At 55.5% G+C, this 70734-nt stretch overlaps 1 protein-coding gene across 1 annotated transcript; it reads left to right on the forward strand.

The window, feature by feature from the left end:
* Positions 1-25827: 25827 nt before the first annotated feature.
* On the forward strand, positions 25828-31456 carry LOC149119100 (heat shock transcription factor, Y-linked-like). The gene is made up of 3 exons (XM_089325259.1): positions 25828-26340; positions 26770-27273; positions 31451-31456. Exons 1-3 carry the CDS (start codon positions 25828-25830, stop codon positions 31454-31456), a joined length of 1023 nt encoding a protein of 340 aa, XP_089181385.1.
* Positions 31457-70734: the final 39278 nt, after the last annotated feature.

Consider the following 70734-nt stretch of genomic DNA (forward strand, 5'->3'; position numbering starts at 1 on the left):
TTCTCTGTGAACTTAGTTTACTCCCCATTTCCCAGGACTGTTTTATTAAGGCCATTTTATGGCGGCTCTCGGCCGCTCCTTTCAGGGAGGTGAAGAAATGACGCGCATTAATGATACGGCTGAAGAAACAACGCAAAGTAGTGATGCGAATTAGTGATGCGAAGTAATGATGTGAAGAAATGATATGAATTCATGACGAGAATTAATACTGGGAACTAATGATGCAAATTTATGATACCTGGGCAGGGTCGATGTCCGCACAGGCCACGCCCACCGTGAGGGCGAGGAGGAGAGCCTTCGTCACCGTCATCTTCATCACCATCGTCTTCGTTGTCGTCTGAGCCGGCGGGGACCCGGCGTCTATTTATTGCCAGGGCTGGGGGAGGAGTTGGCGGGGCCGAAGGTTGTGCAAACATCCTGGTGGACACCAGGGACGTTCCGGAACGGTCAGTGCTCCCAGGGAATTCTGGGAGAGTCTGTCGTGCGTTCTTGGGCCTTGGAATTTTCCAGAACCCCTGGTGGGTGTTTCCAGGATTCCAGAATGTTCTAGAATGCCCAGGGAATGTCCTTGGAATCGCGAGGAATTCTGTGGAATGTTCCAGAATGTTCCAGAACACGTCCAGAGAGCCCGGCGCACGTCCTCGGGGCCTTAGAGTATTCTAGAGCGCCTGGTCTTGGAGTGTTCCGGAATACTGGCGGATGACGTAGAATTTTCTAGAATGTTCGTAGGATGCCCTGGACCGCTTGGTGAGTGTCTTTGGGGTCTTGAAATGTTGTAGAATGTTCCAGTATGTTCCAGAGAACCCAGCGAGCGTCCTGGGGGGTCTGAGACCCTCTGCCGACGTGCTGGAAGTTTCCGCAGCCCCGGTGGGCGCGGGATGTCACGTCAATGTCCGCAGGGCCAGGCCGGCACCAGGACACCCGTCACACCCAGCCGGGAAACTTCTACTCAGACCCGTATCCCAGAATCCCCCCAGACTCACTTGGTGATGTTCTGGTACATTCTAGAACACCTCGGAAAAATTCTAGGGATCCCGGAACATTCTAGAATGTCCTAGAATGTTCCAGAACCTGGATTTTTTTAGCTTTTTTCGTGCCCAGGCACCCAGACGTGACCTTGAGAGCTCCAGGGAGGTCACTCTAGTTTCTGTCTCTCGATGGGAAAAACCGACTTGACCGGTTCTGCGTTGTGTAATCCTTTAACCTGGTTTTCTGCTCCACTCACTCCATGGCTCAGGCTGGCTCTTCTCTCAGGGAGAGGAGGGTCATCAACGTGGCGTGTAGAGCACGTTGGACAAGGCAGATTCATAACTACGAAGTTTGCTCATCTTCTAATACCAAGACCCCCAATATCTCAGTTATTTTTTTTTTATTTTTTTTTTGACAGGCAGTCAGATCCATCGGAAATGCCTTGAAAACATGGTCGTGTATAGACAGGTTTGCTTCTTGAAAGGGTTTGCAGCTTCGTCGTCAGTACTGTCTCCTCAGTGACTTTAGAGCAGGAGAGAACAGGACACAGCAGACACTCTGAACAGCAACTTCAGTGAGTGAGTGATGAAGTGCCCAGACGAGGGAGGCGCAGTGGGTGACACGTCGATTCAGAAACGAGAGCAACTAGCCTGGGATTACCATGAGTGTGTTGGCAGAAGAATTAAAACTTGAAATAAGACTCCCGAAACGTACGCGCGGTCTTCACCACCTTGAACGAGTCTTGGTTTTTGCTGATAGCCTCTTTTTTTTTTTTTTTGACAGGCAGGAGTGGACAGTGAGAGACAGAGAGACAGAGAGAAAGGTCTTCCTTTGCCGTTGGTTCACCCTCCAATGGCCGCCGCGGCCGGCGCACCGCGCTGATGCAATGGCAGGGGCCAGGTACTTCTCCTGGTCTCCCATGGGGTGCAGGGCCCAGGCACTTGGGCCATCCTCCACTGCACTCCCAGGCCACAGCAGAGAGCTGGCCTGGAAGAGGGGCAACCGGGACAGAATCCGGTGCCCTGACCGGGACTAAAACCCGGTGTGCTGGCGTCGCAGGTGGAGGATTAGCCTGGTGAGCCGCGGCGCCGGCTTGTATGATTATTTTCATAAACTGTGCTTTGAACAGGGACACAAGTGATTGAGCACAAGCCATGCAGTGTCCTCTGAGCCACTCAGTGATAGCTGAGGGTCTCCGTCCTTTATAGACTTCAAGTTGTGAGCCAGGTGTTAGTGTCTGAAGGCACGCTACATGAAGAGGTAGGGAGAGATCACCTGTTGTGGGCCACTTTGTAAACCATCTTGAATGTCACACACTTGCCATCTGACCAGATGTGTGCACTGTCTGTTCTTCCCTAGTTTCTGCACCCAGCTGGACTTTCACATTCAGATATGGCGGAGAAACCACTCCCTTAGGATCCACTGAGTGCCCCTGACTGGATCAGGAACTGTCGCAGAGTGACAGGTTCTGGGTCAGTCAGGGGCAGGCAGGAGAGCTAAGGACTTGGGGTTCCTGCCGCAGACTGACAGGTTCCCGGTCCTGTCAGGGGCAGGCAGGGGAGCCAAAGACGGCGTTTCTGGCCCTAGACTGGCAAGCTACCAGTCCCATCAGCGGCAGGCAGGGGAGACAAGGAGGTGGGGTTCTGGCCGCAGAATGACAGGTTCCCAGTTCCATCAAGGGCCGGCAGGGGATCCAAGAGGTGGGGTTGTAGTCCGAGACTGTCCGGTTCTCAGGCCAGAAAGAGGCAGTCAGGGGAGCCAAGGAGGTGGGGTTCTGGCCGCAGAATGACAGGCTCTGGTTCCAGTCAGGGGCAGGCAGGGTAGTGTAAGAGGATGGTGTTCCTGCCACAGACATACAAGTTCCCTGTCTAGTCAGGGACAAGCCGGGGAGCTAAGCATGTGGGGTTCTGGCCGCACATGGACAGGTTCCCGGTCCATATGGCCAGGCAGGGAAGCTAAGGCGTTCTGGCTAAGGTTCTGGCAGCAGCATGACAGGTTCCTGGTCCCATCGCGGGCAGTCAGGGGAGCCAAGGAGGTTGGTTCTGGCCACAGACTGACAGGTTCAGGTCTATCAGGGGCAGGCAGGGGAGCTGAGGACATGGGGATCTGGCCACAGGCTGACAGGTTCCCGTTGCTGTCAGGGCAGCCCAATGAGGTGGGGTTCTGGCTACAGAGTGACAGGTTCCTGGCCCCCTCAGGGAAAGTCAGGGGAGCCACGCAGGTTAGGCTCTGGTCGAGACTGACAGGTTCCGAGTCCCGTCACAGGTAGGCCAGGGAGCCTAAGGAAGCGGGGTTCTGGCCACTGGTGACAGTTGCAGGTCCATCAAGGGTAGGGAGGGGTGCTGATGGGGTGGGGTTCTGGCTGCAGACTCACCAGTTCCTGGTCCAGTCAGGGGCGGGCAGCGTAGCCTACGGAGGTGGGGTTCTGGCCACAGAATGACGACAGGTCTCTGGTCCCATCAGGAGTAGGCAGGGAGCTAAGGACATGGGGTTCCTTCCGCAGACTGACTGACAGATTCCAGGTCCAGTCAGGGGCAGGCAGGGGAGCTAAGGAGTGGAGTTCTGGCCACAGACTGCCAGGTTCCTGGTCCAGTCAGGGACAGTCAGAGGAGCCAAGGAGGTGGGGTTCTGGCCACAGACTGACAGGTTCCCAGTCCAGTCAGGGACAGTCAGAGGAGCCAAGGAGGTGGGGTTCTGGCCACAGACTGACAGGTTCCTGGTCTAGTCAGGGGCAGGCCTGGGAGCTAAGGGGTGGAGTTCTGTCCGCAGACTGAAAGGATCCCAGTCCCATCAGGGGGACTCACTGGAGCCTCAAGGTTGGGGTTCTGGCTGCAGACTGATGGGTTCCCGGTCCCATCAGTGGCAGTCAGGGGAGCCAAGGAGGGTGGTTCTGGCCTCAGAGTGACACGTTTCGGTCCAGTGACGCCAGGAAGGGGAGTTAGCTACGTGTGGTTCTGGCCACAGACTGACAGATTCCTGGTCCAGTATGGTCAGGCAAGGGAGCTAAGGGGGTGGAGTTTTGGCCGCAGACTGACTAGTGCCCGGTCCTGTCAGGAGCACTCAGCAGAGACTAGAGGGTGGGGTTCTGGCTGCAGACTGAAAGGTTCCTGCTCCAGTTAGGGGCAAGTCAGGGGAGCAAAGAAGTTAGGGTTCTAGTGGCAGACTGACACATTCCGGGTCCATCTGGGGCGGGAAATGAGCCCAGGAGCTGGGCTTCTAGCCGCAGACTTACAGGTACTGGGTCCAACAGAGGCAGGCAGTGGAGCTAAGGATGTGGGGTTCTGGCTGCACAATGACAGGTTCCCGGTCCCGTCAGGGGCAGTAAGGGCAGCTAAGGACATGGGGTTCTGGCCGCAACTGACAGGTTCCCAGTCCCGTCAAGGGCAGACAGGGGAGCCAAAGTGGGTGGGGTTCTGGCCACAGACTCACGGGTTCCATTTCCAACAGGGGTAGGCAGTGGAGCTAAGGATGTGGGGTTTGGCTGCACACTGACAGGTTCCTGGTCCAGTCAGGGGCAATAAGGGGAGCTAAGGACATGAAGTCTGCATGCAGACTGACAGGCTCCTGGTCCCCTCAGGGGCAGCCAAAGGAGCTAAGGATGTGGGGTTCTGGCGGCAGACTTACAGGTTCCATGTGCGTGTGGAGTAGGACAGGGAGGCACGGTGGTGAGGTTCTTTCTGCAGACTACAGGTTCCAGGTCTATCAAAGGCGGGCGGGCAGCTAAGGACGTGGGGTTCTGGCCACAGACTGACAGGTTCCCGGTCCTGCCAAGAGCACTCAGTGGAGCCAAGCTGGGTGGGGCTTTGGCTGCAGACTGACAGGTTCCTGGTCCAGTCAGGGGCAGACAGGGGAGCCTAAGGAGGTGTGGTTCTGGTCACAGTCTGACAGGTTCCTGGTCCTGTCATGGGCAGGCGAGGGAGCTCATGGTGTGGGGTTTGGGCTGCAGACCGACAGTTCCCCTGTCCAGTCAGGGGCAGGCAGGGAACCAAGAGGTGGGTTTCTGGCCGCAGACCAACAGGTTCCCATTCTCATCGGGGGCAGGCAGGGGAGCTAAGCAGGTGCAGTTCTGGCGGCAGACTGACAGGTTCCTGTGCCAGTCAGGGGCGGGCAGGGGAGCCCAGGAGGTGGGGTTCTGGCGGGAGACTGGCAGGTTCCGGGTGCCGTTAGGGGCGTCAGGAGAGCTAAGGGGCTGGGTTTTGATAGCAAACTGACAGATTTCTGGTTCAGTCAGTGGACCCGCGAGGGAGCGAAGGGTGTGGGGTTCTGGCTGCAGACTGACAGGTTCCCTGTCCAGTCAGGGGTACTCAGTGGAGCTTAAGGGGGTGGGGTTATGGTGGCAGACTGACCGGTTCCTGGTCGTGAATGGATAGGCAGGGGAGCTAAGGGGGTGGAGTTCTGAACAGACTGAGGTTTCCTGGTCCCATCAGGGGCAGGCAGGGGAGCTGAGGATGTGGGGTTCTGGCCACAGACTGACGAGATCACAGTCCTCTCAGGGGCATGCTGGGGAACTAACAAGGTGGGGTTCTATGTGCTGACTGACAGGTGTCCGGTCCTGTCAGGGGCACTCAGTGGAGCCTAAGAGGGTGGGGGTTCTGGCTGCAGACTGACAGTATGGACGGCCCAGTATGGACAGGCAGGGGAACTAAGGACCCTGGTTTCCTGCCGCAGCCTGACAGTTCCAAGTACCGTCAGGGGCATGTGGGGAGCTGGCGAGTGGGGGTTCTAGATGCTAGCTAACAGGTTCCTCATCCAGTCAGGGGCATTCAGTGGATCCTAAGGCAGTGGGTTTCTGGCTGCAGACCGAGAGGTTCCCCGTCCCATCAGGGGCAGGCAGGGGAGCTAAGGGGGTGGGGTCCTGGCGGCAGACTGACAGGTTCCCCGTCCACTCGAGAGCAGGCAGTGGAGCCTCAGGGGGTGGGGTTCTGGGCGCAGAATGACGAGTTCACAGCCAATGGCTCCCCCCGTCTCAGACGCGGGGACCAATCAGACGCTGGGCGGGCGTGTGCTTCCTGTTTCAGCGGCTCGGGGCGGAAGTGGTGTTGAACCGCGATTCCACACAGCTCTCTTCTCTCTTTTCTTTTTAAAAAAAAAGCTCCTTGATCTAATTTTGCTGACCGAAATTATCATTTTGCTTCTATCATCTGTGGGCCATATGTCCTGGTTTCACACCGTCCAGCCACAGGAGGCTTGGACAGGGAGGAGCGGGAAGACTACAACTCCCAAACGGCTCAGCGAGAGCGTCGCTTTGCGTCTGGGCTGGACTCGCCTGGGTGACACGTCGGGCAGCCAATGGCTTCCCCCTGTCTCAGACCCGGGGGCCAATCACAGGCCGGGTTGGTGTGTGTGTCCTGTTTCTGCGACTCGGTGCAGACATGGTCTTGAAAGGAACCCCGTTTCAACACAGATCTCTCCCTTTCTTGGAAAAAAAAAAAAGGCTCTATGATCTAATTTTCCTGACCTAAGTTATCATTTTTCTTTTATCATCTGTGGGCCATATTCCCTGGTTTCACATTGTCCAGCCACGCTCGGCTTGCACAGAGCGGGGCGGGGAGACTTCCACCTCCCCGAAGCCTCAGCGGCGGCGGCGACGCTCTACGTGTGGGCTGTACTGGCCTGAGTGACAGGTAGCCGACCCAATGGCTTCCCCGGTCTCAGACTCCGGACCACTCAGACGTGGGGTGTGTGTGTGCTTCCTGTTTCGGAGGCGTCTGCTCGGGGCGGAAATGGTGTGGAAAGGAACCGTGTTTCAACCCAGCTGTCTTCTTTCTCTTCTTTTAAAAAAAGCTCTGAGGCCTAATTTTCCTGACCTAAATGATCATTTTTCGTCTGTCACCTGTGGGCCATATTTCCTGATTTCACATTGTCCAGCCGCCCTATGCTTGGACAGGGCGGAGCGGGGAGACTACAACTCCCGGAAGCCTCGCCGCCGACCTCGCCCTCCGTCTGGGCTGGACTCACCTGGGTGACACGTCAGGCAGCCAATGGCTTCCCCCTGTCTCAGACCCGGGGGCCAATCACAGGCCGGGTTGGTGTGTGCGTCCTGTTTCTGCGACTCGGGGCGGACATGGTCTTGAACCCAGCTCACTTCTCTCTTTTCTTATTTTTACTTCATTTTATTTTTTTAATTCTATTTTATTTTATTTTATTTTTTGAAGGCAGAGTGGACAGTGAGAGAGAGACAGAGAGAAAGGTCTTCCTTTGCCGTTGGTTCACCCTCCAATGGCTGCTGCGGCCGGCGCACCGCGCTGATCCGATGGCAGGAGCCAGGTGCTTTTCCTGGTCTCCCATGGGGTGCAGGGCCCAGGCACTTGGGCCATCCTCCACTGCACTCCCGGGCCACAGCAGAGAGCTGGCCTGGAAGAGGGGCAACCGGGACAGAATCCGGCGCCCCGACCGGGACTAGAACCCGGGTGCCAGCGCCGCTAGGCGGAGGATTAGCCTAGTGAGCCGCGGCGCCGCCTTTTATTTTTTTGACAGGCAGCGTGGACAGTGAGAGAGAGAGACAGAGAAAGGTCTTTCTTTTGCCGTTGGTTCACCCTCCAATGGCCGCTGCGGTGGGGCGCTGTGGCCAGTGCACAGTGCTGATGCGATGGCAGGAGCCAGGTGCTTAACCTGGTCTCCCATGGGGTGCAGGGCCCAACACTTGGGCCATCCTCCACTGCACTCCCGGGCCACAGCAGAGAGCTGGCCTGCAAGAGGGGCCACCGGGACAGAATCCGGCGCCCCGACCGGGACTAGAACCTGGTGTGCCGGCGCCGCAAGGCGGAGGATTAGCCTAGTGAGCCGCGGCGCTAGCCTTCTCTCTTTTCTTGAAAATAAAAGCTCTATGATCTAATTTTCCTGACCTAAGTTATCATTTTTCTTTTATCATCTGTGGGCCATATTCCCTGGTTTCACATTGTCCAGCCACGCTCGGCTTGCACAGAGCGGGGCGGGGAGACTACAACTCCCAGAAGCCTCAGCGGCGGCGGCGACGCTCTACGTGTGGGCTGTACTGGCCTGAGTGACAGGTAGCCCACCCAATGGCTTCCCCGGTCTCAGACTCCGGACCGCTCAGACGCGGGGTGGGTGTGTGCTTCCTGTTTCGGAGGCGTCTGCTCGGGGCGGAAATTCTATATGTAAGAGCTGAGAAAGCTTTCTTTTCTTTCAAAAAAAAAAAAAAGCTGTGAGGCCTAATTTTCCTGACCTGAGCTATCATTTTCCTGTTATCATCTGTGGGCCATATTTCCTGGTTTCACATTGCCCAGCCACCCTCTGCTTGGACAGGGTGGACTGGGGAGACTACAACTCCCCAAAGCCTCAGCGGCAGGGCGCTCTGCGGCTGGGCTCGTCTGAGTGACAGGTCGGGCAGCCATTGGCTTCACGCGGTCTCAGACTCCGTTGCCAATCAGATGCTGAGTGGTTGTGTCGCCCTGTTTCTGCGGCTCGGGGCGGAAATGGTGTGGAAAGGAACCGCGTCGAGCCACGCCCCTCGCGGCTCCTGACTGGACGCGGGAAGTGACGTCTGCGCGCACCACGCGGCAGTCGTCCCGCCCATGTCCAGCTCGGACCGGACGGGGCAGCTTCGGGTCTGGGTCCCGCACGTCCCTGGCAGCCCTTGAGCGGGCGCGTACCCGCCTGTCCGTCCGCCAGAACCTCGCCCTGTAGCTTGGCCCTGCCTGCCCTTGTCTGGGAGGAGGAACGCGCAGTAGGAGCCCAGAACCTGTCTTCTGCCACGCTGCCTGCCCGCGCCCAGCACGGGCGGGACAGGCCGCACTGTTCCTCCTCATCCAGCAGAGCCACTCAGGGCCGGGCAGAGGGCGAGGATCTGAACCTAGACCTGCGCCTCACTCGTCCAGGGAGGCCAGGCAGCCACCGGCGAGGAAGGAGGTGGCGTTCTGAGCGCGCACTGGAAAAAGTCATTAGCGGCAGTGCAGAGGGCGGGAGGAGGCGCCCTCCGGCAGCTTCCGGGTCGCGTTAGGGGCAGCAGGAGCGCTAAGGGGGTGGGGTGCTGGCGGGAGACTGACAGATTCCCGGTCCAGTCAGGGGCAGAAGGAGCGCCAAGGGGGTGGGGTGCTGGCGGGAGACTGACAGAATCCCGGTCCAGTCAGGGGCAGGCAGCACCGCCAAGGGGGTGGGGTTTAGGCGGGAGACTGACAAGTTCCCCGTCCAGTCAGTGGCAGAAGGAGCGCCAAGGGGGTGGGGTGCTGGCGGGAGAGTGACAGGATCCAGGTCCAGTCAGGGGCAGGCAGCACCGCCAAGGGGGTGGGGTTTAGGCGGGAGACTGACAAGTTCCCCGTCCAGTCAGGGGCAGAAGGAGCGCCAAGGGGGTGGGGTTTAGGCGGGAGACTGACAGGATCCCGGTCCAGTCAGGGGCAGGCAGCACCGCCAAGGGGGTGGGGTTTAGGCGGGAGACTGACAGGTTCCCCGTCCAGTCAGGGCAGAAATAGCGCCAAGGGTGTGGGGTTTAGGCGGGAGACTGACAGGATCCCCGTCCAGTCAGGGGCAGGCAGGGGAACGCTACAGGGGTGGGGTTTAGACGGGATACTGACAGGTTCCCCGTCCAGTCAGGGGCAGAAGGAGCGCCGAGGGGGTGGGGTTTACTCTCTTTTCTTGAAAATAAAAGCTCTATGATCTAATTTTCCTGACCTAAGTTATCATTTTTCTTTTATCATCTGTGGGCCATATTCCCTGGTTTCACATTGTCCAGCCACGCTCGGCTTGCACAGAGCGGGGCGGGGAGACTACAACTCCCAGAAGCCTCAGCGGCGGCGGCGACGCTCTACGTGTGGGCTGTACTGGCCTGAGTGACAGGTAGCCGACCCAATGGCTTCCCCGGTCTCAGACTCCGAACCGCTAAGACGCGGGGTGGGTGTGTGCTTCCTGTTTCGGAGGCGTCTGCTCGGGGCGGAAATGGTGTGGAAAGGAACCGTGTTTCAACCCAGCTGTCTTCTTTCTCTTCTTTTAAAAAAAGCTCTGAGGCCTAATTTTCCTGACCTAAATGATCATTTTTCGTCTGTCACCTGTGGGCCATATTTCCTGATTTCACATTGTCCAGCCGCCCTATGCTTGGACAGGGCGGAGCGGGGAGACTACAACTCCCGGAAGCCTCGCCGCCGACCTCGCCCTCCGTCTGGGCTGGACTCACCTGGGTGACACGTCAGGCAGCCAATGGCTTCCCCCTGTCTCAGACCCGGGGGCCAATCACAGGCCGGGTTGGTGTGTGCGTCCTGTTTCTGCGACTCGGGGCGGACATGGTCTTGAACCCAGCTCACTTCTCTCTTTTCTTATTTTTACTTCATTTTATTTTTTTAATTCTATTTTATTTTATTTTATTTTTTGAAGGCAGAGTGGACAGTGAGAGAGAGACAGAGAGAAAGGTCTTCCTTTGCCGTTGGTTCACCCTCCAATGGCTGCTGCGGCCGGCGCACCGCGCTGATCCGATGGCAGGAGCCAGGTGCTTTTCCTGGTCTCCCATGGGGTGCAGGGCCCAGGCACTTGGGCCATCCTCCACTGCACTCCCGGGCCACAGCAGAGAGCTGGCCTGGAAGAGGGGCAACCGGGACAGAATCCGGCGCCCCGACCGGGACTAGAACCCGGGTGCCAGCGCCGCTAGGCGGAGGATTAGCCTAGTGAGCCGCGGCGCCGCCTTTTATTTTTTTGACAGGCAGCGTGGACAGTGAGAGAGAGAGACAGAGAAAGGTCTTTCTTTTGCCGTTGGTTCACCCTCCAATGGCCGCTGCGGTGGGGCGCTGTGGCCAGTGCACAGTGCTGATGCGATGGCAGGAGCCAGGTGCTTAACCTGGTCTCCCATGGGGTGCAGGGCCCAACACTTGGGCCATCCTCCACTGCACTCCCGGGCCACAGCAGAGAGCTGGCCTGCAAGAGGGGCCACCGGGACAGAATCCGGCGCCCCGATCGGGACTAGAACCCGGTGTGCCGGCGCCGCAAGGCGGAGGATTAGCCTAGTGAGCCGCGGCGCTAGCCTTCTCTCTTTTCTTGAAAATAAAAGCTCTATGATCTAATTTTCCTGACCTAAGTTATCATTTTTCTTTTATCATCTGTGGGCCATATTCCCTGGTTTCACATTGTCCAGCCACGCTCGGCTTGCACAGAGCGGGGCGGGGAGACTACAACTCCCAGAAGCCTCAGCGGCGGCGGCGACGCTCTACGTGTGGGCTGTACTGGCCTGAGTGACAGGTAGCCCACCCAATGGCTTCCCCGGTCTCAGACTCCGGACCGCTCAGACGCGGGGTGGGTGTGTGCTTCCTGTTTCGGAGGCGTCTGCTCGGGGCGGAAATTCTATATGTAAGAGCTGAGAAAGCTTTCTTTTCTTTCAAAAAAAAAAAAAAGCTGTGAGGCCTAATTTTCCTGACCTGAGCTATCATTTTCCTGTTATCATCTGTGGGCCATATTTCCTGGTTTCACATTGCCCAGCCACCCTCTGCTTGGACAGGGTGGACTGGGGAGACTACAACTCCCCAAAGCCTCAGCGGCAGGGCGCTCTGCGGCTGGGCTCGTCTGAGTGACAGGTCGGGCAGCCATTGGCTTCACGCGGTCTCAGACTCCGTTGCCAATCAGATGCTGAGTGGTTGTGTCGCCCTGTTTCTGCGGCTCGGGGCGGAAATGGTGTGGAAAGGAACCGCGTCGAGCCACGCCCCTCGCGGCTCCTGACTGGACGCGGGAAGTGACGTCTGCGCGCACCACGCGGCAGTCGTCCCGCCCATGTCCAGCTCGGACCGGACGGGGCAGCTTCGGGTCTGGGTCCCGCACGTCCCTGGCAGCCCCTGAGCGGGCGCGTACCCGCCTGTCCGTCCGCCAGAACCTCGCCCTGTAGCTTGGCCCTGCCTGCCCTTGTCTGGGAGGAGGAACGCGCAGTAGGAGCCCAGAACCTGTCTTCTGCCACGCTGCCTGCCCGCGCCCAGCACGGGCGGGACAGGCCGCACTGTTCCTCCTCATCCAGCAGAGCCACTCAGGGCCGGGCAGAGGGCGAGGATCTGAACCTAGACCTGCGCCTCACTCGTCCAGGGAGGCCAGGCAGCCACCGGCGAGGAAGGAGGTGGCGTTCTGAGCGCGCACTGGAAAAAGTCATTAGCGGCAGTGCAGAGGGCGGGAGGAGGCGCCCTCCGGCAGCTTCCGGGTCGCGTTAGGGGCAGCAGGAGCGCTAAGGGGGTGGGGTGCTGGCGGGAGACTGACAGATTCCCGGTCCAGTCAGGGGCAGAAGGAGCGCCAAGGGGGTGGGGTGCTGGCGGGAGACTGACAGAATCCCGGTCCAGTCAGGGGCAGGCAGCACCGCCAAGGGGGTGGGGTTTAGGCGGGAGACTGACAAGTTCCCCGTCCAGTCAGTGGCAGAAGGAGCGCCAAGGGGGTGGGGTGCTGGCGGGAGAGTGACAGGATCCAGGTCCAGTCAGGGGCAGGCAGCACCGCCAAGGGGGTGGGGTTTAGGCGGGAGACTGACAAGTTCCCCGTCCAGTCAGGGGCAGAAGGAGCGCCAAGGGGGTGGGGTTTAGGCGGGAGACTGACAGGATCCCGGTCCAGTCAGGGGCAGGCAGCACCGCCAAGGGGGTGGGGTTTAGGCGGGAGACTGACAGGTTCCCCGTCCAGTCAGGGCAGAAATAGCGCCAAGGGTGTGGGGTTTAGGCGGGAGACTGACAGGATCCCCGTCCAGTCAGGGGCAGGCAGGGGAACGCTACAGGGGTGGGGTTTAGACGGGATACTGACAGGTTCCCCGTCCAGTCAGGGGCAGAAGGAGCGCCGAGGGGGTGGGGTTTACTCTCTTTTCTTGAAAATAAAAGCTCTATGATCTAATTTTCCTGACCTAAGTTATCATTTTTCTTTTATCATCTGTGGGCCATATTCCCTGGTTTCACATTGTCCAGCCACGCTCGGCTTGCACAGAGCGGGGCGGGGAGACTACAACTCCCAGAAGCCTCAGCGGCGGCGGCGACGCTCTACGTGTGGGCTGTACTGGCCTGAGTGACAGGTAGCCGACCCAATGGCTTCCCCGGTCTCAGACTCCGAACCGCTAAGACGCGGGGTGGGTGTGTGCTTCCTGTTTCGGAGGCGTCTGCTCGGGGCGGAAATGGTGTGGAAAGGAACCGTGTTTCAACCCAGCTGTCTTCTTTCTCTTCTTTTAAAAAAAGCTCTGAGGCCTAATTTTCCTGACCTAAATGATCATTTTTCGTCTGTCACCTGTGGGCCATATTTCCTGATTTCACATTGTCCAGCCGCCCTATGCTTGGACAGGGCGGAGCGGGGAGACTACAACTCCCGGAAGCCTCGCCGCCGACCTCGCCCTCCGTCTGGGCTGGACTCACCTGGGTGACACGTCAGGCAGCCAATGGCTTCCCCCTGTCTCAGACCCGGGGGCCAATCACAGGCCGGGTTGGTGTGTGCGTCCTGTTTCTGCGACTCGGGGCGGACATGGTCTTGAACCCAGCTCACTTCTCTCTTTTCTTATTTTTACTTCATTTTATTTTTTTAATTCTATTTTATTTTATTTTATTTTTTGAAGGCAGAGTGGACAGTGAGAGAGAGACAGAGAGAAAGGTCTTCCTTTGCCGTTGGTTCACCCTCCAATGGCTGCTGCGGCCGGCGCACCGCGCTGATCCGATGGCAGGAGCCAGGTGCTTTTCCTGGTCTCCCATGGGGTGCAGGGCCCAGGCACTTGGGCCATCCTCCACTGCACTCCCGGGCCACAGCAGAGAGCTGGCCTGGAAGAGGGGCAACCGGGACAGAATCCGGCGCCCCGACCGGGACTAGAACCCGGGTGCCAGCGCCGCTAGGCGGAGGATTAGCCTAGTGAGCCGCGGCGCCGCCTTTTATTTTTTTGACAGGCAGCGTGGACAGTGAGAGAGAGAGACAGAGAAAGGTCTTTCTTTTGCCGTTGGTTCACCCTCCAATGGCCGCTGCGGTGGGGCGCTGTGGCCAGTGCACAGTGCTGATGCGATGGCAGGAGCCAGGTGCTTAACCTGGTCTCCCATGGGGTGCAGGGCCCAACACTTGGGCCATCCTCCACTGCACTCCCGGGCCACAGCAGAGAGCTGGCCTGCAAGAGGGGCCACCGGGACAGAATCCGGCGCCCCGATCGGGACTAGAACCCGGTGTGCCGGCGCCGCAAGGCGGAGGATTAGCCTAGTGAGCCGCGGCGCTAGCCTTCTCTCTTTTCTTGAAAATAAAAGCTCTATGATCTAATTTTCCTGACCTAAGTTATCATTTTTCTTTTATCATCTGTGGGCCATATTCCCTGGTTTCACATTGTCCAGCCACGCTCGGCTTGCACAGAGCGGGGCGGGGAGACTACAACTCCCAGAAGCCTCAGCGGCGGCGGCGACGCTCTACGTGTGGGCTGTACTGGCCTGAGTGACAGGTAGCCCACCCAATGGCTTCCCCGGTCTCAGACTCCGGACCGCTCAGACGCGGGGTGGGTGTGTGCTTCCTGTTTCGGAGGCGTCTGCTCGGGGCGGAAATTCTATATGTAAGAGCTGAGAAAGCTTTCTTTTCTTTCAAAAAAAAAAAAAAGCTGTGAGGCCTAATTTTCCTGACCTGAGCTATCATTTTCCTGTTATCATCTGTGGGCCATATTTCCTGGTTTCACATTGCCCAGCCACCCTCTGCTTGGACAGGGTGGACTGGGGAGACTACAACTCCCCAAAGCCTCAGCGGCAGGGCGCTCTGCGGCTGGGCTCGTCTGAGTGACAGGTCGGGCAGCCATTGGCTTCACGCGGTCTCAGACTCCGTTGCCAATCAGATGCTGAGTGGTTGTGTCGCCCTGTTTCTGCGGCTCGGGGCGGAAATGGTGTGGAAAGGAACCGCGTCGAGCCACGCCCCTCGCGGCTCCTGACTGGACGCGGGAAGTGACGTCTGCGCGCACCACGCGGCAGTCGTCCCGCCCATGTCCAGCTCGGACCGGACGGGGCAGCTTCGGGTCTGGGTCCCGCACGTCCCTGGCAGCCCCTGAGCGGGCGCGTACCCGCCTGTCCGTCCGCCAGAACCTCGCCCTGTAGCTTGGCCCTGCCTGCCCTTGTCTGGGAGGAGGAACGCGCAGTAGGAGCCCAGAACCTGTCTTCTGCCACGCTGCCTGCCCGCGCCCAGCACGGGCGGGACAGGCCGCACTGTTCCTCCTCATCCAGCAGAGCCACTCAGGGCCGGGCAGAGGGCGAGGATCTGAACCTAGACCTGCGCCTCACTCGTCCAGGGAGGCCAGGCAGCCACCGGCGAGGAAGGAGGTGGCGTTCTGAGCGCGCACTGGAAAAAGTCATTAGCGGCAGTGCAGAGGGCGGGAGGAGGCGCCCTCCGGCAGCTTCCGGGTCGCGTTAGGGGCAGCAGGAGCGCTAAGGGGGTGGGGTGCTGGCGGGAGACTGACAGATTCCCGGTCCAGTCAGGGGCAGAAGGAGCGCCAAGGGGGTGGGGTGCTGGCGGGAGACTGACAGAATCCCGGTCCAGTCAGGGGCAGGCAGCACCGCCAAGGGGGTGGGGTTTAGGCGGGAGACTGACAAGTTCCCCGTCCAGTCAGTGGCAGAAGGAGCGCCAAGGGGGTGGGGTGCTGGCGGGAGAGTGACAGGATCCAGGTCCAGTCAGGGGCAGGCAGCACCGCCAAGGGGGTGGGGTTTAGGCGGGAGACTGACAAGTTCCCCGTCCAGTCAGGGGCAGAAGGAGCGCCAAGGGGGTGGGGTTTAGGCGGGAGACTGACAGGATCCCGGTCCAGTCAGGGGCAGGCAGCACCGCCAAGGGGGTGGGGTTTAGGCGGGAGACTGACAGGTTCCCCGTCCAGTCAGGGCAGAAATAGCGCCAAGGGTGTGGGGTTTAGGCGGGAGACTGACAGGATCCCCGTCCAGTCAGGGGCAGGCAGGGGAACGCTACAGGGGTGGGGTTTAGACGGGATACTGACAGGTTCCCCGTCCAGTCAGGGGCAGAAGGAGCGCCGAGGGGGTGGGGTTTACTCTCTTTTCTTGAAAATAAAAGCTCTATGATCTAATTTTCCTGACCTAAGTTATCATTTTTCTTTTATCATCTGTGGGCCATATTCCCTGGTTTCACATTGTCCAGCCACGCTCGGCTTGCACAGAGCGGGGCGGGGAGACTACAACTCCCAGAAGCCTCAGCGGCGGCGGCGACGCTCTACGTGTGGGCTGTACTGGCCTGAGTGACAGGTAGCCGACCCAATGGCTTCCCCGGTCTCAGACTCCGAACCGCTAAGACGCGGGGTGGGTGTGTGCTTCCTGTTTCGGAGGCGTCTGCTCGGGGCGGAAATGGTGTGGAAAGGAACCGTGTTTCAACCCAGCTGTCTTCTTTCTCTTCTTTTAAAAAAAGCTCTGAGGCCTAATTTTCCTGACCTAAATGATCATTTTTCGTCTGTCACCTGTGGGCCATATTTCCTGATTTCACATTGTCCAGCCGCCCTATGCTTGGACAGGGCGGAGCGGGGAGACTACAACTCCCGGAAGCCTCGCCGCCGACCTCGCCCTCCGTCTGGGCTGGACTCACCTGGGTGACACGTCAGGCAGCCAATGGCTTCCCCCTGTCTCAGACCCGGGGGCCAATCACAGGCCGGGTTGGTGTGTGCGTCCTGTTTCTGCGACTCGGGGCGGACATGGTCTTGAACCCAGCTCACTTCTCTCTTTTCTTATTTTTACTTCATTTTATTTTTTTAATTCTATTTTATTTTATTTTATTTTTTGAAGGCAGAGTGGACAGTGAGAGAGAGACAGAGAGAAAGGTCTTCCTTTGCCGTTGGTTCACCCTCCAATGGCTGCTGCGGCCGGCGCACCGCGCTGATCCGATGGCAGGAGCCAGGTGCTTTTCCTGGTCTCCCATGGGGTGCAGGGCCCAGGCACTTGGGCCATCCTCCACTGCACTCCCGGGCCACAGCAGAGAGCTGGCCTGGAAGAGGGGCAACCGGGACAGAATCCGGCGCCCCGACCGGGACTAGAACCCGGGTGCCAGCGCCGCTAGGCGGAGGATTAGCCTAGTGAGCCGCGGCGCCGCCTTTTATTTTTTTGACAGGCAGCGTGGACAGTGAGAGAGAGAGACAGAGAAAGGTCTTTCTTTTGCCGTTGGTTCACCCTCCAATGGCCGCTGCGGTGGGGCGCTGTGGCCAGTGCACAGTGCTGATGCGATGGCAGGAGCCAGGTGCTTAACCTGGTCTCCCATGGGGTGCAGGGCCCAACACTTGGGCCATCCTCCACTGCACTCCCGGGCCACAGCAGAGAGCTGGCCTGCAAGAGGGGCCACCGGGACAGAATCCGGCGCCCCGATCGGGACTAGAACCCGGTGTGCCGGCGCCGCAAGGCGGAGGATTAGCCTAGTGAGCCGCGGCGCTAGCCTTCTCTCTTTTCTTGAAAATAAAAGCTCTATGATCTAATTTTCCTGACCTAAGTTATCATTTTTCTTTTATCATCTGTGGGCCATATTCCCTGGTTTCACATTGTCCAGCCACGCTCGGCTTGCACAGAGCGGGGCGGGGAGACTACAACTCCCAGAAGCCTCAGCGGCGGCGGCGACGCTCTACGTGTGGGCTGTACTGGCCTGAGTGACAGGTAGCCCACCCAATGGCTTCCCCGGTCTCAGACTCCGGACCGCTCAGACGCGGGGTGGGTGTGTGCTTCCTGTTTCGGAGGCGTCTGCTCGGGGCGGAAATTCTATATGTAAGAGCTGAGAAAGCTTTCTTTTCTTTCAAAAAAAAAAAAAAAGCTGTGAGGCCTAATTTTCCTGACCTGAGCTATCATTTTCCTGTTATCATCTGTGGGCCATATTTCCTGGTTTCACATTGCCCAGCCACCCTCTGCTTGGACAGGGTGGACTGGGGAGACTACAACTCCCCAAAGCCTCAGCGGCAGGGCGCTCTGCGGCTGGGCTCGTCTGAGTGACAGGTCGGGCAGCCATTGGCTTCACGCGGTCTCAGACTCCGTTGCCAATCAGATGCTGAGTGGTTGTGTCGCCCTGTTTCTGCGGCTCGGGGCGGAAATGGTGTGGAAAGGAACCGCGTCGAGCCACGCCCCTCGCGGCTCCTGACTGGACGCGGGAAGTGACGTCTGCGCGCACCACGCGGCAGTCGTCCCGCCCATGTCCAGCTCGGACCGGACGGGGCAGCTTCGGGTCTGGGTCCCGCACGTCCCTGGCAGCCCCTGAGCGGGCGCGTACCCGCCTGTCCGTCCGCCAGAACCTCGCCCTGTAGCTTGGCCCTGCCTGCCCTTGTCTGGGAGGAGGAACGCGCAGTAGGAGCCCAGAACCTGTCTTCTGCCACGCTGCCTGCCCGCGCCCAGCACGGGCGGGACAGGCCGGACTGTTCCTCCTCATCCAGCAGAGCCACTCAGGGCCGGGCAGAGGGCGAGGATCTGAACCTAGACCTGCGCCTCACTCGTCCAGGGAGGCCAGGCAGCCACCGGCGAGGAAGGAGGTGGCGTTCTGAGCGCGCACTGGAAAAAGTCATTAGCGGCAGTGCAGAGGGCGGGAGGAGGCGCCCTCCGGCAGCTTCCGGGTCGCGTTAGGGGCAGCAGGAGCGCTAAGGGGGTGGGGTGCTGGCGGGAGACTGACAGATTCCCGGTCCAGTCAGGGGCAGAAGGAGCGCCAAGGGGGTGGGGTGCTGGCGGGAGACTGACAGAATCCCGGTCCAGTCAGGGGCAGGCAGCACCGCCAAGGGGGTGGGGTTTAGGCGGGAGACTGACAAGTTCCCCGTCCAGTCAGTGGCAGAAGGAGCGCCAAGGGGGTGGGGTGCTGGCGGGAGAGTGACAGGATCCAGGTCCAGTCAGGGGCAGGCAGCACCGCCAAGGGGGTGGGGTTTAGGCGGGAGACTGACAAGTTCCCCGTCCAGTCAGGGGCAGAAGGAGCGCCAAGGGGGTGGGGTTTAGGCGGGAGACTGACAGGATCCCGGTCCAGTCAGGGGCAGGCAGCACCGCCAAGGGGGTGGGGTTTAGGCGGGAGACTGACAGGTTCCCCGTCCAGTCAGGGCAGAAATAGCGCCAAGGGTGTGGGGTTTAGGCGGGAGACTGACAGGATCCCCGTCCAGTCAGGGGCAGGCAGGGGAACGCTACAGGGGTGGGGTTTAGACGGGATACTGACAGGTTCCCCGTCCAGTCAGGGGCAGAAGGAGCGCCGAGGGGGTGGGGTTTACTCTCTTTTCTTGAAAATAAAAGCTCTATGATCTAATTTTCCTGACCTAAGTTATCATTTTTCTTTTATCATCTGTGGGCCATATTCCCTGGTTTCACATTGTCCAGCCACGCTCGGCTTGCACAGAGCGGGGCGGGGAGACTACAACTCCCAGAAGCCTCAGCGGCGGCGGCGACGCTCTACGTGTGGGCTGTACTGGCCTGAGTGACAGGTAGCCGACCCAATGGCTTCCCCGGTCTCAGACTCCGAACCGCTAAGACGCGGGGTGGGTGTGTGCTTCCTGTTTCGGAGGTGTCTGCTCGGGGCGGAAATTCTATATGTAAGAGCTGAGAAAGCTTTCTTTTCTTTCAAAAAAAAAAAAAAAAAAAGCTGTGAGGCCTAATTTTCCTGACCTGAGCTATCATTTTCCTTTTATCATCTGTGGGCCATATTTCCTGGTTTCACATTGCCCAGCCACGCTAGGCTTGAACTGGGCGGAGCGGGGAGACCACAACTCCCCAACGGTTCAGCGAGAGCGTCGCTTTGCGTCTGGGCTGGACTCTCCTGAGTGACAGGTCCGCAAGCCAATGGCTTCACGCGTCTCAGACCCGGGGGCCAATCAGATGCTGGGTGGTTGCGGGCTTCCTGTATCTGCGGCTCCCGACGGACGTGGTCTTGAAACACACCACGTTCAACCCAACTCACTTCTCTCTTTTCTTGAAAATAAAAGCTCTATGATCTAATTTTCCGGACCGAAGTTATCATTTTTCTTTTATCATTTTTGGGCCATCTTTCCTGATTTCAAATGGTGCAGGCACACTTGCCTTGTCTGAACGCAGCCCTGAACTATAGCTGCCAGGAGCGCTAGCGGCGGCGGATGCGGCGCTCTACGACTGGGCTGGGCTCGTACGAGTGACAGGTAGCACAGCCTATGGCTTCTCCGGTCTCAGACTCGGGGACCAATCAGAGGCTGGGGGGACGTGTGCTTCCTGTTTCAGCGGCTCGGGCGGAAGTGGTGCTGAACCGCATTTCACACAGCTCTCTCCTCTCTTTTCTTTTAAAAAAAGCTCCTTGATCTAATTTTCCTGACCGAAATTATCATTTTGCTTTTATCATCTGTGGGCCATATGTCCTGGTTTCACACCGTCCAGCCACAGTAGGCTTGGACAGGGAGGAGCGGGAAGACTACAACTCCCAAACGGCTCAGCGAGAGCGTCGCTTTCCGTCTGGGCAGGACTCGCCTGGGTGACACGTCGGGCAGCCAATGGCTTCCCCCTGTCTCAGACCCGGGGGCCAATCACAGGCCGGGTTGGTGTGTGCGTCCTGTTTCTGCGACTCGGGGCAGACATGGTCTTCAAAGGACCCCGTTTCAACCCAGATCTCTCCTTTTCTTGGAAAAAAAAATAAAAGCTCTATGATCTAATTTTCCTGACCTAAGTTATCATTTTTCTTTTATCATCTGTGGGCCATATTCCCTGGTTTCACATTGTCCAGCCACGCTCGGCTTGCACAGAGCGGGGCGGGGAGACTTCCACCTCCCCGAAGCCTAGGCGGCGGCGACGCTCTACGTGTGGGCTGTACTGGCCTGAGTGACAGGTAGCCGACCCAATGGCTTCCCCGGTCTCAGACTCCGAACCGCTAAGACGCGGGGTGGGTGTGTGCTTCCTGTTTCGGAGGCGTCTGCTCGGGGCGGAAATGGTGTGGAAAGGAACCGTGTTTCAACCCAGCTGTCTTCTTTCTCTTCTTTTAAAAAAAGCTCTGAGGCCTAATTTTCCTGACCTAAATGATCATTTTTCGTCTGTCACCTGTGGGCCATATTTCCTGATTTCACATTGTCCAGCCACCCTCTGCTTGGACAGGGTGGACCGGGGAGACTACAACTCCCCAAAGCCTCAGCGGCAGGGCGCTCTGCGGCTGGGCTCGTCTGAGTGACAGGTCGGGCAGCCATTGGCTTCACGCGGTCTCAGACTCCGTTGCCAATCAGATGCTGAGTGGTTGTGTCGCCCTGTTTCTGCGGCTCGGGGCGGAAATGGTGTGGAAAGGAACCGCGTCGAGCCACGCCCCTCGCGGCTCCTGACTGGACGCGGGAAGTGACGTCTGCGCGCACCACGCGGCAGTCGTCCCGCCCATGTCCAGCTCGGACCCGACCGGGCAGCTTCGGGTCTGTGTCCCGCGCACGTCCCTGGCAGCCCCTGAGCGGGCGCGTACCCGCCTGTCCGTCCGCCAGAACCTCGCCCTGTAGCTTGGCCCTGCCTGCCCTTGTCTGGGAGGAGGAACGCGCAGTAGGAGCCCAGAACCTGTCTTCTGCCACGCTGCCTGCCCGCGCCCAGCACGGGCGGGACAGGCCGGACTGTTCCTCCTCATCCAGCAGAGCCACTCAGGGCCGGGCAGAGGGCGAGGTTCTGAACCTAGACCTGCGCCTCACTCGTCCAGGGAGGCCAGGCAGCCACCGGCGAGGAAGGAGGTGGCGTTCTGAGCGCGCACTGGAAAAAGTCATTAGCGGCAGTGCAGAGGGCGGGAGGAGGCGCCCTCCGGCAGCTTCCGGGTCGCGTTAGGGGCAGCAGGAGCGCTAAGGGGGTGGGGTGCTGGCGGGAGACTGACAGCTTCCCGGTCCAGTCAGGGGCAGAAGGAGCGCCAAGGGGGTGGGGTTTAGGCGGGAGAGTGACAGGATCCCCGTCCAGTCAGGGGCAGAAGGAGAGCCAAGGGGGTGGGGTTTAGGCGGGAGACTGACAGGATCCCCGTCCAGTCAGGGGCAGGCAGCACCGCCAAGGGGGTGGGGTTTAGGAGGGAGACACACAGGATCCCCGTCCAGTCAGGGGCAGAAGGAGCGTCGAGGGGGTGGGGTTCAGGCGGGAGACTGACAGGTTCCCCGTCCAATCAGGGACAGAAGGAGCGCCAAGGGGGTGGGGTGCTGGCGGGAGACTACAGGATCCCGGTCCACTCAGGTGCAGCAGGAGCGCCAAGGGGGTGGGGTTTAGGAGGGAGACTGACAGTTTCCCCGTCCAGTCAGGGGCAGCAGGAGCCCCAAGGGGGTGGGGTGCTGGCGTGAGACTGACAGGATCACGGTCCAGTCAGTGGCAGGCAGCACCGCCTAGGGGGTGGGGTTTAGGCGGGAGACTGACAGGTTCCCCGTCCAGTCAGGGGCAGAAGGAGCGCCAAGGGGGTGGGGTGCTGTCGGGAGACTGACAGGATCACGGTCCAGTCAGGGGCAGGCAGCACCGCCAAGGGGGTGGAGTGTAGGCGGGAGACTGACAGGTTCCCCATCCATTCTGCGGTAGAAATAGCACCAAGAGGGTGTGGTTTAGGCGGGAGACTGACAGGTTCCCCGTCCAGTCAGGGGCAGGCATGCGAACGCTAAAGGGGTGAGGTTTAGGCGGGAGTCTGACAGGTTCCCCGTCCAGTCAGGGGCAGAAGGAGCACCGAGGGGGTGGGGCTTACGCGGGATACTGACAGGAACCCCGTCCAATCAGGGGCAGGCATTGAGCCTAAAGTGGTGGGTTTCTGGCGGGAGACTGACAGGTTCCCGGTCCAGGCAGGGGCAGGCAGGGGAGCTAAGGGTGTGGGCTTCTGGCGGGAGACTGACAGGTTCCCCGTCCAGTCAGGGGCAGAAGGAGCGCCAAGGGGGTGGGGTTTAGGCGGGAGACTGACAGGATCCCGGTCCAATCAGGGCCAGGCAGGGGAGCTAAGGGGGTGGGTTTCTGGCGGGAAACTGACAGGTTCCCGGTCCAGGCAGGGTCAGGCAGGGGAGCTAAGGGGGTGGGGTTCTGGCGAGAGACTGACAGGTTCCCGGTCCAGGCAGGGGCAGGCAGGGGAGCTAGGGATGCGGGGTTCTGGTTGACGACGGGCAGCTTTTGGTCCGAGTCAGGAGCTGGCAGGGGAGCCAAGGAGGTGGGGTTCTGGCGGGAGACTGACAGGGTCCCGTCCAGTCTGGGGCAGGCAGGACCGCCAAGGGGGTGGGGTTCTGGCAGCAGAGTGACAGTTTCCCGGTGCAGTTGTGGGCCGGCAGGGGAGCTAAGGCTTGGGGTTTGGGCGCAGACTGACAGGTTCCTGGTCCAGTCAGGGTCAGGAAGGGGACCCAAGGAGGTGGGGTTCTGGTGGGAGACTGACAGGATCCCCGTCCAGTCAGGGGCAGAAGGAACGCCGAGGGGGTGGGCTTTAGGCAGGAGACTGACAGGTTCCCCGTCCAGTCAGGGGCAGAAGGAGCGCCAAGGGGGTGTGGTTTGAGCGGCAGACTGACAGGATCCCGGTCCATCAGGGGCAGGCAGCACCGCCAAGGGGGTGGGGTTTAGGCGGAAGACTGACAGGTTCCCCGTCCAGTCTAGGGCAGAAATAGCGCCAAGAGGGTGGGGTTTAGGCGGGAGACTGACAGGTTCCCCATCCATTCAGGGGCAGGCAGGGGAACGCTAAAGGGGTGGGTTTCTGGCGGGAGACTGATAGGTTCCCCGTCCAGTCACGGGCAGAAGAAGCGACGAGGGGGTGGGGTTTAGGCGGGAGACTGACAGGATTGGGGTCCAATCAGGGGCAGGCAGTAGAGCCTAAAGGGGTGGGTTTCTGGCGGGAGACTGACAGGTTCCCGGTCCAGGCAGGGGCAGGCAGGGGAGCTAAGGGGGTGGGTTTCTGGCGGGAGACTGACAGGTTCCCCGTCCAATCAGGGGCAGAAGGAGCGCCAAGGGGGTGGGGTTTAGGCGGGAGACTGACAGGTTCCCCGTCCAGTCAGGGGCAGAAGGAGCGCCAAGGGGGTGGGGTTTAGGCGGGAGACTGACAGGTTTCCCGTCCGGTCAGGGGCAGAAATAGCGCCAAGAGGGTGGGGTTTCTGGCGGGAGACTGGCAGGTTCCCCGTCCACTCAGGGGCAGAAGGAGCGCCGAGGGGCTGGGGTTTAGGCGGGTGACTGACATGATCCCGGTCCAATCAGGGGCAGGCAGGGGAGCTAAGGGGGTGGGTTTCTGGCGGGAGACTGACAGGTTCCCGGTCCAGGCAGGGGCAGGCAGGGGAGCTAGGGATGCGGGGTTCTGGTTGACGACGGGCAGCTTTTGGTCCGAGTCAGGAGCTGGCAGGGGAGCCAAGGAGGTGGGGTTCTGGCGGGAGACTGACAGGGTCCTGTCCAGTCTGGGGCAGGCAGGACCGCCCAGGGGGTGGGGTTCTGGCGGCAGAGTGACAGTTTCCCGGTCCAGTTGTGGGCCGGCAGGGGAGCTAAGGCCTTGGGGTTTGGGCGCAGACTGACAGGTTCCTAGTCCAGTCAGGGGCAGGAAGGGGAACCAAGGAGGTGGGGTTCTGGCGGGAGACTGACAGGTTGCGGGTCCATCAGGGGCAGGCAAGGGAGCTAAGAACATGGGGTTATGACTGAAGATTGACAGGGTCCGGTCTAGTAAGGCCAGGCAGGGGAACAAAGGAGATATGGTTCTGACTGCAGACTTACTTGTTCCTGGTCCTTATGGCCTGGCAGGGAGGCTAAGAGTGTGGGGTTCTGGCCTCAGACTCACAGGTTCCTGATCCACTCATGGGCAGGCAGGGGAGCAAAAAGTTGGTGTGATGGCCACAGACAGACAGGTTTCCAGTCCCATCAGGAGCAGTCTGCAGACCTAAGGATGTGGGGTTCCTGTTACAGATTGACATGTACAGTCAATGCTACTCAGCACAGCCACAGGAAGTTGGGTTCTGGGCACAGGCTGTCAGGTCTAGGTACCATCAGGGCCACACAGGGCAGCCTCAGGGAGTGAGGTCCTGGCAGCAGACTGACAGGTTCCCGGTGAAGTCAAGGAAGTGGATTCTGGCTTCAGTACAGTAGAGATTGCTGAACAAAGTAACTCCCTGCATCCAAAGCTTCTGTGCTGTAAGCCCCCCTGTGACTCCCTGTATCCAAAGCTTCCATGTTGTATGTAACTCCGTTTTCCTGCTGATGTAGCCCTTTTTCCCTTTAAAAACTCTCCCTAAGAAAGATCGGGGCCTCACTCCTTCCTCTGCTGTGCTGGTTGGTTGGATGGGGTCCCTGTCGCGGCTTGTACTCCTGAATAAACCTTGCTTTTGCAGTTCGGTGTGATCGACACTCTGGGGGTCTCTGCAGGGATCTAATGATCTGGGCACAGCATACTTTTTGGTACCCAGCAGTTGAATTATTAATAAAGACCCTCCACGACATTGAGAAACTGAGGACTGGATGACTTCAATGCTGAACATGATCCAAAGAAAAATTGATTCCAATTGTTCTCAAGCTTTTGAAAACATGGATATTATCCCAGACTCCTTTTATGAGGCCAGCATCACCTAATTCTAAAACCAGAAAAAGATACAATAAGGAAAGATAATTATAGAGCAATGTCTGATGAATATAGATGCAAAAGTCCTCAACAAAGTACGATATAATTAAATCCAACAATGTATCAGCAAGAATGTGCATCAGGACCAAGTCAAATTTATTCCTGGCATGCAGGAATCATTCAACTTATGAAAGTTTAGTAAAGAATGTAGCTAGAAAGAAGGGAAAACTTCTAATTTAGGCATTTTATCCATTTTATTTAACCAAAATATTTGCTGCGACAAGACTTTGCAACATGTGTATTGTGTAAATTATCTGTGAATGTTTTATTTTAACTTGTTTTGCAGGGAGGAAAACCAACATTAGGCAGAAAGTCATATTTGCATTGCTAAGAGACAAGTCCTCTTATGATGTCACAGTAACTCAGGACCATGGTGATGGCTGACATCAGCTAGTCTTGTGTAAGTCTACTAAAGCAACATTTGAGGCCTCAGTTCTCAAAACCAGGCAGAAGCCAAAGAAAAATTTATTTGAGATGGCCCAGGTTCCCTCAGAAGTTCAAGGTGTCTCTCCTCAGAGTGGAACAACTGATTCAGAAAACACCACTGAAGCTCCAGGCTGGTATCCCACAATTGATAATGACTTGGATTTAAGGTCTGTAGTTGAAGAAAATGCCTTTCAAGCTTTATCTGAAGGACCCTTGATAAAAAGACCACGCTATACACTTTGTATGTCTGACACCCCAGAAGGGAATGATTTTGTTTCTCTGACCTTTCCTGTAAAACTTTGGAAGATAGTTGAAAGTGATCAATTTAAGTCAATTTGGTGGGACGAAAATGGGACTTCTATTGTGATAAATGAAGAATACTTTAAGAAAGAAGTGTTGGAAAGAAAGACCCCTTTTAAGATATTTGAAACAGACAGCATGAAAAGTTTAGTTCGACAGCTTAACCTTTATGGATTTAGAAAAATACGACAAGATTTCCAAAGCTCTGCATCCCTGACTGACTTTCTGGAAGAAGAAAACAACATACCTGTTTTTAGCAAGGTATTCAACATATTCACTTACAACTAATGTAGGCATCACAACTAAGTTTAGTTTGTACCTCACTTAATATATTTATTTATGGAGTAAGACACAAAGTTTAAAATTAGCTGGATCAACATTAAATTTTTATGAGAAGAAAGTTTGAAATTCAAAAATATAAGCAATGTTACTAGTTATTTTGAATCTTATCAATGAGCTCCACACAAAGAAGTTAAGGTCAGTTTAGTGGAACGGTTATCATATTTAAATGTTTGCTAACTTTTACATTTAGGAATAATCAAGTTTTATTTGTTGTAATTATGTTGAACCTGATATTTTAGATTTAATAATTTTATCTATTCATTTATTCATAGATTGCATATATTCATATATATTAATTTGTGACTCTTGGTTTGAAGTATCACTAAATGCTTTCTCCTTTGGTTTCAGTTACTGTTCTATCAGAATCCAAATTTTAAGCGAGGATGTCCCCAACTTCTAGTAAGAATGAAGCGCAGAGTTGGGATTAAACACACATCTCCACCATCTGCTTCTTTAGTTCACAATCTTGACAAGACATACCACAGTGCAGGCGAGTATGTGCATACTCAAAATCCTAGCTCATCTACAGAAACTAATGAAGAAAGGTTACTTTCAACTTCTACAAATTTAAATGTGCCTCCTACTAGCCACAGAATTGCTAATTCAAATGATCCAGTGACAAGTAATATTTTGACTCCATCATCAACTTTAATTGCACCATCAGTACAATTTGTAACAAATCAACATGCTCTTTTAAATCAAATGACCACTTCTCATAGGCATTCATATAGCACCTACTCTCAAGCACATGGCCATATCCTGAATGTTGTGACAACTACAACTTCTATTTCCCAATTTCAAATATTGTCTCCTGTACAGAATAATTATTTTGGACTGATGGCAAACCGTCCTGTTTTTGCACCTAGACATCCTTCTTTAGCAACAATTGTGGGTCCTTTTTCTAGCACGTTAACAGCAAGCAATCCATGGTTCACTATGCCAATGATAGCTAGTAGAACTGCTGCCTCCCCGCCAATGTCAACTAATCAACCATCCTCAATATACCAATATCCTAATTTTAACTGACCTTCGACTAAATGAAAATTAGACACGGAAAGGTGTTATGTTCATCAGTTCTGAAAAAATAACTGAAATTCTATTACTTGAACAATAAAATGACATGTTCAACTTTATGATTTTTTTTCTTTTCAAAATATAGTTTTATAGTAAATATTTTATATTGACAGGAGGCTAGTCTGCTATTAGTTGTATAGTTTATGAAGTTCCAGTCATTTGATATGAAACTTCACATTGAATATTTGAAAGTTAACTTTATTTCATTTTATATTTTATAAAGAAATGTATTAATACATTGCATTCTCAGGGTCAAAGCAAATGCATTAATAATTGCTAGAACATAATTCTATTCAATTTTTTTAAGTTAGTCTGTTTTTTTTTTTTGTAGCTTTTATTTAATCAATATAAATTTCCCAAGTACAGCGTATGGATTACAATGGCTTCCCCCCCATAACATCCCTCCCACCCGCAACCCTCACCTTTCTCTCTCCCTCTCCCCTTCCATTCACATCAAGATTCATTTTCGATTCTCTTTATATACAGAAGATCAGTTTAGCATACATTAAGTAAAGATTTCAGGCCAGCGCCGCGGCTCACTAGGCTAATCCTCCGCCTAGCAGCGCCGGCACACCGGGTTCTAGTCCCGGTCGGGGCGCCGGATTCTGTCCCGGTTGCCCCTCTTCCAGGCCAGCTCTCTGCTGTGGCCAGGGAGTGCAGTGGAGGATGGCCCAGGTGCTTGGGCCCTGCACCCCATGGGAGACCAGGAAAAGTATCTGGCTCCTGGCTCCTGCCATCGGATCAGCGCGGTGCGCCGGCCGCAGCGCGCCGGCCGCGGCGGCCATTGGAGGGTGAACCAACGGCAAAGGAAGACCTTTCTCTCTATCTCTCTCTCTCACTGTCCACTCTGCCTGTCAAAAAAAAAAAAAATTAAAAAAAAAAAGATTTCAATAGTTTGCTCCCACACAGAAACATAAAGTGAAAAATACTGTTTGAGTATTAGTTATAGCATTAAATCTCAATGTACAGCACACCAAGGACAGAGATCCTACATGAGGAGTAAGTGCACAGTGACTCCTGTGGTTGACTTAACAAATTGACACTCCTGTTTATGGTATCAGTAATCACCCTAGGCTCTAGTCATGAGTCGCCAAGGCTATGGAAGCCTTTTGAGTTTGCCGACTTCGATCTTGTTCGGACAGGGTCATAGTCAAAGTGGAAGTTCTCTCCTCCCTTCAGAGAAAGGTACCTCCTTCTTTGATGGCCCATTCTTTCCACTGGGATCTCACTCACAGAGATCTTTCATTTAGGTGTTTTTTTTTTTTTTTTCCAGAGTGTCTTGGCTTTCCATGCCTGAAATACTCTCATGGGCTCTTCAGCCAGATCTGAATGCCTTAAGGGCTGATTCTGAGGCCAGAGTGCTGTTAGGACATCTGCCATTCTATGAGTCTGCTGTGTATCCCGCTCCCCACATTGGATGGTTCTCTCCCTTTTTGATTATATCAGTTAGTATTAGCAGACACTAGTCTTGTTTGTGTGATCCCTTTGACTCTTAGACCTATCAGTGTGATCAATTGTGAACTGAAATTGATCACCGGGACTAGTGAGATGGCATTGGTACATGCCACCTTGATGGGATTGAATTGGAATCCCCTGGTATGTTTCTAACTCTACCGTTTGAGGTAAGTCAGCTTGAGCATGTCCCGAATTGCACATCTCTTCCCTCTCTTATTCCCACTCTTATGTTTAACAGGGATCACTTTTCAGTTAAGTTTCAGCACTTAAGAAGAATTGTGTGTTAATTACAGAATTCAACCAATAGTAATAGAACAAGAAAAGAAAAAATACTAAAATGGATAAAGTATTACATTGTACATCAACAGTCAGGACAAGAGCTGATCAAGTCACCGTTTCTCACAGTGTCCATTTCACTTCAACAGGTTTCCTCTTTGGTGCTCAGTCAGTTGTCACCGATCAGGGAGAACATATGATATTTGTCCCTTTGGGACTGGCCTATTTCACTCAGCATGATGTTTTCAAGGTTTCTCCATCTTGTTGCAAATGACTGGGTTTCATTGTTTTTGACTGCTGTATAGTATTCTATAGAGTACATGTCCCATAATTTCTTTATCCAGTCTACTGTTGATGGGCATTTGGGTTGGTTCCAGGTCTTAGCTATTGTGAATTGAGCTGCACTAAACATTAATGTGCAGACAGCTTGTTTGTTTGCCAATTTAATTTCCTTTGGGTAAATTCCAAGGAGTGGGATGGCTGGGTTGTATGGTAAGGTTATATTCAGGTTTCTGAGGAATCTCCAGACTGACTTCCATAGTGGCTTGACCAGTTTGCATTCCCACCAACAGTGGGTTAGTGTCCCTTTTTCCCCACATCCTCGCCAGCATCTGTTGTTGGTAGATTTCTGAATGTGAGCCATTCTAACTGGGGTGAGGTGAAACCTCATTGTGGTTTTGATTTGCATTTCCCTGAGTGCTAGTGATCCTGAACATTTAGGTTTTCTGTCTTCCTGGTTCAATTTAGGTAGATTGTATGTGTCCAGGAATCTCTCCATTTCTGATAGATTTCCCTGTTTGCTGGCATACAAGTCTGTGAGTCTAATTGGAGATCCTCTGAGAGTAATCTGACGTTTCTCTCTTGCACATTTTAGGATCTTTTCTTTATGTTTCACTGTGGTGAGTTTAATTACCACGTGTCGTGGTGAGGATCTCTTTTGGTCATGTTTATTGGGGGTTCTATGAGCTTCCTGTACTAGGATGTCTCTGTCCTTCTCCACACCCATAAAGTTCTCTGCTAGTATCTCACTAAAAAGGCCTTCTAATCCTTTCTCTCTCTCCATGCCTTCAGGAACTCCTAGAACTCGAATGTTGGTTTTTTCAATAGTATCCTGTAGATTCCCAACAATATTTTTTAGATTTCTAATTTCCTCTTCTTTTCTTTGGTTTGACTGTGTGTTTTCCTGTGCTCTGTCTTCTAAGTCCGATATTCTCTCTTCTGTTTCACTGACTCTGTTTTTAAGGCTTTCTAATGTGTTTGTCATTTGATCTATTGAGCTCTTCATTTCATTTTGGTTTCGCCTCACTATCACACTTTCCTGTTCTACTAGTTTCTGTGTTTCATTTTGATTCTTCCTTAAAATTTCATTTTCATGAGAGAGATTTTCAATCCTGTCCAGTAAGGATTTCTGTAGTTCAAGGATTTGCTTTTGAAAACTTCTAAATGTTCTTATCATAAATTTTTTGAAATCTCTATCTTTCATTTCTTCTATCTCATCATCTTCATAATCTTGAATTGGGGTGTCTTGTTCATTTTGGGGGTGCCATAATGTCTTCCTTGATCTTGTTTCCTTGGTTTCTGCATTTGTTGCTTGGCATTGTGGATACTCTTTGGATGCTTCTTCCCTTGCTGTGGTGTTTTTTTCTTGTTATACTATGACTGTATTAAGTGGACTGTCTGCTTTTGATGGAGCCTTAGAGGCTTGAGATAGGTGTGGCCTGAGAGCCTGTTTGGTTCCTCAGGGTTAAGGGTATGCCAAAGGTGACACTCCCAGGTTAGGCATGGTAAATCTCTCTCTTTTTTTATTTATTATTTTTTTATTCAGAAGGGAAGTAATGCTGCACAGCTAAGCAGAATTGAAGGTAGTCAGCGTCCAATCTCTGGCTCCTGTGGGTATAACATTCATCTGCTCTTTCCCAAGGACCACACAGGTAATCAGTAGAGGGATTTGTCTGTGGAGAAAATCCTGAACAATCATACAACATTGAGTGGGAGAGAGGACCATCAGTACACACGGGTTGGGAGTAGAGCCACTGATGTTAGAGTAGAGGCTGTGATTACAAAGGAATGAGGCCCCAAGTGGGCTAGACAGGGTCTAGAAGAGTTACTAGTGGAGGACCTAAGGAAGCTGCTGTCTAAGCCACAAATAAGTTCTCTGATTGAGAGGCAAATAGAACCTGACAGAAGGGGCTTGATAATCTGCTGGGCTTTATGGTCCTGTCAGTTATGAGGCCCAGACTCATCTATCTCTTTACATGGGGTACATTTTAAGAGAGGTGTGAACCTCCTTGGGGAAGGCACCCTGTTGACTTCCATTACCAGCTGGCCTGGGAGGAGAGTTGGCCAGGTAAAGGCAGATGGCATCTCCAACAGGAAATTTACAGTTCTGCCTGTAATGTTGCAGACCCTGCTTGGCCACCCCTTCAGCAGCAGTGGTCACCTTGGAAGCTGGGCTGAGTGAAAGACTTTTCAGCTTAGAGCCAATAAGATCCATGACTCTCACCTGGGTATCCTTCAACTCCAGGGCAGGTCCATTTCCAGTGATCCAACTCTTGGCTGGCAGAGCTGCCAGGGCTCTTAATGAGCTGATTTCTATTAAAGTCCAGGCTTACCTCATTGAAAGCCACTGTGGTGGGCTGGCGCCGCGGCTCACTAGGCTAATCCTTCGCCTTGCAGCACTGGAACACCGGGTTCTAGTCCTGGTCGGGGCGCCGGATTCTGTCCCGGTTGCTCCTCTTCCAGGCCAGCTCTCTGCTGTGGCCCGGGAGTGCAGTGGAGGATGGCCCAGGTGCCTGGGCCCTGCACCCCATGGGAGACCAGGTTAAGCACCTGGCTCCTGCCATCGGATCAGCGTGGTGCGCTGGCCGCAGCGCGCCAACCATGGCGGCCATTGGAGGCAAAAGGAAAACCTTTCTCTCTGTCTCTCTCACTGTCCACTCTGCCTGTCCAAAAATTAAATAAATAAAAAAAATAACTTATAAAGTGTTACTCAGGTTCTATGTCAATTTCTCCAGGTTTAACTCGTCAACTAATTTTCTACTGCCAAATTTTATGTGCCTGGAGAGCAGGCACTGGGTCTGCTTCTACACCAAAAGACAGTGTATGACATTAGAAAGATAGATCATTAATTAATGTTCAAAAATACACAAGGGTCAATGAACTCATGGGATAGTAGGACTGATGGATAGTTGGACTAGTGGGTGGATGGAAGGATAGTTGTGTGGATGAATGGGTGGTTGTATGTGAGTGGATGAATGGGTGGATAGGTAGGTGACTGGTTGTGGATGGATGGGTAGTTGTTATGTTTGGATGAGTTGGTATGTTCATGAGTGTATGAATGGGTGGATAGGTAGGTGACTGGATTCTTGGATGACTTGATCAGATGGACTGAGAAGAAGCCAAGAAGTCTAGGAGGCTTAGGATTTCATGGAGATGCTTGACAGGATTCTGTGAGAATTTTTCCTCAAGTGGCTAAATGCAGATTTTCTAATCATCACTTAATATATGCAGAGCATATGTATAGAGGGTATTATCATGATCTAAAAGGACTAGAGTAGAAATGGAAGCTTCTAGTACATGTCATAATATGACTGTATTGTAACTTCAAATGATGATCAGAGGGCCCTGGAACAACCTGTCATAAAATAGGCACATCAGATGGCTTCTGGATCTTTAAAGTGGCTTGTTGTAGAGGCACTCTCCAATTGTCAGTCATATACAAAAGTCATACCATGGAATTATATTGAAATACCCTAGAGACCCCAACAATTATCAAGCTGAATAATCTCACATTAACATAGTACTTAAAGAGTTGGAAATGTCTTTCTATATGTATTTACTCATTTAATTTTCCCACCTTTTTGTGAGGCATGCACTAATCTCATTTTACAATGAAAATCGAGCATCAGATAGGTTGAGAGATATGCTTTAATAATGGATAAAACTGTTTACATGAATGAAGTCAAGGGCCATTTGTGTCTTTTCATCCTATATTGAGTGCCTTTTCTCTTTCCTGATACCTGTGGGTAGAGGAAATGTATAGTACAAAGTGCACACTGCAAAATCAATCCATGCAGGACTGATAAGTCAATGGGCAACACTGGGAACTTAAGTTTTTTGTCATACATTGTCTCATGTACAACACATCCCTATTTTTTTCCAGAGAACACACAGGAATGGAGAACAAAGTGTTCCATCCCAACCTCATTATTCTTTTGGCAAACCCAATAAAATTCTCTCCTCCTACAGAATCTGACAGGCACACAGATGAATGCACCAGTTCCTAAAGAAATTCTTTCTTTACTGTTCTGACATACTGAGTGTCCAGGCTTGCAAAATACCAGAGTGGAATGTACCCTGGCCCTTGCCTATACTGCTGCTGGCTCCTGACTTCAGAGCAGCACAGCACCGGCTGTTGTGACCATCTGGGGAGTGAACAAACGGTTCTCTGTCTCTCTCTCTAACTCTGCTTCTCAAATAAATAAAATCTATAAATTAAAAAAAAAAAAGAAAGAAAGAAACCTGACAGAGTACTACAACCAAACCCACAGTCAGTCACAGGCAGGCATGGTCAATGAAAACTTAGACACAGAAAGCTAGAATTAATCAAACCCATACACACATAGCCACTCGAACCTGAGACAGACAAGTCAGAACAAATCTAAAGGAGAGAAAACAGCTCTGAGAGGCAGTAACACAGACGCAGCCATGGGCAATAAAACCTGAAACAGAGAGAAGGTAGAATCAGTTGAACCCACAGACTAACAGACGGGGGTAAGGCCAATGAAACCTCAGACAGACATACAGAAGTCAGAAAGTGGCACAGAGGCAGCCATGAGCAATCAAACTTGAGACAGTTACAGAGAGAGGTAGAGACAGAGAGAGAGGTCTTCCATCCACTGGTTCACTCCCTAGATGGCCACAACAGCCACAGCTGAGCAGATCTGAAGCCACGAGCCAGGAGATTCCTCCGGGTCTCCCATGCGGGTGCAGGGGCCCAAGCACTTGGGCCATCTTCTACTGCTTTCCCAGGCCACAGCAGAGAGCTGGATCAGAAGAAGAGCAGCTGGGACTAGAACCAGCACCCATATGGGATGCCGGCACTGCAGCGGCGGCTTTACCCACTATGCCACAGCACTGGCACCATAAATTTATATTTTTCATTTCATTTCTTATTAATGTTGTGAAGTACACTGCCATTCTGCTGGGTATTTCAATTCAGAATAGTGTTACAATCCCAAGAGAGGCTCTCAGGGAAGTTTCCTGCTCACCCATCCATTCATTAAGCTGCTCAAGCTGCAACCATAGCAAGTTCCTGGGGACACTACAGGACCTTGTGCACTTGCTGCAACCACCTGGGAGACACACAAACCACATGGCTGAATCATATTTGTTTGCCAATCAATGGCAGAAAACTTTAAACAGTAAAATAACATGAGAGAAAACTGTTTATAAAGTTTTTCTCAGAGAAAATGCCTATGACAACTTGTAACCATGCATCTTCCAAATATTCCAAATGAGAACCGGTATGTTCTGAAGACTGTTTGAACTGTGAACACGTGATCTTTTTTGTATATCATGGGAGAAAACTTCCTGTAGCAAACGGATAAATGGTACACAGATGATAGAAAAATATCCATGAATGAAAGATATTTGCACTACTATGAGTATGACAGCTCAATTTATGATACCTCACATATAGAATCAATCAACTTATCCATCAACTCATGCTGAATTTTAAAATTCTGTTAAATATACACTATGGAATACTACTCATGCATAAAAAGGAATGAAAGCCTGTCTTTTTAACAAAATGGGTGTGACTTGAGATCATGTTGCGTAATGAAATAAGGCAGTTCCTAAAAGACAAATATGTTTTCTCTGATATACAGTACTCAGTGCAAAAACAATGCATAAAAATGAAACTTACATGTTTTTCATTGCTTTTTGAAGCAATAAGGAAATGTCCATCTCAAGCTCACCTTTTAGCTTTGGGTGGTTTGGGAATGGAATACAGGTGAATTCTATAGCAGTATATTATCATTTCAAATCCTTTCTTCTCAGCACCTGCAATCCTCAACTATTTTCTCCTCTCTCCTTGTCTCCTTTACTTCTGCATGTTTCCAACCATGGAGTCCCTCACCTTATTAACAATTCTGTCATCACACCCTGCCTTCTGGGGTTGGGCAGTTCCCTTGCCCTCTGGGAAAAGTGATGCCTTACTGCATTCTGAGATAATAAAGCTCCATTGTGTTCTTGGAAAATGAGGTTCCAGTCTTCTTGTGAAGACAGATGTCCCATTACATTGAAAATGACAGGAAGTTTTGTGTACACAGGAAGAATACCATACTCCAAGTTCAGGAAAAGATTTACAATTTTTTGGTTTAAAAAATTTACTAAGAAGTTAGTTTTCCACTTAAATACTGAATTCATCTGTTTATGAAGCTTAAAACTGGATTACAATGGATGACTGTTATAAATAAAATTTCACCTTTTAACATACTTTTCATAGAGTAAAAAATACTCGATGTACCTTACCATCTTGACAATTTTTCCATGCATGCTAAAGAAAATGGCATCAATTACTATGCTACTTCTTCCAGTTTCAATATACTATTTCTGGAGCCACAAGTCTTATAAATTCAAAACTGTAACATACATCCTTATTTTGAAAACTGCATTTTACAAATGGACTTACAAGGATGAAAACAAATAGTTACAAAAATATAAAAGGTAACAAACTCAGTATAAAAATACTTAAGCTGACACCATTCCAAAGTATATTTTGATCATTCTTAAATGTTATAGAGACCATAAATATATTTCTGAAAGATACAGAACAAGTCCATAGACTATAGAAATTAGTTAAATACTATTCCAGACAAATCTATGACTTTCAATTTTGATTTTCAATTCTGATTAAACATCAATTTCTTGCAACTGTGACTGTCAATGGTAGAAAAGGCATTTCTTTCTCTTTTTTAAAAATGTTTTATTTCTAAGTCTCATTATATAAAAAATAAAGAATTAATATGTCACCTAAGATGGTTCAACATCAATTTTTAAAGAAATATAGTATAGTAAATACATTAAAAAAAAAACGGAATTAAGACAATTTGTTTTAATAAACAATACTCATGGTAAATAAAGTTCTATTCTTCTTAAGTTGATGGTCAAAATTCCCAGTTAATGTCTTCAGAAAATGAAAACTAAATTCAATTTAGATCTGTAAATAAAAAGAAAGAGACCCATGAAGAAATAATTATTGTAACATAGGAATCTCTTCAGGATTACATGTCAAATTCCTTTTAAATGAAATAGATTATACATTAGATTTTCTCAATTCCTATCTACTATTAGTAAAATCTTTCTGTTTCAGATGTTCTACTATGGGAAATATCCTTAAAAGTTCAGTATACCCTTCTGTCCTTTAACAATTAGATGAGGCACAGTCCTACCCAAATCTGTTCTCTGAGTGATTAGTCACAGGAGCAAAATTATATAACCTATAAACCTCCCAGAAAAATGATCCAGAAGTTGTTAGGATTTTAGGTAATGAAGGAAAAGTAAAATCTTATAAAAATGCACAAATCTACCCTGAATCCATGATAGTTACACTTTTGATGCTTGACAAAGAAATTAACTGTTAATACTTTCTACCCTTGGGAATCCATCGTATCTAGGATCTGCAAAGGAAGTTCTGTATGTTTTAAGATAGATTAAGATATATAGTATAAAGTATATATTAAACTTATATAAAACCAGCAGATTACTTTGTGTTTAAAATTTTTTAATGCACATACACAAAGATACTAGCCTTCATAATTTTTGGAAACTCTGGTTATTATATTGCATGAACTTGGTCAAAAACAACTGCAAAAAATCATTTTGTGTTTTTCTATGTGTGCATTGTTTGTGTGTGCAACTATGCAGATTTTTTTTCTGAACTATTTTTGTTGCACTGTGGTAAGAAAAAATCTAGATTGAAATGTAAGCTATATAGTTATTTTAATAGATAAACAGAAAATCAGGATGTTTCATTTAAATTGAGTTAACAACAGAACAGTAGCAAGGCATTCAGTTCTGTGTCCTCATCACTTTTTTAAGTTTGCACAAAATAAGCATGCAACAAGACCAAACCAAGGATCTGGGCAATAACAATGCCTCACAAAGAAATTAGTATTTTCCTATTACATGCTCCATAATATCTGTCTCCACAATCAGGCTTTAAGAGTCTGCAGTAGGGCCAGCACACTGTGGAATAGTGGGCTAAGCTTCTGCCTTGAAGAGCAGTATCCATGCTGCTCCGTATCTGATCCAGCTACCTGCTAATGGCCTGTGAAATCCAGCTAAAGATGGCCCAAGCAGAAGGCCCTGCCACCCATATGGGAGATCCAAATGAAGCTACCTAGACCAGCACTGGCTGCTGCAGCTATCTGCAAATGGAAGATCCTGTCTCTCTCTGTCTCTCTTCACATCTCTTTCAAAATAAGTAAATTAGCCCCTGCACCACATGGAAAAAGCTCCTGGCTCCTGGCTTCAGCTCAGCACAGATGCAGCCATTGCAGACATTTGGGGAGTGAACCAGAAGATGGAAGACCTCTGTCTCTCTCTCTCATACCTCTCTGTAACTCTGCATCTCAAATAAACCTTTAAAAAAATGCAGCAATTTCAGTATCACTAAGTTAGTTCAAACAAAAATCTTCTACTATTTTATTTAACAGAAATATCTATTTAGATACTCTGCTTATACAAACTGTAACCATGCAATATCCACTGGGAAAGTTAATAATTACTTTTCAGAAAGTGCTTGTCCAAGTATAAACACCTAGATTGGCTAGATTGTTTCTAATAATATATTCAAATTCACAGCATTTCCATTATGCATTAAGCACTAAACATTATTAGCAAACACACCCCCTCAACTTTTAGGGTCATGTACTTACATCATCAATGTCTTCATCATCATCTCCAATATCATCAAACTGGATTTCATCATCATCTCCAGGACCAAATGTATCAGTTTCATTGATTTTAGCTAAATAAATAATAAATGCATAAAAAACATTCATTACACAATTAAAATGTTATTAAAATGAGTAACCGCAAGAGTCTTATTATAGGCCAACCTTCCATTCAACCAAAGTTCTGCTATTAGGAGCAAAATATATTGCTTTATGAAGCTATATAAAGCAATCTAACAACAAAATCCCCCAGAAATTCATCTATTCCTAAGTCATTACAACAGAGAATATATGTGCTGCACTTTTGTTCAGTGCAACATAATTTTAATAACATTTTAAAAATTTAACAATTTTAAAAACATCAAATGAGTATGACTAAACAACATGTAGTCACATGAAGTATAAAACATCATGAGATTAAAACAACTAGTTCTACAACTACTGGAGAAACTTAGCAAACCAGAGCAAGATTTAGTCAAATCATGTTTATCATTTAAGAAATAACAGTGACGCACAGCTGGTGCTGTGGCATACTGGGCTAAGCATCTGCCTGCAGCGACACCATCCCATATGGGCACCAGTTCGAGTCCTGGCTACTTCATTTCTGATCTAGCTCTCTGCTCTGGCCTGGGAAAGCAGTTGGAGATGGCTCAAGTCCTTGGGCCCCTGCACCCACATGGGAGACCCAGAGGAAGCTCCTGGCTCCTGGCTTCAGATCAGCACAGCTCTGGCCATTGCGGCCAATTGGAGAGTGAACCAGTGGGTGGAGGACCTCTCTCTCTCTGTCTCATCTCTATGTCTCTCTGTAATTTTGTCTTTCAAATAAATAAATAAATCTTTTTAAAATAAATACATAATAAAAGAGAAAAGGAGGTGCTAGACTAATTCACAGACATCGGCACTTCCTCAAATGCAAAGAATTTCAATTGATTTTCAGATCTTTCTCTGTGTCTCTCCCTCTCACTGTCTGCAACTCTACCTCTCAGATAAATAAATAAAATCTTTTTAAGAAAATGAAAACTATGAGTCGGCTGAGAAATGTTAAATGGAAAAATGCTAATAATGTGTTACTTTGACAGACGTTTATACAAATCCAGGTTTCAAAGTTTTGCAAACTTACAAACTCACCAGAAAGTGTATATATTTAATGTCACAGACAACTCCATGAAAATTCCTTCAACTAAACACAAAGAATGAAAATATCTATGACATAGCCGGCACCGCGGCTCAGTAGACTAATCCTCCGCCTTGCGGCGCCGGCACACCGGGTTCTAGTCCCGGTCTGGGTGCCGGATTCTGTCCCGGTTGCCCCTCTTCCAGGCCAGCTCTCTGCTGTGGCCAGGAGTGCAGTGGAGGATGGCCCAGGTGCTTGGGCCCTGCACCCCATGGGAGACCAGGAAAAGCACCTGGCTCCTGCCATCCCATCAGCGCGGTGCGCTGGCCGCAGCGGCCATTGGAGGGTGAACCAACGGCAAAGGAAGACCTTTCTCTCTGTCTCTCTCTCACTGTCCACTCTGCCTGCCAAAATAAATAAATAAATAAATAAATAAATAAATAAATAAAATAAAAATAAAAAAAGAAAATATCTATGACAGAGTAGATTAATAATAATAGACATTACCATGTTCAGGAAGCTCGCCATATGCCTTCAGACTTCTAGCTTCATCTGCATTGTATTTTAAAATTACGTCTGCTTTGTTATCCTTAGAAATAAACAAACTTGTAAAACTCATAACACTGCACTGCTTTTCTTCCTTTACCCACCCGTACTCTATTAAAAAATTCTAAAACAAATAGAAAAAAATATATAATTTTAAATAATTAAAAATATAGGTCATCTGTAATTTCATCTGAATAAAGTAGGACAGGGAAACAATCTTCTATTTTTCATAAATCACTAAAAACAAGCAGTAGTAACAAAACATCATAATGACATACAAAATATTCAGTTTCAAAAAACAACAAATTATGACTTAAGAACAGGTTTTTGGAAAACTAAAGAGGCTGGGACAACCCTCAAATCCTATAGGAAAACTAGATTGAGTTTCAGGTTCCTGGCTTTGGCTTATTCCAGCTTTGACTGCTCTGTGCATTCTGCGAAGTTTTTTTCTTTTTTTTAAAGATTTATTTTATTTATTTGAAAGACAGATATACAGAGAAAGAGGAGGAGACAGAGACGTCTTCCAACGTTGGTTCACTCTCCAGTTGGCTGCAACAGCCAGAGCTGCACCTGGCTCCTGGATCGTGGAGCTCTGGCTGTTGCAGCCAACTGGACAGTGAACCAACGGATGGAAGATGTCTCTTTCTCTGCTTCTCTCTGTAAATCTTTCAAATAAAGGCCTTTCTTTCTCACTCACTGCTTCTGTCTCGGGCTCTCTGTAACTCTGCCTTTCAAATAAATAAATAAATATTTAAAATAAATACATATATAAATAGAAACTGTATTGACCAAGTCTTCTTACAAAAAATAAAAACAAATACACGATTAATAAATTGTAGTAAAAACACTATAGTGTTAAACAAAATGCAAACAGCAGAATGGTTAAAAACACACTGGCCTAGAATTGCCCAACAATGTTAATTCTGTGTTTCCTAACAATTAATGACTTGCTATGGAGGCTGCAACATAAATTTAAACTTAGTTTTTACCTGATACTCTCGGAGACCAATCAAAATAATGTCTGAGGTATTTATCCAAACCTATGAAACAGATTTTACAGCATATTATTTTCATTTGAAGATGATTTTAATGTTAAATGAATCTTTCCACAAAACACATACTACAAAGGGTTTTCCAACAGTTCAGAAAGAAATTAAAAAAGAAATTCTGGTACCCAAAATATGAAATCCACACATAGGAAGTCTCTTCAAAAGTGTTCAAGTGAAATGGATACTATCATTAAACAATGTATACATTTCAAAAGGAATCTATAGGACTTCACATTCAAATTTCTCATACCATTTGCAGTTCTATTTAACTAAAATGTAACACATAAACTGAATGAATTACCCATCTCTTTTGTCACTTTTAAAACTAAAAAATTGTTTTTTTCACATTAACATTTAGTTGAATGTAGTACTGTAGAAATCATTTATCATTTCTATATTAACTATCCAGTAAACATTTACAGCTACAATATATAATTCTTTATACAAATAGAATCTTTTGAGAAGTTTAATTTGTGTTCTCAAATAAATAACTGTTTCGTTTTAAGTCTTTGGCAATTTACAAAATTGAACTGCTTGGCAAACAGTTGTATACCTGAAGTAAAGTAATTCTTTGCAGCAAATTTTATAATAAAAGAAATCTATACACCTACCTTCTTTCTCAATTTTCCTCTAATATGGCATAATCGCTTTACACCATCAAAGCACATTGCTTCTAATCGTCCATTTCCCAGCATTTTGATTACTTGTGCATACTCTGAGGAGAATAAAAGAGTTGCAAAAAATGTTCTTTGTTCTCATAAAAATCTCAGTGATTTTTTTCAAGATTTATTTATTGAAAAGTCAGACTTACAGAGACAGAGAGAAACAGAGCCAGACAGAAATACAGAGAGATTGCGCTTTTGTTGCTTTATTTCCCCAAGGGCCACAAAAAACTCTAGGCTGAGTCATTTTCTACTGCTTCTCTCAACCAACAACATCGGGCCCAATTTCAGTAGAAACAAGCCTAGGAATAAGCAATCTGATACAGTGGGCTGGGTTGCCTATATCACATGCCAAAGTCATCACCGCTCCAGTTCTGATGCAGCTTCCTGTTAATGTACCTGATGACCACACAGGAGAGCTAAATGGTGTTCTTGGCTGCAGGCTTCCACCTACCCAAGCCCTGGCTGTTATAACCACTTGTTGAAAGAAGTGGTGGTGGAAGATGTCGTTCTCCATGTCACCCTCTCTCTTTCTCTCTGTGTTTCAAAGAAATCTTTAAGAACATGAGTGCAACAACAAATGGTAGCTCTTTCTCTTTTTCTCAAAAAAAAAGCCATTCTTTAAAAAAATCTGAGCCTGATTTAATTATTGCACATTTGTATATATGAATCTATTACCATACTATACCACAAAAATATGGGCAATTAAAACAATAATTTTAAAATAAAGAAAAAATAAAAATATGAATGATAGCACACAGCAATCTTCTAGAAATAATCAATAAACAAATAGAAGGGAAACAGATTACAAAATCCTCACAAGAGTAAAATTTCAGAACTCTATGACACAATATTGATGAATTTATAATTATATTTTCATTAATTTGAAAACCTAAATTGTGAAGTTTTCACATGTTAGCTGGTCACTTTTCCTGATTTCTGAGTTAACTGTCCAATGTGCATTTTTTTTAAAGATTTTATTTATGGGGCCAGCGCTGTGGTGCAGTGGTTTAACACCCTGGCCTACAATGCTAACATCCCATTTGAGCACCGGATTCTGTCCCGGTTGCCCCTCTTCCAGGCCAGCTCTCTGCTGTGGCCAGGAAGTGCAGTGGAGGATGGCCCAAGTGCTTGGGCCCTGCACCCCATGGGAGACCAGGAGAAGCACCTGGCTCCTGGCTTCGGATCAACGCGGTGCGCTGGCCGCAGCAGCCATTGGAGGGTGAACCAACGGCAAAGGAAGACCTTTCTCTCTGTCTCTCTCTCACTGTCCACTCTGCCTTCAAAAAAAACCAAAAAACAAAAAACAAAAAAAAACTTAAAGATTATACATTAGCTCATAGCTTCTTGTGAATAAAAACTTCTGTGTAACCCTTTCAAATACATAAATCTTTAAAAAAAAAGATTATATTTATCTGAGAGGCAGAGTTATAGACCATGAGAGAGACACAGAGAGAAAGGTCTTTTCCGTTGGTTCACCCTCCAGTGGCCAAAGCGGCCAGCGCACCGCGCTGATGCGATGGCAGGAGCCAGGTACTTCTCCTGGTCTCCCATGGGGTGCAGGGCCAAGCACCTGGGCCATCCTTCACTGCACTCCCGGGCCACAGCAGAGAGCTGGCCTGGAAGAGGGGCAACCGGGACAGAATCCGGCGCCCCCACCGGGACTAGAACCCGGCGTGCCGGCGCCGCTAGGCGGAGGATTAGCCTAGTGAGCCGCAGCGCCGCCTTTTATTTTTTTGACAGGCAGCGTGGACAGTGAGAGAGAGAGACAGAGAAAGGTCTTCCTTTTGCCGTTGGTTCACCCTCCAATGGCCGCTGCGGTCGGTGCGCTGTGGCCAGCGCACCGCGCTGATCCGATGGCAGGAGCCAGGTACTTTTCCTGGTCTCCCATGGGGTGCAGGGCCCAACACTTGGGCCATCCTCCACTGCACTCCCTGGCCACAGCAGAGAGCTGGCCTGGAAGAGGGGCAACCGGGACAGAATCCGGCGCCCCCACCGGGACTAGAACCCGGGGTGCCGGCGCCGCTAGCTGGAGGATTAGCCTAGTGAGCCGCGGCGCTGGCCTTCTCTCTTTTCTTGAAAATAAAAGCTCTATGATCTAATTTTCCTGACCTAAGTTATCATTTTTCTTTTATCATCTGTGGGCCATATTCCCTGGTCTCACATTGTCCAGCCACGCTCGGCTTGCACAGAGCGGGGCGGGGAGACTACAACTCCCCGAAGCCTCAGCGGCGGCGGCGACGCTCTACGTGTGGGCTGTACTGGCCTGAGTGACAGGTAGCCGACCCAATGGCTTCCCCGGTCTCAGACTCCGGACCGCTCAGACGCGGGGTGGGTGTGTGCTTCCTGTTTCGGAGGCGTCTGCTCGGGGCGGAAATTCTATATGTAAGAGCTGAGAAAGCTTTCTTTTCTTTCAAAAAAAAAAAAAAGCTGTGAGGCCTAATTTTCCAGACCTGAGCTATCATTTTCCTTTTATCATCTGTGGGCCATATTTCCTGGTTTCACATTGCCCAGCCACGCTAGGCTTGAACTGGGCGGAGCGGGGAGACCACAACTCCCAAACGGCTCAGCGAGAGCGTCGCTTTGCGTCTGGGCTGGACTCGCCTGAGTGACAGGTCCGCAAGCCAATGGCTTCACGCGTCTCAGACCCGGGGGCCAATCAGATGCTGGGTGGTTGCGGGCTTCCTGTTTCTGCGGCTCCCGACGGACGTGGTCTTGAAACAAACCACGTTCAACCCAACTCACTTCTCTCTTTTCTTGAAAATAAAAGCTCTATGATCTAATTTTCCGGACCTAAGTTATCATTTTTCTTTTATCATTTTTGGGCCATCTTTCCTGATTTCAAATTGTGCAGGCACACTTGCCTTGTCTGAACGCAGCCCTGAACTACAGCTGCCAGGAGCCCTAGCGGCGGCGGATGCGGCGCTCTACGACTGGGCTGGGCTCGTACGAGTGACAGGTAGCACAGCCTATGGCTTCTCCGGTCTCAGACTCGGGGACCAATCAGAGGCTGGGCGGGCGTGTGCTTCCTGTTTCAGCGGCTCGGGGCGGTAGTAGTGCTGAACCGCATTTCACACAGCTCTCTCCTCTCTTTTCTTTTAAAAAAAGCTCCTTGATCGAGCCGGCGCCGTGGCTCAATAGGCTAATCCTCCACCTTGCGGCGCCGGCACACCGGGTTCTAGTCCGGTCGGGGCGCCGGATTCTGTCCCGGTTGCCCCTCTTCCAGGCCAGCTCTCTGCTGTGGCCAGGGAGTGCAGTGGAGGATGGCCCAGGTGCTTGGGCCCTGCACCCCATGGGAGACCAGGAAAAGTACCTGGCTCCTGCCATCGGATCAGCGCGGTGCGCCGGCCGCAGCAGCCATGGGAGGGTGAACCAACGGCAAAGGAAGACCTTTCTCTCTGTCTCTCTCTCACTGTCCACTCTGCCTTCAAACTAAGAAAAGAGAGAAGTGAGCTGGGTTCAAGACCATGTTGCCTGCCCCTGACTGGACCGGGATCCTGTCAGTCTGCCGCCAGCACCCCACCCCCTTGGCGCTCCTTCTGCCCCTGACTGGACGGGGAACCTGTCAGTCTCCCGCCTAAACCCCACCCCCTTGGCGCTCCTTCTGCCCCTGACTGGACCGGGAACCTGTCAGTCTCCCGCCAGCACCCCACCCACCCCCTTAGCGCTCCTGCTGCCCCTAACTCGACCCGGAAGCTGCCCGAGGGCGCCTCCTCCCGCCCTCTGCACTGCCGCTAATGACTTTTTCCAGTGCGCGCTCAGAACGCCACCTCCTTCCTCGCCGGTGGCTGCCTGGCCTCCCTGGACGAGTGAGGCGCAGGTCTAGGTTCAGAACCTCGCCCTCTGCCCGGCCCTGACTGGCTCTGCTGGATGAGGAGGAACAGTCCGGCCTGTCCCGCCCGTGCTGGGCGCGGGCAGGCAGCGTGGCAGAAGACAGGTTCTGGGCTCCTACTGCGCGTTCCTCCTCCCAGACAAGGGCAGGCAGGGCCAAGCTACAGGGCGAGGTTCTGGCGGACGGACAGGCGGGTACGCGCCCGCTCAGGGGCTGCCAGGGACGTGCGGGACACAGACCCGAAGCTGCCCCGTCCGGTCCGAGCTGGACATGGGCGGGACGACTGCCGCGTGGTGCGCGCAGACGTCACTTCCCGCGTCCAGTCAGGAGCCGCGAGGGGCGTGGCTCGAGGCGGTTCCTTTCCACACCATTTCCGCCCCGAGCCGCAGAAACAGGGCGACACAACCACTCAGCATCTGATTGGCAACGGAGTCTGAGACCGCGTGAAGCCAATGGCTGCCCGACCTGTCACTCAGACGAGCCCAGCCGCAGAGCGCCCTGCCGCTGAGGCTCTGGGGAGTTGTAGTCTCCCCGGTCCACCCTGTCCAAGCAGAGGGTGGCTGGGCAATGTGAAACCAGGAAATATGGCCCACAGATGATAAAAGGAAAATGATAGCTCAGGTCAGGAAAATTAGGCCTCACAGCTTTTTTTTTTTTTTTTTTGAAAGAAAAGAAAGCTTTCTCAGCTCTTACATATAGAATTTCCGCCCCGAGCAGACGCCTCCGAAACAGGAAGCACACACCCACCCCGCGTCTGAGCGGTTCGGAGTCTGAGACTGGGGAAGCCATTGGGTCGGCTACCTGTCACTCAGGCCAGTACAGCCCACACGTAGAGCGTCGCCGCCGCCGCTGAGGCTTCTGGGAGTTGTAGTCTCCCCGCCCCGCTCTGTGCAAGCCGAGCGTGGCTGGACAATGTGAAACCAGAGAATATGGCCCACAGATGATACAAGAAAAATGATAACTTAGGTCAGGAAAATTAGATCATAGAGCTTTTATTTTCAAGAAAAGAGAGTAAACCCCACCCCCTCGGCGGTGCTGCCTGCCCCTGACTGGACCGGGATCCTGTCAGTCTCCCGCCAGCACCCCACCCCCTTGGCGCTCCTTCTGCCCCTGACTGGACGGGGAACCTGTCAGTCTCCCGCCTAAACCCCACCCCTTTAGCGTTCCACTGCCTGCCCCAGACTGGACGGGGAACCTGTCAGTCTCCCGCCTAAACCCCACCCCCTTGGCGGTGCTGCCTGCCCCTGACTGGACCGGGATCCTGTTAGTCTCCCGCCAGCACCCCACCCCCTGGCGCTCCTTCTGCCCCTGACTGGACGGGGAACCTGTCAGTCTCCCGCCAGAACCCCACCCCCTTGGCGGTGCTGCCTGCCCCTGACTGGACCGGGATCCTGTCAGTCTCCCGCCAGCACCCTACCCCCTTGGCGCTCCTTCTGCCCCTGACTGGACGGGGAACCTGTCAGTCTCCCGCCTAAACCCCACCCCCTTGGCGGTGCTGCCTGCCCCTGACTGGACCGGGATCCTGTCAGTCCCTCGCCAGCACCCCACCCCCTTGGCGCTCCTTCTGCCCCTGACTGGACCGGGAATCTGTCAGTCTCCCGCCAGCACCCCACCCCCTTAGCGCTCCTGCTGCCCCTAACGCGACCCGGAAGCTGCCGGAGGGCGCCTCCTCCCGCCCTCTGCACTGCCGCTAATGACTTTTTCCAGTGCGCGCTCAGAACGCCACCTCCTTCCTCGCCGGTGGCTGCCTGGCCTCCCTGGACGAGTGAGGCGCCGGTCTAGGTTCAGATCCTCGCCCTATGCCTGGCCCTGACTGGCTCTGCTGGATGAGGAGGAACAGTCCGGCCTGTCCCGCCCGTGCTGGGCGCGGGCAGGCAGCGTCGCAGAAGACAGGTTCTGGGCTCCTCCTGCGCGTTCCTCCTCCCAGACAAGGGCAGGCAGGGCCAAGCTACAGGGCGAGGTTCTGGCGGACGGACAGGCGGGTACGCGCCCGCTCAGGGGCTGCCAGGGACGTGCGGGACACAGACCCGAAGCTGCCCCGTCCGGTCCGAGCTGGACATGGGCGGGACGACTGCCGCGTGGTGCGCGCAGACGTCACTTCCCGCGTCCAGTCAGGAGCCGCGAGGGGCGTGGCTCGAGGCGGTTCCTTTCCACACCATTTCCGCCCCGAGCCGCAGAAACAGGGCGACACAACCACTCAGCATCTGATTGGCAACGGAGTCTGAGACCGCGTGAAGCCAATGGCTGCCCGACCTGTCACTCAGACAAGCCAAGCCGCAGAGCGCCCTGCCGCTGAGGCTTTGGGGAGTTGTAGTCTCCCCGGTCCACCCTGTCCAAGCAGAGGGTGGCTGGGCAATGTGAAACCAGGAAATTTGGCCTAGAGATGATAAAAGGAAAATGATAGCTCAGGTCAGGAAAATTAGGCCTCACAGCTTTTTTTTTTTTTTTTTTGAAAGAAAAGAAAGCTTTCTCAGCTCTTACATATAGAATTTCCGCCCCGAGCAGACGCCTCCGAAACAGGAAGCACACACCCACCCCGCGTCTGAGCGGTTCGGAGTCTGAGACCGGGGAAGCCATTGGGTCGGCTACCTGTCACTCAGGCCAGTACAGCCCACACGTAGAGCGTCGCCACCGCCGCTGAGGCTTCGGGGAGTTGTAGTCTCCCCGCCCCGCTCTGTGCAAGCCGAGCGTGGCTGGACAATGTGAAACCAGGGAATATGGCCCACAGATGATAAAAGAAAAATGATAACTTAGGTCAGGAAAATTAGATCATTGAGCTTTTATTTTCAAGAAAAGAAAGTAAACCCCACCCCCTCGGCGCTCCTTCTGCCCCTGACTGGACGGGGAACCTGTCAGTCTCCCGCCAGAACCCCACCCCCTTAGCGTTCCCCTGCCTGCACCTGACTGGACGGGGAACCTGTCAGTCTCCCGCCTAAACCCCACACTCTTGGCGCTATTTCTGCCCCTGACTGGACGGGGAACCTGTCAGTCTCCCGCCTAACCCCACCCCCTTGGCGGTGCTGCCTGCCCCTGACTGGACCGGGATCCTGTCAGTCTCCCACCAGCACCCCACTCCCTTAGCGCTCCTGCTGCACCTAACGCGACCCGGAAGCTGCCCGAGGGCGCCTCCTCCCGCCCTCTGCACTGCCGCTAATGACTTTTTCCAGTGCGCGCTCAGAACGCCACCTCCTTCCTCGCCGGTGGCTGCCTGGCCTCCCTGGACGAGTGAGGCGCCGGTCTAGGTTCAGATCCTCGCCCTATGCCCGGCCCTGACTGGCTCTGCTGGATGAGGAGGAACAGTGCGGCCTGTCCCGCCCGTGCTGGGCGCGGGCAGGCAGCGTCGCAGAAGACAGGTTCTGGGCTCCTACTGCGCGTTTCTCCTCCCAGACAAGGGCAGGCAGGGCCAAGCTACAGGGCGAGGTTCTGGCGGACGGACAGGCGGGTACGCGCCCGCTCAGGGGCTGCCAGGGACGTGCGGGACCCAGACCCGAAGCTGCCCGGTCCGGTCGAGCTGGACATGGGCGGGACGACTGCCACGTGGTGCGCGCAGACGTCACTTCCCGTGTCCAATCAGGAGCCGCGAGGGGCGTGGCTCGAGGCGGTTCCTTTCCACACCATTTCCGCCCCGAGCCGCAGAAACAGGGCGACACAACCACTCAGCATCTGATTGGCAACGGAGTCTGAGACCGCGTGAAGCCAATGGCTGCCCGACCTGTCACTCAGACGAGCCCAGCCGCTGAGCGCCCTGCCGCTGAGGCTTTGGGGAGTTGTAGTCTCCCCGGTCCACCCTGTCCAAGCATAGGGTGGCTGGACAATGTGAAATCAGGAAATATGGCCCACAGGTGACAGACGAAAAATGATCATTTAGGTCAGGAAAATTAGGCCTCAGAGCTTTTTTTCCAAGAAGAGAAAGAAGACAGCTGGGTTGAAACACGGTTCCTTTCCACACCATTTCCGCCCCGTGCAGACGCCTCCGAAACAGGAAGCACACACCCACCCCGCGTCTGAGCGGTTCGGAGTCTGAGACCGGGGAAGCCATTGGGTCGGCTACCTGTCACTCAGGCCAGTACAGCCCACACGTAGAGCGTCGCCGCCGCCGCTGAGGCTTCTGGGAGGTGTAGTCTCCCCGCCCGGCTCTGTGTAAGCCGGAGGGAATCCATAGACTCGGATGGAGCCTTAGGAACCCAGATAGAGCCTTAGGAACTAGGATGGAGTCTTAGGGACCCGGATGGAGTTCAGAGACTCGGATGGAGCCAATGACCCCGATGTGGCCCAGAGACCCGGATGGAGCCCAGTGACCCGGATGGAGCTCAGAGAGCCTGATGTGTCCCAGAGACCCGGATAGAGCCCAGAGACTCGGATGGGGCCCAGAGACCTGGATGGAGCCCAGAGACTCTAATGGAGCCCAGAGACCCAGATGGAGCGCAGTGACCGGGATGTGGCCCTGGAGACCCGGGTGGAGCACAGAGACCGGAATGGATCCTTAGCGACCCGGATTGAGTCCAGAGACCCGGATGGAGCCTTAGGGACGCGTATGGAGCCTTAGGGACCTGGATGGAGCCTTAGGGACCTGGATGGAGCCCAGAAACCCGGATGGAGTCTTAGGGTCCCGGATGGATCCCACAGACCCTAATGGAGCCCAGAGACTCGGATGGAGCTTTAGGGACCCGAATGGAACCTTAGGGACCCGGATGGAGCCTTAGGAACCCGGATGGATCCTAGGGACCTTGCTGGTGCCCAGAGACTCGGTTGGAGCCCAGACTCGGATGGAGCCTTATGGACACGGATGTAGCTCAGAGACCTGGAGAGAGCCCAGAGACTCAGAGAGAGCCCAGACACCCAGATGTTGCCCAGAGACCCGGATGGAGCCCAGTGACCCGGATGGAGCCCAGAGAACCCGATGTAGCCCAGAGACCTGTTGGTGGCCCTGGGGACCCAGATGTGGCCCTTGGGACCCGGGTGGAGCCCTGGGACCCAGATGTAGCCTTGGAGGGAGCCCTGGAGACCCGGATGTGGCCCTGGAGACCTGGATGTGGCCCTGGACCCGGATGGAGCCCTGGAGACCCCAATGTGGGCCTGGAGACCCAGATGTGACCCTAGAGATCCTGATGTAGCCCTAGAGACCTGAATGTAGCCCTGGACACCTGAATGTGGCCCTGAGGATCCGGATGTGGTGTGGAGACACGAATGTTGCCCTGGAGACAGGGGTGGAGCCCTAGAGACCCGGATAGAGCCCTTGAAACCCGAATGTGGCCCTGGAGGGAGCCCTGGAGACCCGGATGTGGCCCTGGAGACCCCTATGTGGCCCTGAGGAACCGAATGTGGCCCTGGAGACCCGGGTGGAGCCCTGGAACCCAGATGTGGCCCTGGAGGGAGCCCTGGAGATAATGGATGTGGCCCTGGAGACTCGGATATGGCCCTAGAGACCCGGATGTAGCCTTAGGGACCCGGATGGAGCCCAGAGACTCGGATGGAGCATCAGGAACCCAGATGGAGCCCAGAGACCCGGTGGAACCTTAGGGACCCAGATGGAACCTTAGGGACCCGGATGGAACCCAGAGACTCGAATGGAGCCCAGAGACACAGATAGAGTCCAGTGACCCGGATGGAGCCCAGAGACCCGGATGGAGCCCAGAGACCCAAATGGAGCCTTAGGGACCCTGATGGAGCCCAGAGACCCGGATGGAGCCCAGAGACCTGGATGGAGACCAGAGATTTGGATGGAGCCCTGGGACCCAGTTTTAGCGCTGGAGGGAGCCCTGGAGACCTGGATGTGGCTGTGGAGAGCCGGGTGGAGCCCTGGGGAGCCAGATGTGGCCCTGGAGACTCGGATGTGGCCCTGGGAAACCCAGATGCGGTCCTGGAGACCCAAATGTGGCCCTGGAGACCCAGGTGTAGCCCTGGGATTCAGATGTGGCCCTGGAGACCCGGATTTTTACATGGGGACCAGGATGTGGCCCTGGAAACCTGGATGGAGCCCTGGGGACCTGATATGACCGTGGAGACCCGGATGTGGCCCTGGAGATCCGGATGTGGCCCTGGAGACCCTGATGTAGCCCTAGAGGCCCGGGCTTGCCCCTGAGACCCCTATGTGGCCCTAGAGACCTGGGTGTGCCCCTGAGACCCCTATGTGGCCCTGGTAACCCGGATGAAGCCCTAGAGACCCGGATGTGTCCCTGGAGACCTGGATGGAGCCCTAGAGACCCGGATGTGGCCCTGAGACCCGGATGTGGCCCTGGAGAGTTGGATGTGGCCCTGGAGATCCAGGTGTGGCCCTGGAGACCCCGATGTGGCCCTGGAGACACGGGTGGGGCCCTGGAGGGAGCCCTGGAGACCCAGTTGTGGCCCTAGAGACCCGGATGTGGCACTGGAGACCCGGATGTGGTCCTGGAGATCCGGATGGTGCCCTAGGGACATGGATGTGACTCTGGGGACCGAATGTGGCCCTTGGAGACCTGGATGTGGCCCTGGAGACCCGGATGTGCCCCTGGAGATCTGGATGTGGCCCGGAGACCCGGGTTGAGCCCAGAGACCCGGATGTGGCCCAGAGACCTGGATGGAGCCCAGAGACCTAAATGGAGCCCAGACCCGGATGGAGCCCAAAGACCCGGATGGAGCCCAGAGACTCAGATGGAGCCCAGAAACCCGGATGGAGCCCAGAGACCCAGATGTGGCCCTGAGGACCCCGATATGGCCCTAAGACCCCGATGTGTCCCTGGAGACTCAGATCTGGCCATGGAGACCTGGATGTGGCCCTGGACACACAGATGGAGCCCTGGGGACTCGGATGCTGCCCTGGGGACACGGATGTGGCCCTAGAGATACGGATGTAGCCCTGGGGGACCCGGATGTGGCCCTGGGGGACCCAGATGTGGCCCTGGAGACACGGATGTGGCCCTAGAGATGGGGATGTGGCCCTGGAGACCCAGAAGGAGCCCTGGGTACCCGGATGTGTCCCTAGAGACCCGGGTGGAGCCCTGGGGACTCGGGTGTGGCCAGGGGACCGGATGTGGCCCTGGGAACCCGGTTGGAGTCCTGGGACACAGAAGTGGCCCTGGATGGTGCCCTGAAGACCCAGATGTGGCCCTAGAGACCCAGAAGTGGCCCTGGAGACCCGGAATTGGCCCTGGGGACCCGGAATTGGCCTTGTGGACCTGGATGTGGCCCTGGAGACTTGGATGTGGCCCTGGGCACACGGATGTGGCCCTGGGCACACGGATGTGGTCCTGCGGACCCGCATGTGGCCCTGAAGACCTGGGTGTGGCCCTTGAAATCCGGTTGTGGCCCTGGAGACCTGGATGTGGCCCTGGGATACCACAATGTGGCCCTGGAGACCCCAATGTGGCCCTGGAGACCGGGGTGGGGCCCTGCATGGAGCTCTGGAGACCCAGATGTGTCCCTAGAAACCCGGATGTGGACCTAGAGACCCAGAATTGGCCCTGGAGACCCGGAAGTGGCTCTGCAGACCCGGATGTGGCCCATGAGACCCAGATGTCGCCCTGGAGACCTGGATGTGGCCCTGGAGACCTGGATGTGCCCCTTGGAGACCTGGATGTGGCCCTGGAGACCTGGATGTGTCCCTGGAGACCTGGATGTGGCCCTGGGGACCCGGATGTGGCCCTGGAGACCCGAATGTGGCCCTGGAGACCCAGGTGGAGCCCTGAGAAACAGATGTGGCCCTGGAGGGAGCCTTGGAGACCTGGATGTGGCCCTGGGGACCTGGATGTGTCCCTGGGAGACCCAGATGTGGCCCTGGGGACCTGGATGTGGCTCTGGAGTCCTGGATGTGGCCCTGGGGGACCTGGATGTGTCCCTGGGAGACCCAGATGTGGCCCTGGGGACCTGGATGTGGCCCTGGAGTCCTGGATGTGGCCCTAGACACCTGGATATGAACCTGGGAGACCTGCATGTCGCCCTGGATACCCGGATGTGGCCCTGGGGATACGGATGTGGCCTTGGGGATCTAGGTATGGCCCTGGAGACCCGGGTGTGGCCCTGGAGGCAAGGTTGGGGCCCTGGAAGGAGTCCTGGAGACCCGGAGGTGGACCTAGAGACCCGTATGTGGCCCTGGAGACCCTGACGGAGCCCTGGGTCCCAGATGTGGTCTTGGAAACCCGGATGTGGTCCAGGGGAAACAGATGTGGCCCTGGGGACCCGGATGTGGCCCTGTAGACCCGAATGTGGCCCTGGAGACCCAGGTGGAGCCCTGAGAAACAGATGTGGCCCTGGAGGGAGCCTTGGAGACCTGGATGTGCCTGGAAACTGGATGTGGCCCTAGAGACCCGGATGTGCCCTGAAGACCCGAATGGAGCCCTGGAGACACAGATGTGGCCCTAGAGACCCGGATGTGGCCCTGGAGACTCGGGTGGAGCCCTGGGACACAGATGTGGCCCTGGAGGGAGCCCTGGAGGCTCAGATGAGGCCTGGAGACCAGGATGTAGCCCTAAAGAATCGGATTTGGCCCTAAAGACCCAGATGTGGCCCTAGAGACCCAGAAGTGGCCCTGGAGACCCGGAATTGGCCCTGGGGACCCGGAATTGGCCTTGTGGACCTGGATGTGGCCCTGGAGACTTGGATGTGGCCCTGGGCACACGGATGTGGCCCTGGGCACACGGATGTGGTCCTGCGGACCCGCATGTGGCCCTGAAGACCTGCGTGTGGCCCTTGAAATCCGGTTGTGGCCCTGGAGACCTGGATGTGGCCCTGGGATACCACAATGTGGCCCTGGAGACCCCAATGTGGCCCTGGAGACCGGGGTGGGGCCCTGCATGGAGCTCTGGAGACCCAGATGTGTCCCTAGAAACCCGGATGTGGACCTAGAGACCCAGAATTGGCCCTGGAGACCCGGAAGTGGCTCTGCAGACCCGGATGTGGCCCATGAGACCCAGATGTCGCCCTGGAGACCTGGATGTGGCCCTGGAGATCCGGATGTGGCCCTGGAGACCTGGATGTGCCCCTTGGAGACCTGGATGTGGCCCTGGAGACCTGGATGTGGCCCTGGGGACCCGGATGTGGCCCTGTAGACCCGAATGTGGCCCTGGAGACCCAGGTGGAGCCCTGAGAAACAGATGTGGCCCTGGAGGGAGCCTTGGAGACCTGGATGTGGCCCTGGGGACCTGGATGTGTCCCTGGGAGACCCAGATGTGGCCCTGGGGACCTGGATGTGGCCCTGGAGTCCTGGATGTGGCCCTAGACACCTGGATATGAACCTGGGAGACCTGCATGTCGCCCTGGATACCCGGATGTGGCCCTGGGGATACGGATGTGGCCTTGGGGATCTAGGTATGGCCCTGGAGACCCGGGTGTGGGCCTGGAGGCAAGGTTGGGGCCCTGGAAGGAGTCCTGGAGACCCGGAGGTGGACCTAGAGACCCGTATGTGGCCCTGGAGACCCTGACGGAGCCCTGGGTCCCAGATGTGGTCTTGGAAACCCGGATGTGGTCCAGGGGAAACAGATGTGGCCCTGGGGACCCGGATGTGGCCCTGTAGACCCGAATGTGGCCCTGGAGACCCAGGTGGAGCCCTGAGAAACAGATGTGGCCCTGGAGGGAGCCTTGGAGACCTGGATGTGCCTGGAAACTGGATGTGGCCCTAGAGACCCGGATGTGCCCTGAAGACCCGAATGGAGCCCTGGAGACACAGATGTGGCCCTAGAGACCCGGATGTGGCCCTGGAGACTCGGGTGGAGCCCTGGGACACAGATGTGGCCCTGGAGGGTGCCCTGGAGGCTCAGATGAGGCCTGGAGACCAGGATGTAGCCCTAAAGAATCGGATTTGGCCCTAAAGACCCAGATGTGGCCCTAGAGACCCAGAAGTGGCCCTGGAGACCCGGAATTGGCCCTGGGGACCCGGAATTGGCCTTGTGGACCTGGATGTGGCCCTGGAGACTTGGATGTGGCCCTGGGCACACAGATGTGGCCCTGGGCACACGGATGTGGTCCTGCGGACCCGCATGTGGCCCTGAAGACCTGGGTGTGGCCCTTGAAATCCGGTTGTGGCCCTGGAGACCTGGATGTGGCCCTGGGATACCACAATGTGGCCCTGGAGACCCCAATGTGGCCCTGGAGACCGGGGTGGGGCCCTGCATGGAGCTCTGGAGACCCAGATGTGTCCCTAGAAACCCGGATGTGGACCTAGAGACCCAGAATTGGCCCTGGAGACCCGGAAGTGGCTCTGCAGACCCGGATGTGGCCCATGAGACCCAGATGTCGCCCTGGAGACCTGGATGTGGCCCTGGAGACATGGATGTGCCCCTTGGAGACCTGGATGTGGCCCTGGAGACCTGGATGTGGCCCTGGAGACCTGGATGTGGCCCTGGGGACCCGGATGTGGCCCTGGAGACCCGAATGTGGCCCTGGAGACCCAGGTGGAGCCCTGAGAAACAGATGTGGCCCTGGAGGGAGCCTTGGAGACCTGGATGTGGCCCTGGGGACCTGGATGTGTCCCTGGGAGACCCAGATGTGGCCCTGGGGACCTGGATGTGGCTCTGGAGTCCTGGATGTGGCCCTGGGGGACCTGGATGTGTCCCTGGGAGACCCAGATGTGGCCCTGGGGACCTGGATGTGGCCCTGGAGTCCTGGATGTGGCCCTAGACACCTGGATATGAACCTGGGAGACCTGCATGTCGCCCTGGATACCCGGATGTGGCCCTGGGGATACGGATGTGGCCTTGGGGATCTAGGTATGGCCCTGGAGACCCGGGTGTGGCCCTGGAGGCAAGGTTGGGGCCCTGGGAGGAGTCCTGGAGACCCGGAGGTGGACCTAGAGACCCGTATGTGGCCCTGGAGACCCTGACGGAGCCCTGGGTCCCAGATGTGGTCTTGGAAACCCGGATGTGGTCCAGGGGAAACAGATGTGGCCCTGGGGACCCGGATGTGGCCCTGTAGACCCGAATGTGGCCCTGGAGACCCAGGTGGAGCCCTGAGAAACAGATGTGGCCCTGGAGGGAGCCTTGGAGACCTGGATGTGCCTGGAAACTGGATGTGGCCCTAGAGACCCGGATGTGCCCTGAAGACCCGAATGGAGCCCTGGAGACACAGATGTGGCCCTAGAGACCCGGATGTGGCCCTGGAGACTCGGGTGGAGCCCTGGGACACAGATGTGGCCCTGGAGGGAGCCCTGGAGGCTCAGATGAGGCCTGGAGACCAGGATGTAGCCCTAAAGAATCGGATTTGGCCCTAAAGACCCAGATGTGGCCCTAGAGACCCAGAAGTGGCCCTGGAGACCCGGAATTGGCCCTGGGGACCCGGAATTGGCCTTGTGGACCTGGATGTGGCCCTGGAGACTTGGATGTGGCCCTGGGCACACGGATGTGGCCCTGGGCACACGGATGTGGTCCTGCGGACCCGCATGTGGCCCTGAAGACCTGGGTGTGGCCCTTGAAATCCGGTTGTGGCCCTGGAGACCTGGATGTGGCCCTGGGATACCACAATGTGGCCCTGGAGACCCCAATGTGGCCCTGGAGACCGGGGTGGGGCCCTGCATGGAGCTCTGGAGACCCAGATGTGTCCCTAGAAACCCGGATGTGGACCTAGAGACCCAGAATTGGCCCTGGAGACCCGGAAGTGGCTCTGCAGACCCGGATGTGGCCCATGAGACCCAGATGTCGCCCTGGAGACCTGGATGTGGCCCTGGAGATCCGGATGTGGCCCTGGAGACCTGGATGTGCCCCTTGGAGACCTGGATGTGGCCCTGGAGACCTGGATGTGGCCCTGGGGACCCGGATGTGGCCCTGGAGACCCGAATGTGGCCCTGGAGACCCAGGTGGAGCCCTGAGAAACAGATGTGGCCCTGGAGGGAGCCTTGGAGACCTGGATGTGGCCCTGGGGACCTGGATGTGTCCCTGGGAGACCCAGATGTGGCCCTGGGGACCTGGATGTGGCTCTGGAGTCCTGGATGTGGCCCTGGGGGACCTGGATGTGTCCCTGGGAGACCCAGATGTGGCCCTGGGGACCTGGATGTGGCCCTGGAGTCCTGGATGTGGCCCTAGACACCTGGATATGAACCTGGGAGACCTGCATGTCGCCCTGGATACCCGGATGTGGCCCTGGGGATACGGATGTGGCCTTGGGGATCTAGGTATGGCCCTGGAGACCCGGGTGTGGCCCTGGAGGCAAGGTTGGGGCCCTGGGAGGAGTCCTGGAGACCCGGAGGTGGACCTAGAGACCCGTATGTGGCCCTGGAGACCCTGACGGAGCCCTGGGTCCCAGATGTGGTCTTGGAAACCCGGATGTGGTCCAGGGGAAACAGATGTGGCCCTGGGGACCCGGATGTGGCCCTGTAGACCCGAATGTGGCCCTGGAGACCCAGGTGGAGCCCTGAGAAACAGATGTGGCCCTGGAGGGAGCCTTGGAGACCTGGATGTGCCTGGAAACTGGATGTGGCCCTAGAGACCCGGATGTGCCCTGAAGACCCGAATGGAGCCCTGGAGACACAGATGTGGCCCTAGAGACCCGGATGTGGCCCTGGAGACTCGGGTGGAGCCCTGGGACACAGATGTGGCCCTGGAGGGAGCCCTGGAGGCTCAGATGAGGCCTGGAGACCAGGATGTAGCCCTAAAGAATCGGATTTGGCCCTAAAGACCCAGATGTGGCCCTAGAGACCCAGAAGTGGCCCTGGAGACCCGGAATTGGCCCTGGGGACCCGGAATTGGCCTTGTGGACCTGGATGTGGCCCTGGAGACTTGGATGTGGCCCTGGGCACACGGATGTGGCCCTGGGCACACGGATGTGGTCCTGCGGACCCGCATGTGGCCCTGAAGACCTGCGTGTGGCCCTTGAAATCCGGTTGTGGCCCTGGAGACCTGGATGTGGCCCTGGGATACCACAATGTGGCCCTGGAGACCCCAATGTGGCCCTGGAGACCGGGGTGGGGCCCTGCATGGAGCTCTGGAGACCCAGATGTGTCCCTAGAAACCCGGATGTGGACCTAGAGACCCAGAATTGGCCCTGGAGACCCGGAAGTGGCTCTGCAGACCCGGATGTGGCCCATGAGACCCAGATGTCGCCCTGGAGACCTGGATGTGGCCCTGGAGATCCGGATGTGGCCCTGGAGACCTGGATGTGCCCCTTGGAGACCTGGATGTGGCCCTGGAGACCTGGATGTGGCCCTGGGGACCCGGATGTGGCCCTGGAGACCCGAATGTGGCCCTGGAGACCCAGGTGGAGCCCTGAGAAACAGATGTGGCCCTGGAGGGAGCCTTGGAGACCTGGATGTGGCCCTGGGGACCTGGATGTGTCCCTGGGAGACCCAGATGTGGCCCTGGGGACCTGGATGTGGCTCTGGAGTCCTGGATGTGGCCCTGGGGGACCTGGATGTGTCCCTGGGAGACCCAGATGTGGCCCTGGGGACCTGGATGTGTCCCTGGGAGACCCAGATGTGGCCCTGGGGACCTGGATGTGGCTCTGGAGTCCTGGATGTGGCCCTGGGGGACCTGGATGTGTCCCTGGGAGACCCAGATGTGGCCCTGGGGACCTGGATGTGGCCCTGGAGTCCTGGATGTGGCCCTAGACACCTGGATATGAACCTGGGAGACCTGCATGTCGCCCTGGATACCCGGATGTGGCCCTGGGGATACGGATGTGGCCTTGGGGATCTAGGTATGGCCCTGGAGACCCGGGTGTGGCCCTGGAGGCAAGGTTGGGGCCCTGGGAGGAGTCCTGGAGACCCGGAGGTGGACCTAGAGACCCGTATGTGGCCCTGGAGACCCTGACGGAGCCCTGGGTCCCAGATGTGGTCTTGGAAACCCGGATGTGGTCCAGGGGAAACAGATGTGGCCCTGGGGACCCGGATGTGGCCCTGTAGACCCGAATGTGGCCCTGGAGACCCAGGTGGAGCCCTGAGAAACAGATGTGGCCCTGGAGGGAGCCTTGGAGACCTGGATGTGCCTGGAAACTGGATGTGGCCCTAGAGACCCGGATGTGCCCTGAAGACCCGAATGGAGCCCTGGAGACACAGATGTGGCCCTAGAGACCCGGATGTGGCCCTGGAGACTCGGGTGGAGCCCTGGGACACAGATGTGGCCCTGGAGGGAGCCCTGGAGGCTCAGATGAGGCCTGGAGACCAGGATGTAGCCCTAAAGAATCGGATTTGGCCCTAAAGACCCAGATGTGGCCCTAGAGACCCAGAAGTGGCCCTGGAGACCCGGAATTGGCCCTGGGGACCCGGAATTGGCCTTGTGGACCTGGATGTGGCCCTGGAGACTTGGATGTGGCCCTGGGCACACGGATGTGGCCCTGGGCACACGGATGTGGTCCTGCGGACCCGCATGTGGCCCTGAAGACCTGCGTGTGGCCCTTGAAATCCGGTTGTGGCCCTGGAGACCTGGATGTGGCCCTGGGATACCACAATGTGGCCCTGGAGACCCCAATGTGGCCCTGGAGACCGGGGTGGGGCCCTGCATGGAGCTCTGGAGACCCAGATGTGTCCCTAGAAACCCGGATGTGGACCTAGAGACCCAGAATTGGCCCTGGAGACCCGGAAGTGGCTCTGCAGACCCGGATGTGGCCCATGAGACCCAGATGTCGCCCTGGAGACCTGGATGTGGCCCTGGAGACCTGGATGTGCCCCTTGGAGACCTGGATGTGGCCCTGGAGACCTGGATGTGTCCCTGGATACCTGGATGGGGCCCTGGGGACCCGGATGTGGCCCTGGAGACCCGAATGTGGCCCTGGAGACCCAGGTGGAGCCCTGAGAAACAGATGTGGCCCTGGAGGGAGCCTTGGAGACCTGGATGTGGCCCTGGGGACCTGGATGTGTCCCTGGGAGACCCAGATGTGGCCCTGGGGACCTGGATCTGGCTCTGGAGTCCTGGATGTGGCCCTGGGGGACCTGGATGTGTCCCTGGGAGACCCAGATGTGGCCCTGGGGACCTGGATGTGGCCCTGGAGTCCTGGATGTGGCCCTAGACACCTGGATATGAACCTGGGAGACCTGCATGTCGCCCTGGATACCCGGATGTGGCCCTGGGGATACGGATGTGGCCTTGGGGATCTAGGTATGGCCCTGGAGACCCGGGTGTGGCCCTGGAGGCAAGGTTGGGGCCCTGGAAGGAGTCCTGGAGACCCGGAGGTGGACCTAGAGACCCGTATGTGGCCCTGGAGACCCTGACGGAGCCCTGGGTCCCAGATGTGGTCTTGGAAACCCGGATGTGGTCCAGGGGAAACAGATGTGGCCCTGGGGACCCGGATGTGGCCCTGTAGACCCGAATGTGGCCCTGGAGACCCAGGTGGAGCCCTGAGAAACAGATGTGGCCCTGGAGGGAGCCTTGGAGACCTGGATGTGCCTGGAAACTGGATGTGGCCCTAGAGACCCGGATGTGCCCTGAAGACCCGAATGGAGCCCTGGAGACACAGATGTGGCCCTAGAGACCCGGATGTGGCCCTGGAGACTCGGGTGGAGCCCTGGGACACAGATGTGGCCCTGGAGGGAGCCCTGGAGGCTCAGATGAGGCCTGGAGACCAGGATGTAGCCCTAAAGAATCGGATTTGGCCCTAAAGACCCAGATGTGGCCCTAGAGACCCAGAAGTGGCCCTGGAGACCCGGAATTGGCCCTGGGGACCCGGAATTGGCCTTGTGGACCTGGATGTGGCCCTGGAGACTTGGATGTGGCCCTGGGCACACGGATGTGGCCCTGGGCACACGGATGTGGTCCTGCGGACCCGCATGTGGCCCTGAAGACCTGGGTGTGGCCCTTGAAATCCGGTTGTGGCCCTGGAGACCTGGATGTGGCCCTGGGATACCACAATGTGGCCCTGGAGACCCCAATGTGGCCCTGGAGACCGGGGTGGGGCCCTGCATGGAGCTCTGGAGACCCAGATGTGTCCCTAGAAACCCGGATGTGGACCTAGAGACCCAGAATTGGCCCTGGAGACCCGGAAGTGGCTCTGCAGACCCGGATGTGGCCCATGAGACCCAGATGTCGCCCTGGAGACCTGGATGTGGCCCTGGAGATCCGGATGTGGCCCTGGAGACCTGGATGTGCCCCTTGGAGACCTGGATGTGGCCCTGGAGACCTGGATGTGGCCCTGGGGACCCGGATGTGGCCCTGGAGACCCGAATGTGGCCCTGGAGACCCAGGTGGAGCCCTGAGAAACAGATGTGGCCCTGGAGGGAGCCTTGGAGACCTGGATGTGGCCCTGGGGACCTGGATGTGTCCCTGGGAGACCCAGATGTGGCCCTGGGGACCTGGATGTGGCTCTGGAGTCCTGGATGTGGCCCTGGGGGACCTGGATGTGTCCCTGGGAGACCCAGATGTGGCCCTGGGGACCTGGATGTGTCCCTGGGAGACCCAGATGTGGCCCTGGGGACCTGGATGTGGCTCTGGAGTCCTGGATGTGGCCCTGGGGGACCTGGATGTGTCCCTGGGAGACCCAGATGTGGCCCTGGGGACCTGGATGTGGCCCTGGAGTCCTGGATGTGGCCCTAGACACCTGGATATGAACCTGGGAGACCTGCATGTCGCCCTGGATACCCGGATGTGGCCCTGGGGATACGGATGTGGCCTTGGGGATCTAGGTATGGCCCTGGAGACCCGGGTGTGGCCCTGGAGGCAAGGTTGGGGCCCTGGGAGGAGTCCTGGAGACCCGGAGGTGGACCTAGAGACCCGTATGTGGCCCTGGAGACCCTGACGGAGCCCTGGGTCCCAGATGTGGTCTTGGAAACCCGGATGTGGTCCAGGGGAAACAGATGTGGCCCTGGGGACCCGGATGTGGCCCTGTAGACCCGAATGTGGCCCTGGAGACCCAGGTGGAGCCCTGAGAAACAGATGTGGCCCTGGAGGGAGCCTTGGAGACCTGGATGTGCCTGGAAACTGGATGTGGCCCTAGAGACCCGGATGTGCCCTGAAGACCCGAATGGAGCCCTGGAGACACAGATGTGGCCCTAGAGACCCGGATGTGGCCCTGGAGACTCGGGTGGAGCCCTGGGACACAGATGTGGCCCTGGAGGGAGCCCTGGAGGCTCAGATGAGGCCTGGAGACCAGGATGTAGCCCTAAAGAATCGGATTTGGCCCTAAAGACCCAGATGTGGCCCTAGAGACCCAGAAGTGGCCCTGGAGACCCGGAATTGGCCCTGGGGACCCGGAATTGGCCTTGTGGACCTGGATGTGGCCCTGGAGACTTGGATGTGGCCCTGGGCACACGGATGTGGCCCTGGGCACACGGATGTGGTCCTGCGGACCCGCATGTGGCCCTGAAGACCTGCGTGTGGCCCTTGAAATCCGGTTGTGGCCCTGGAGACCTGGATGTGGCCCTGGGATACCACAATGTGGCCCTGGAGACCCCAATGTGGCCCTGGAGACCGGGGTGGGGCCCTGCATGGAGCTCTGGAGACCCAGATGTGTCCCTAGAAACCCGGATGTGGACCTAGAGACCCAGAATTGGCCCTGGAGACCCGGAAGTGGCTCTGCAGACCCGGATGTGGCCCATGAGACCCAGATGTCGCCCTGGAGACCTGGATGTGGCCCTGGAGACCTGGATGTGCCCCTTGGAGACCTGGATGTGGCCCTGGAGACCTGGATGTGTCCCTGGAGACCTGGATGTGGCCCTGGGGACCCGGATGTGGCCCTGGAGACCCGAATGTGGCCCTGGAGACCCAGGTGGAGCCCTGAGAAACAGATGTGGCCCTGGAGGGAGCCTTGGAGACCTGGATGTGGCCCTGGGGACCTGGATGTGTCCCTGGGAGACCCAGATGTGGCCCTGGGGACCTGGATGTGGCTCTGGAGTCCTGGATGTGGCCCTGGGGGACCTGGATGTGTCCCTGGGAGACCCAGATGTGGCCCTGGGGACCTGGATGTGGCCCTGGAGTCCTGGATGTGGCCCTAGACACCTGGATATGAACCTGGGAGACCTGCATGTCGCCCTGGATACCCGGATGTGGCCCTGGGGATACGGATGTGGCCTTGGGGATCTAGGTATGGCCCTGGAGACCCGGGTGTGGCCCTGGAGGCAAGGTTGGGGCCCTGGAAGGAGTCCTGGAGACCCGGAGGTGGACCTAGAGACCCGTATGTGGCCCTGGAGACCCTGACGGAGCCCTGGGTCCCAGATGTGGTCTTGGAAACCCGGATGTGGTCCAGGGGAAACAGATGTGGCCCTGGGGACCCGGATGTGGCCCTGTAGACCCGAATGTGGCCCTGGAGACCCAGGTGGAGCCCTGAGAAACAGATGTGGCCCTGGAGGGAGCCTTGGAGACCTGGATGTGCCTGGAAACTGGATGTGGCCCTAGAGACCCGGATGTGCCCTGAAGACCCGAATGGAGCCCTGGAGACACAGATGTGGCCCTAGAGACCCGGATGTGGCCCTGGAGACTCGGGTGGAGCCCTGGGACACAGATGTGGCCCTGGAGGGAGCCCTGGAGGCTCAGATGAGGCCTGGAGACCAGGATGTAGCCCTAAAGAATCGGATTTGGCCCTAAAGACCCAGATGTGGCCCTAGAGACCCAGAAGTGGCCCTGGAGACCCGGAATTGGCCCTGGGGACCCGGAATTGGCCTTGTGGACCTGGATGTGGCCCTGGAGACTTGGATGTGGCCCTGGGCACACGGATGTGGCCCTGGGCACACGGATGTGGTCCTGCGGACCCGCATGTGGCCCTGAAGACCTGGGTGTGGCCCTTGAAATCCGGTTGTGGCCCTGGAGACCCGAATGTGGCCCTGGAGACCCAGGTGGAGCCCTGAGAAACAGATGTGGCCCTGGAGGGAGCCTTGGAGACCTGGATGTGGCCCTGGGGACCTGGATGTGTCCCTGGGAGACCCAGATGTGGCCCTGGGGACCTGGATCTGGCTCTGGAGTCCTGGATGTGGCCCTGGGGGACCTGGATGTGTCCCTGGGAGACCCAGATGTGGCCCTGGGGACCTGGATGTGGCCCTGGAGTCCTGGATGTGGCCCTAGACACCTGGATATGAACCTGGGAGACCTGCATGTCGCCCTGGATACCCGGATGTGGCCCTGGGGATACGGATGTGGCCTTGGGGATCTAGGTATGGCCCTGGAGACCCGGGTGTGGCCCTGGAGGCAAGGTTGGGGCCCTGGAAGGAGTCCTGGAGACCCGGAGGTGGACCTAGAGACCCGTATGTGGCCCTGGAGACCCTGACGGAGCCCTGGGTCCCAGATGTGGTCTTGGAAACCCGGATGTGGTCCAGGGGAAACAGATGTGGCCCTGGGGACCCGGATGTGGCCCTGTAGACCCGAATGTGGCCCTGGAGACCCAGGTGGAGCCCTGAGAAACAGATGTGGCCCTGGAGGGAGCCTTGGAGACCTGGATGTGCCTGGAAACTGGATGTGGCCCTAGAGACCCGGATGTGCCCTGAAGACCCGAATGGAGCCCTGGAGACACAGATGTGGCCCTAGAGACCCGGATGTGGCCCTGGAGACTCGGGTGGAGCCCTGGGACACAGATGTGGCCCTGGAGGGAGCCCTGGAGGCTCAGATGAGGCCTGGAGACCAGGATGTAGCCCTAAAGAATCGGATTTGGCCCTAAAGACCCAGATGTGGCCCTAGAGACCCAGAAGTGGCCCTGGAGACCCGGAATTGGCCCTGGGGACCCGGAATTGGCCTTGTGGACCTGGATGTGGCCCTGGAGACTTGGATGTGGCCCTGGGCACACGGATGTGGCCCTGGGCACACGGATGTGGTCCTGCGGACCCGCATGTGGCCCTGAAGACCTGGGTGTGGCCCTTGAAATCCGGTTGTGGCCCTGGAGACCTGGATGTGGCCCTGGGATACCACAATGTGGCCCTGGAGACCCCAATGTGGCCCTGGAGACCGGGGTGGGGCCCTGCATGGAGCTCTGGAGACCCAGATGTGTCCCTAGAAACCCGGATGTGGACCTAGAGACCCAGAATTGGCCCTGGAGACCCGGAAGTGGCTCTGCAGACCCGGATGTGGCCCATGAGACCCAGATGTCGCCCTGGAGACCTGGATGTGGCCCTGGAGACCTGGATGTGCCCCTTGGAGACCTGGATGTGGCCCTGGAGACCTGGATGTGCCCCTTGGAGACCTGGATGTGGCCCTGGAGACCTGGATGTGGCCCTGGGGACCCGGATGTGGCCCTGTAGACCCGAATGTGGCCCTGGAGACACAAGGTGGAGCCCTGAGAAACAGATGTGGCCCTGGAGGGAGCCTTGGTGACCTGGATGTGGCCCTGGGGACCTGGATGTGTCCCTGGGAGACCCAGATGTGGCCCTGGGGACCTGGATGTGGCCCTGGAGTCCTGGATGTGGCCCTAGACACCTGGATATGAACCTGGGAGACCTGCATGTCGCCCTGGATACCCGGATGTGGCCCTGGGGATACGGATGTGGCCTTGGGGATCTAGGTATGGCCCTGGAGACCCGGGTGTGGGCCTGGAGGCAAGGTTGGGGCCCTGGAAGGAGTCCTGGAGACCCGGAGGTGGACCTAGAGACCCGTATGTGGCCCTGGAGACCCTGACGGAGCCCTGGGTCCCAGATGTGGTCTTGGAAACCCGGATGTGGTCCAGGGGAAACAGATGTGGCCCTGGGGACCCGGATGTGGCCCTGTAGACCCGAATGTGGCCCTGGAGACCCAGGTGGAGCCCTGAGAAACAGATGTGGCCCTGGAGGGAGCCTTGGAGACCTGGATGTGCCTGGAAACTGGATGTGGCCCTAGAGACCCGGATGTGCCCTGAAGACCCGAATGGAGCCCTGGAGACACAGATGTGGCCCTAGAGACCCGGATGTGGCCCTGGAGACTCGGGTGGAGCCCTGGGACACAGATGTGGCCCTGGAGGGTGCCCTGGAGGCTCAGATGAGGCCTGGAGACCAGGATGTAGCCCTAAAGAATCGGATTTGGCCCTAAAGACCCAGATGTGGCCCTAGAGACCCAGAAGTGGCCCTGGAGACCCGGAATTGGCCCTGGGGACCCGGAATTGGCCTTGTGGACCTGGATGTGGCCCTGGAGACTTGGATGTGGCCCTGGGCACACAGATGTGGCCCTGGGCACACGGATGTGGTCCTGCGGACCCGCATGTGGCCCTGAAGACCTGGGTGTGGCCCTTGAAATCCGGTTGTGGCCCTGGAGACCTGGATGTGGCCCTGGGATACCACAATGTGGCCCTGGAGACCCCAATGTGGCCCTGGAGACCGGGGTGGGGCCCTGCATGGAGCTCTGGAGACCCAGATGTGTCCCTAGAAACCCGGATGTGGACCTAGAGACCCAGAATTGGCCCTGGAGACCCGGAAGTGGCTCTGCAGACCCGGATGTGGCCCATGAGACCCAGATGTCGCCCTGGAGACCTGGATGTGGCCCTGGAGACCTGGATGTGCCCCTTGGAGACCTGGATGTGGCCCTGGAGACCTGGATGTGTCCCTGGAGACCTGGATGTGGCCCTGGGGACCCGGATGTGGCCCTGGAGACCCGAATGTGGCCCTGGAGACCCAGGTGGAGCCCTGAGAAACAGATGTGGCCCTGGAGGGAGCCTTGGAGACCTGGATGTGGCCCTGGGGACCTGGATGTGTCCCTGGGAGACCCAGATGTGGCCCTGGGGACCTGGATGTGGCTCTGGAGTCCTGGATGTGGCCCTGGGGGACCTGGATGTGTCCCTGGGAGACCCAGATGTGGCCCTGGGGACCTGGATGTGGCCCTGGAGTCCTGGATGTGGCCCTAGACACCTGGATATGAACCTGGGAGACCTGCATGTCGCCCTGGATACCCGGATGTGGCCCTGGGGATACGGATGTGGCCTTGGGGATCTAGGTATGGCCCTGGAGACCCGGGTGTGGCCCTGGAGGCAAGGTTGGGGCCCTGGGAGGAGTCCTGGAGACCCGGAGGTGGACCTAGAGACCCGTATGTGGCCCTGGAGACCCTGACGGAGCCCTGGGTCCCAGATGTGGTCTTGGAAACCCGGATGTGGTCCAGGGGAAACAGATGTGGCCCTGGGGACCCGGATGTGGCCCTGTAGACCCGAATGTGGCCCTGGAGACCCAGGTGGAGCCCTGAGAAACAGATGTGGCCCTGGAGGGAGCCTTGGAGACCTGGATGTGCCTGGAAACTGGATGTGGCCCTAGAGACCCGGATGTGCCCTGAAGACCTGAATGGAGCCCTGGAGACACAGATGTGGCCCTAGAGACCCGGATGTGGCCCTGGAGACTCGGGTGGAGCCCTGGGACACAGATGTGGCCCTGGAGGGAGCCCTGGAGGCTCAGATGAGGCCTGGAGACCAGGATGTAGCCCTAAAGAATCGGATTTGGCCCTAAAGACCCAGATGTGGCCCTAGAGACCCAGAAGTGGCCCTGGAGACCCGGAATTGGCCCTGGGGACCCGGAATTGGCCTTGTGGACCTGGATGTGGCCCTGGAGACTTGGATGTGGCCCTGGGCACACGGATGTGGCCCTGGGCACACGGATGTGGTCCTGCGGACCCGCATGTGGCCCTGAAGACCTGGGTGTGGCCCTTGAAATCCGGTTGTGGCCCTGGAGACCTGGATGTGGCCCTGGGATACCACAATGTGGCCCTGGAGACCCCAATGTGGCCCTGGAGACCGGGGTGGGGCCCTGCATGGAGCTCTGGAGACCCAGATGTGTCCCTAGAAACCCGGATGTGGACCTAGAGACCCAGAATTGGCCCTGGAGACCCGGAAGTGGCTCTGCAGACCCGGATGTGGCCCATGAGACCCAGATGTCGCCCTGGAGACCTGGATGTGGCCCTGGAGATCCGGATGTGGCCCTGGAGACCTGGATGTGCCCCTTGGAGACCTGGATGTGGCCCTGGAGACCTGGATGTGGCCCTGGGGACCCGGATGTGGCCCTGGAGACCCGAATGTGGCCCTGGAGACCCAGGTGGAGCCCTGAGAAACAGATGTGGCCCTGGAGGGAGCCTTGGAGACCTGGATGTGGCCCTGGGGACCTGGATGTGTCCCTGGGAGACCCAGATGTGGCCCTGGGGACCTGGATGTGGCTCTGGAGTCCTGGATGTGGCCCTGGGGGACCTGGATGTGTCCCTGGGAGACCCAGATGTGGCCCTGGGGACCTGGATGTGGCCCTGGAGTCCTGGATGTGGCCCTAGACACCTGGATATGAACCTGGGAGACCTGCATGTCGCCCTGGATACCCGGATGTGGCCCTGGGGATACGGATGTGGCCTTGGGGATCTAGGTATGGCCCTGGAGACCCGGGTGTGGCCCTGGAGGCAAGGTTGGGGCCCTGGGAGGAGTCCTGGAGACCCGGAGGTGGACCTAGAGACCCGTATGTGGCCCTGGAGACCCTGACGGAGCCCTGGGTCCCAGATGTGGTCTTGGAAACCCGGATGTGGTCCAGGGGAAACAGATGTGGCCCTGGGGACCCGGATGTGGCCCTGTAGACCCGAATGTGGCCCTGGAGACCCAGGTGGAGCCCTGAGAAACAGATGTGGCCCTGGAGGGAGCCTTGGAGACCTGGATGTGCCTGGAAACTGGATGTGGCCCTAGAGACCCGGATGTGCCCTGAAGACCCGAATGGAGCCCTGGAGACACAGATGTGGCCCTAGAGACCCGGATGTGGCCCTGGAGACTCGGGTGGAGCCCTGGGACACAGATGTGGCCCTGGAGGGAGCCCTGGAGGCTCAGATGAGGCCTGGAGACCAGGATGTAGCCCTAAAGAATCGGATTTGGCCCTAAAGACCCAGATGTGGCCCTAGAGACCCAGAAGTGGCCCTGGAGACCCGGAATTGGCCCTGGGGACCCGGAATTGGCCTTGTGGACCTGGATGTGGCCCTGGAGACTTGGATGTGGCCCTGGGCACACGGATGTGGCCCTGGGCACACGGATGTGGTCCTGCGGACCCGCATGTGGCCCTGAAGACCTGGGTGTGGCCCTTGAAATCCGGTTGTGGCCCTGGAGACCTGGATGTGGCCCTGGGATACCACAATGTGGCCCTGGAGACCCCAATGTGGCCCTGGAGACCGGGGTGGGGCCCTGCATGGAGCTCTGGAGACCCAGATGTGTCCCTAGAAACCCGGATGTGGACCTAGAGACCCAGAATTGGCCCTGGAGACCCGGAAGTGGCTCTGCAGACCCGGATGTGGCCCATGAGACCCAGATGTCGCCCTGGAGACCTGGATGTGGCCCTGGAGATCCGGATGTGGCCCTGGAGACCTGGATGTGCCCCTTGGAGACCTGGATGTGGCCCTGGAGACCTGGATGTGGCCCTGGGGACCCGGATGTGGCCCTGGAGACCCGAATGTGGCCCTGGAGACCCAGGTGGAGCCCTGAGAAACAGATGTGGCCCTGGAGGGAGCCTTGGAGACCTGGATGTGGCCCTGGGGACCTGGATGTGTCCCTGGGAGACCCAGATGTGGCCCTGGGGACCTGGATGTGGCTCTGGAGTCCTGGATGTGGCCCTGGGGGACCTGGATGTGTCCCTGGGAGACCCAGATGTGGCCCTGGGGACCTGGATGTGTCCCTGGGAGACCCAGATGTGGCCCTGGGGACCTGGATGTGGCTCTGGAGTCCTGGATGTGGCCCTGGGGGACCTGGATGTGTCCCTGGGAGACCCAGATGTGGCCCTGGGGACCTGGATGTGGCCCTGGAGTCCTGGATGTGGCCCTAGACACCTGGATATGAACCTGGGAGACCTGCATGTCGCCCTGGATACCCGGATGTGGCCCTGGGGATACGGATGTGGCCTTGGGGATCTAGGTATGGCCCTGGAGACCCGGGTGTGGCCCTGGAGGCAAGGTTGGGGCCCTGGGAGGAGTCCTGGAGACCCGGAGGTGGACCTAGAGACCCGTATGTGGCCCTGGAGACCCTGACGGAGCCCTGGGTCCCAGATGTGGTCTTGGAAACCCGGATGTGGTCCAGGGGAAACAGATGTGGCCCTGGGGACCCGGATGTGGCCCTGTAGACCCGAATGTGGCCCTGGAGACCCAGGTGGAGCCCTGAGAAACAGATGTGGCCCTGGAGGGAGCCTTGGAGACCTGGATGTGCCTGGAAACTGGATGTGGCCCTAGAGACCCGGATGTGCCCTGAAGACCCGAATGGAGCCCTGGAGACACAGATGTGGCCCTAGAGACCCGGATGTGGCCCTGGAGACTCGGGTGGAGCCCTGGGACACAGATGTGGCCCTGGAGGGAGCCCTGGAGGCTCAGATGAGGCCTGGAGACCAGGATGTAGCCCTAAAGAATCGGATTTGGCCCTAAAGACCCAGATGTGGCCCTAGAGACCCAGAAGTGGCCCTGGAGACCCGGAATTGGCCCTGGGGACCCGGAATTGGCCTTGTGGACCTGGATGTGGCCCTGGAGACTTGGATGTGGCCCTGGGCACACGGATGTGGCCCTGGGCACACGGATGTGGTCCTGCGGACCCGCATGTGGCCCTGAAGACCTGCGTGTGGCCCTTGAAATCCGGTTGTGGCCCT

The sequence above is a fragment of the Oryctolagus cuniculus genome, chromosome Y (assembly GCF_051225735.1).
Source record: "Oryctolagus cuniculus isolate XC-2025 breed Fujian yellow rabbit chromosome Y, ASM5122573v1, whole genome shotgun sequence".
Classification (NCBI taxonomy): Eukaryota; Metazoa; Chordata; class Mammalia; order Lagomorpha; family Leporidae; genus Oryctolagus; species Oryctolagus cuniculus.

Excerpts from the sequence above, each read along its gene's own strand:
- LOC149119100 (XM_089325259.1), top strand. The coding sequence starts at position 25,828 with ATGGCCCAGGTTCCCTCAGAAGTTCAAGGTGTCTCTCCTCAGAGTGGA. Across the intron at positions 26,341-26,769 it reads ACATACCTGTTTTTAGCAAG|TTACTGTTCTATCAGAATCC; the intron begins GTATTCAACATA and ends CTTTGGTTTCAG.